This window comes from Ptychodera flava, chromosome 18, assembly GCF_041260155.1.
Source record: "Ptychodera flava strain L36383 chromosome 18, AS_Pfla_20210202, whole genome shotgun sequence".
Classification (NCBI taxonomy): Eukaryota; Metazoa; Hemichordata; class Enteropneusta; family Ptychoderidae; genus Ptychodera; species Ptychodera flava.
The window spans coordinates 6,648,421-6,720,509 of NC_091945.1; the positions used below are offsets into that span (position 1 = coordinate 6,648,421).

General features: G+C 35.9%; 2 protein-coding genes across 2 annotated transcripts; one reads left to right on the forward strand and one right to left on the reverse strand.

Annotated features, from left to right (window-relative positions):
- Positions 1-1,478: 1,478 nt before the first annotated feature.
- On the forward strand, positions 1,479-7,826 carry LOC139117899 (plexin-A3-like). Its single transcript, XM_070681134.1, has 4 exons — positions 1,479-2,573; positions 5,060-5,242; positions 7,152-7,283; positions 7,752-7,826. The coding sequence occupies exons 1-4, from the start codon at positions 1,479-1,481 to the stop codon at positions 7,824-7,826; spliced, it is 1,485 nt and encodes a 494-aa protein (XP_070537235.1).
- A 22,041-nt stretch (positions 7,827-29,867) lies between these two features.
- Positions 29,868-53,876, reverse strand: LOC139117900 (plexin-B-like). Its single transcript, XM_070681135.1, has 14 exons — positions 53,565-53,876; positions 48,442-48,504; positions 47,747-47,929; positions 46,197-46,328; positions 44,880-44,980; positions 43,530-43,662; positions 42,948-43,104; positions 42,320-42,410; positions 37,715-37,835; positions 35,764-35,898; positions 32,683-32,784; positions 32,194-32,290; positions 31,441-31,624; positions 29,868-31,080 (listed from the first exon to the last, which is right to left on the reverse strand). The coding sequence occupies exons 1-14, from the start codon at positions 53,874-53,876 to the stop codon at positions 31,008-31,010; spliced, it is 1,884 nt and encodes a 627-aa protein (XP_070537236.1). The 3' UTR covers positions 29,868-31,007.
- Positions 53,877-72,089: the final 18,213 nt, after the last annotated feature.

Genomic DNA, 72,089 nt, shown 5'->3' on the forward strand with positions numbered 1-72,089 from the left:
AGTGCGCATGCGTGAATGTATGAATGTAAATACACTGGCATAGACACTCCACAGTCGCTGCGCGCTGTGCCTTGTTTTGTACGCGCCCACGACTGCCATGATGGGCCTGCATTCGAACATCTCTTTTTCAAAATTCCCACAGCTTCAATGAACTGTTATTAGATTTCTATATAATACTTATAGCCCCTAAACTTGTAATAATAATAATAATAATAATAATAATAATCATAATAATAACAGCTTTAAACAACTAACGCATTGGCCTGAGTGTGCATTCAATAAGTCCATTGTTCCTTAATATTTTTTCGTTCATCTTTGAAAATACTCGTGACACTATTGCCGTGTCAAAAATCGTCTGCGACTCTTAGTGACACTGTTACTTCGCCTCTTGTATTTTCCTTCGCTTAGTGTTCGCTGTCAGTGTTCGCTGAACAAAGACAAACTGAAGGGGGCGCTGCACTCAACACAGCATATTTTGCTCAAAAATCACGTTTTTCTAAATATTCATTCAATTTTAATTAATATGTTAACCCAAGATTAAAATGTTGGTGGGGTTCACCTTTTAGCCTGTCAAGCAGTCGTAAGTTTCGTGATAAAGAAGTGTTAATTTATGCAAATAAATGCAAATCATCCGATTTCCTGGCTTCTTTCTCCTCCAAATTTCAAAATTTCAAAAGAATTTAACTCCACTGTGTCTGGGTCAATTTCCTTAATTTTTAACATTATGTTCTTGAAGTGCGTTTTCAAAAAATGACTGGTTTTTTGGCAATAAAGTTCTTACATTTTAAATAAGAGGCATTTCAACTTTACTAATCATGATTTTGATCACTGTTTTGAATGCCAGTTTGTCAACTCTTGCCAGTTTTGAATGAGGATAGATAATGCAAAATAAAATAGTCATATTTTCTACATATACTCTTCTTTCAAGTTAAATATTACATTTCAGAAAATAGTGTCAAGTTTTTGACTTAAATTAATTTTTATCATTAATACCAAAATTGAGGTTTTTTACACCAAATATACACTCACTTCATTTTTCGAGTAACTACTGCTACCATACTAAACTTTAGAGTCTCTGTTTTTTGAAAATATATAGTATGAGGGAGTTTCCTTATCATTTTGATGAGAAATATTGTTTTGAAAAAACTGTGAAGTAAACATGCAGCTCCACCTTAAAGGAAAACATTTCAATCTCTTATCTTTGTATGTCTTATCAGAGCATAGTGAGAGTCACAGACACTAGATTAAATGACCTCCATGTATCTGTTTATTGCACTCAAAATTACGACACTTGTCTGATCACCGACTCCTCGTTTGCACTGTTTAAAATCACATATTATATTTAGCTTGTGATTACTCATAGCATAGTCTCTCCACAGCAACGCCAATTACACAGCAACCATGATTTAATATTCGCCGCTCTCCTTATGTATTAACGATATAGATCAACTTATCGACAGTCACTACAGAAGCAAATAATGGGTGGAATGCGTTTGACTTCAGGCTTGCTAAGACCCATCGGCCTCATGGTCCTCCTAACCATTTCTGCATTAAACCAACGCTCCGATGCCAACATCCATGAAGTTGCAACCTTCACTGATACTGACTCATGTTGCTTGAACCACTTGATACGGAATTGGTTTGGAAACGTGTACATTGCTGGAGTGAATCGACTGTACAGGTTAAATGAAAACTTGGATTTTCTTGTCAGCGTCACAACAGGACCGGAGAATGATAGAGATGGTGAACAACATGATACTTTCAATAAAATACTGACAATAAACTATGACAATCGTGCCCTTATAACTTGTGGTGGTTACCATGGTGATTGCCAAAAGCGAAATCTTTATAATCTGTTGTCTGTAATTGGCTCTAATGATCCAGTATTTGTTGTCTCAAATAAGACATACGAATCTTCGGTAGGTTTTGTTGCGCCAAATTACCACCTTGGCCACCCATTACTGTACGTTGGGACGACAAGCACATCAAATGGTCCTGGTATACCGTTTGTGAGTGGCAGACGAATTGAAGGCGATCAGATATTTGAGGTAGTGGAAGACAGGCGTGGCAGCACAAGAGTTGATGTCGCTCTGGCTTTCACGACAACTTTTCCTGTCACGTATGTGGCTGGATTCAGCTACAATGCATACAGTTACTTTGTTACAATACAAAGGTCATTCACAAACAGTTCTGATTATATTTCAAAACTTGTTCGTGTATGTCAGCTGGCCGATCAATACTACTTCAACTCCTACTCTGAAGTGACATTGAGGTGTCGCGATGATTCATACAACCTTGCTCAAGCAGCATATATCACCAGACCTGCACAAGATCTCAGTCAATCACTGGCATTAGATGACGATGAAGAAGTTTTGTTCATTGCATTCGCTGTGGGCGTGAATAATCCTCCAACACCGACCACAAAGTCTGCAATATGTATGTACAAAATGAGTGCGATTGAAAGAGCCTTTCAAGATGCTGTTGAAGGATGTATCATAAATGATGGACCAAGTGTTCAAGAACGGTACACTGCTTCCTGGATGCGAGGTGCTACGTGTATTGGATCATTGCCCGTAAGTGTCTTGTCATGGCGTTCTAATTATCTCTAATACATAAAATACATGATTGTGGAACGGGTCCTACTTGTGATTTCGGTACACCTTGGGTAAGTATGTTTAATTGTTCGACACATTTTCAACCGTAAGGAGATTATCAAAATAATTATTTGAAGTCATTCTCAAACAAAGGTTTCATTATATAACTGACAGACGAAATGCATGAATAAATCAAGAAAATGTTACATTTTAGTGTTTTTTGAATGAATGGAAGTCTCGGTAATACACATGGGAAGAATATCTACGTACATTCAATACTTTCTGTAACAGTTATCTATTTAATTGGAGAGGCTTTAGATCGTTGGTATTACCATTCCGGGTGTTTTCAAATAAAAGATAAAAGAATATCACAGCACGGAAAATACTTTGTACCTCATGAACAAGAACGCTGACGTAGACTGTTTACTCTGACCGCTGTTACGCCGGTTTTTCGAGAGATGATAAACAAATGTGTCCGATATACAGGAAAACTTAACAATTCGGAGGAGCGACTTCGGTGTGCGTGTGGCCTGTGCGAGATCAGTGACGTTACTGAATACTTACTTACCCGAAGAAATATATATCTACCCAAACTATCACAAATTTCACAGACTAATGACTTCATCAGATGAGACTACTTTATTGAAATAATTTATGCATAAAGCAATAGAGCTAGGAATTTATAACAGAAGACTGTAATTTATTCATTTATTTATTTATTTTTCATAGATCTGAAATACGTGCAAGTCTGATTATGCCTGTACGGTTTCTGTAAATACTCTCCACCTCCCTCACATATGGGCCGGTGGCCTTAAAAAAACTATAAAATGATAACTAAACAAGAACGCTCTACAGCCCCTTTGTTAATTATTTGATCAACCCTACTCCAAGTTTAAATAGGCTAAGTCATTGCTTTATTGGTTCTGAATGTCAAGCGACAGTATTTGTTAGAAGAGATGTAGGGGAAATAACATAATGGGAAAATTTCAGGAAATATGAGGGACTGGTAAGTTTCTTCGGCCGGGGAGGGGACAGTGGATTCATGGGGTTACCCTGTTTTGACTTTTGTGATAGGGGGCTCAGCATGTTTTGAAATTCTCAATAGGGGGGGGGTCAGTGTGTTTTTGAATTTCGACACAGGCTCATGCTTGCCTAAAATGCATCGTGCCGGCCAAGAATTTTATCATTCAGTTACAACTTTAACTTTGAATGTAACTTTAATAATCAGACATAATTTTCAGCGCACCCTTCGGGCGCGTTACTTTAAAATGTCAGACATATTTTTCAGCTCGCCCTTCGGCTGCATGACTTTCATATATCAGACATATATCCCAGATATCTCGATTTATCGGCGCGCCCTTTGGGCGTTGTACTTTAGTATATCACAGTCTTGATGTTTTCAAATTGAAATTCTTTATGAGAAATCAGTATAAGAAACTACATGCACTAATATTTCACAACATATTTGATACAGTGTCATACTTTAGAAAGAGAAATACCCCCGTGACCAGTCTGTAATTACCTCACTTACCCGTTATTATTTCTTTCACTTTGTTAAAATATGATACAAATTTGATACAGAAAAGAAACATTAATTGGCCAAGGGATATATAGGGCAAGTTCAGGGGTCCCACTACAGAGTATGACAGTATAAAGGCTACACACACTCGTACAAACATCTATATCAAAAGTTGATGGCAAGGCTTGCTGATATCTAATGGTATCACTGCTTGGATACTGTCTTCGTCTGGCATCGTGGAGTAGTGAAACCACACAGACTACAATATGTTTCAGCCTAATTACAGCCAATCCAATAGCACTAGCCTTGATCGTGACATTCGCTGCTTATTACTGAATTGTTTTTGCAACTTGTTAATTCCACTCCTAAGATTGTGTTCACGATAAGGTACCAACTGTGCGATTCATGGCGATGTGACTCCAAAATACTTCTTAAAAAACGAAGGACAGATATTTATTTTGTGTTGTAATGATGGTGAGTAACGTCATAGGGAAAAGCGTTGTTCAGAGATTCCACTTTACTTTATTATTCACCAGACAGAGCTTAGGTCCTCCAGCTGAAACTGAAAATCCAGCCATTTTTCGGAATTAGAAAAAAGCATATACTGTAATCAGAGATTACTGTTACGTGCTAATGAACATGGCGTAATTCGAATGTAACTGCGACCCGTGACTGTTTGTCACACTTAGCAGTTACCCATGACCATGCTAGCCAAGCAGAATTCGAAATCAACAATATTTCCCCAGCTGCTTCACTAACTCGCAAACTCTTTATTCATTGATTCATGGTGTTTCTGTATTCAACTCTTGTGATCTTTCGTATGATTCAAATTCATTTTGTATGTTCGCGCAAGCTGATTTTTGAAGCAATCGTTTTCATTTATTAAATCATATTTTAGGTTGCTTTGCAGTGTTTGTTTTTTTAATTCCCATATGTCAACTTTCAGTTCACCAGAGAAATTCACGAATGCTCTGCAGTTACTAACTACACATATGCAAATGGAGTCAATGATCAACATGGATATGACGTAGAAGACTATACAGACACCTTGGTGACATCGATAGCTGTAACTACTGTACAGCAACACACAGTTGGATTCTTGGGTACTGGCACGGGAACTATTCTAAAGGTAAGTCTAACTGACCTTAAAACGCAAGAGCCCACAACTCAACACGCAATCATAAAAGAAAGACGGCTAAATTTCCCCCGACACGACGTTTTATAAACAAATTTAGGATATTGCTTATACAATGTAACGCTTGAATTTTCCCTTGTCATTGTGTCTAATTTTGGCCTTCACCACGACTATCATCACCATGATAAATATCATAATTATCATTGTCCAATGGGCCTCTGTCATCACGTACACTAATACGCTTTGTTGCAGTCGTAACACTACTTTTATTACGTTGTGCGCATTTCTGCATTGTACAAACGGGAAATAAGTAAGATAACTCAAGTTTGGCAATAAAATCCCTAAGATTCACGCTATAAATAACAGTAGAAGTTTTCAGACATATATGTAATTTTCGTGAAATTTGTCTTCTTTCAGAAGAACAGCTACTAAATCCCGTCACAGTTTCAGAAACGTTTAACATGATAACGTTAAATGAAATAAAAACATAAAAAGTCATTCTACGTCTATATCCTGTGTGTTGCATTATACGAGATGTTTATGTATGTTAATCATTCAGAGGAGCAAGCATTAGGAAGTATTCATAATATGTGGGATGGGTGCAAATCCACTGAAAAGGGAAATCATGCTTTTTTCACACGGCACAGATGGGGATTGGAGTTACTTGATTTAAGTACCTTGTCAGTTACAAAATCTTTTCTACAGGACAAAAATATCATAAGAAATACAGTCGATTCTACATATTTTTCGTTATACATCATAACGTTATGTTTTAAGCAAGTTTATTTGTTTCTTATCAACTTCGTGTCTTGGCGATTCTATAAAGACTTGTCTCACCAACATTTTGAACAGCAGAGTGCAAATGGCAGGGTTCCTCGCACACTTTAGGCAAATTACAAATGCAAGCTAATTGTTCAACAAAGACCCGCGTTTGTCCAGAATTCATTTGTCCTGTTAAAAAAGGTTTAAAATTAATGTCAAGCTATTTATTCAGGAAACAGAGCCACACAACTTGTAGAACAGAGGACTTTAATTATTTGACTTTTATTTTCATGGTACTTTATATTTATGTGATGAATGGGAAATTTACATATGTGATTTTGTATCATAACTTATTATGGTATCTGTAGTTATCGTGATTATGCTGCCTGTGTCCCCTACAAAGTAGAAAGCTTCATACGTTGGCATGTGTCTAAAATAAATCGCATCCCTGAGCAATTTAAGACACATTCAAATCTAATTGCTTCTCTCATGCCCAAGGTCTTCTGTATGTGAAAATACAAAACTATACTTAACATTAAGCCAGTGGCAATTCCGTGTAAAATTCAGTTGGTATGCCCGTATTGATCAAAGCGGTCATTGCGAAAAATTTAAAGCAAATGCATACTTAGTACACAGGAAAACAGGAAAAACCACTAGATTATCTTCCATTTTTTTTCTATAGGAAAAATGATGCTGAACACATGCAATAAAATTACAGTGTGTAGAGTAATATAGGCGTCATAAAATGTCTAACAAAACAATCTGAGGCGCAAAGGCCTAGTTACAGTAACTGGAGCTTTAACACACAGAATGAAACATCACATTATTGCAATTTGCACTTGCAGTGGTGTGCCGTTGTGTAATGAAATTTAATCATCTTGTACACGGGTTAGAATATTTTACAGACGCATCGTTTGCGAGCAAAATAGTTAACCTTCAATATGTTTTTGGGAGCAGAAGTAGGGCGTGCGTTTGATAAAAAAGGAACGGTTAAACATTCATCAAAGGTTACACCTTCTGGGCCTATAATTCATGCTACCATTAGCAGTCATTTCACGCTTAAAGTGTGCGGAACGTGTTTTTATCCCATTTTTCTGGTAGTGGCATTATCTGTTGAAAGGAGTTTATCCTTTCGTTACAGGTGCATTTCATCAACAGTATTTGTGCCAATACCTACGAAGAGATTAAGTTCAAAAACAGCACAAAGCCGATTCTTCAAGACATGGTGTTTGATCTTGATGAGAAGCATTTCTATACATTCACTGATAATATCGTGAGTATTTAATATTGATTTAGAGATGTGAATGATCCTGTATATTATTCGGCGTTTACTCTTGGTACACATGAATACTATTATGATACCGTTTCAATGTTTCATCTAATGCGCAATTCCTGTATCATGCATTCATCCGATAAGCAGTGTAAGGCCAGTTGATCAGAAGTCCCAATTAAATTGTGAAGGAAAACGAGAGATCGTTTATACTCAGTTCCTGAAAGCGCTCAATGTTATGACTATTGAAAAATCATTAGAGATAAGTTCTCTTGAACTACTGAAATCAATCTTTGCTGACAATTCACGTGCTCGTTGTTTTTATTTGCATCTTTTGAACATAAACTTTCGTGGTAATCTGAACGGTCACACGGATTTACTCTCACGTGTTAATAAGATTTGTGCAAAAAATAATGTTTCTTTCTTTCGGTATATTTTTGATAAACATTATTCAAATTCTGTATTACAAAGTATGAAGACTTTTCCTACACCGGATGGATTAACGGACAGTATACGTCATCTTTTATTGACAAGAGGTGTACATAATAGGCACATTCTTAACATGTTGCTGATGCCGTTTTAGCTCTATTCTGCGTTGTTTTGTTGTATTGTATCTTGTTATTTTTGGTTATGTATTTTTTTCTTCTTTTTGAAGGCTAAATAAATAAATAATAAAATAATAATAATATAGAAAGTAAAATTTATATTTAATTCTTTATGGAAAACATCATAGATGTCATGAAAAGGATATGTGAATTTTGTGCTTCTCCTTGTGATTTTATAGTTGTTGTAAAAATCACATTTAATTGCCAGTACGTATACACAGAAGCATTTTATTTTGAAAATTTGATATAAATCATACTTGAACCGTATACTTACGATGAATAAGCTGCTGTCGATCTGTTGTCGCAAAGTTTATTCATGGCCTGAACCAGACTTTCGGCTCTTATGAAACCAACTTTGACTTTGTCGAAAGTTGGCAATAAATAAAGGTTAATTTAATATTGGCTTAGCCATCTGACCTTTGTGATTCTTCGATTGGATAGCCCCTTTGTGCTAAAAAGAGGCCCCTTATTCCAAAGTTCAGCACTTGGTCGTTGCACAGCTATACAAACTTCACAAGACTCTCTTCAGAGCAACGACATATAAAGGGTTTTTGAATCATACCTTTTGACTGTAACATTTAAGTTATTGAGTGGTGCCGATAACTGATAAATGCTAGAGGACAGTCACAAAGTTTAGTAAACTTCCCTCCGTTGAAATTAATTTAGCCACAATCCTAGTTTTTCTTCTGATGTACAAAACAATTGCTGGAGCTGCACTTAAAACGTTTTCACCATAAGGAAAAAAGCTGGCTCTGCTACCTGTTTCTTCCGACTCTCAAATCAAGATGATTTACCTTATCGTTCTCTGTGCTTTCTATGGTTCTTTCTTTGTTTCATGCTCATAATCATGTAGCATATTATTTTATACTACAGACCCTCGAGGGCCTATGATAATACCAGTATATTGATGACGTGAGCGTGTGGCATAACACAATTTAGTTGCATAAGTCAATCACAGAGGTCAAATATAAAGTAGACTCGTGATATCGTACCGGTCCGTGACAATAGTTTCATGACTGAGCGCGTATACGGTGTAATCTGGTCAGAACCGAAGTGTATACCTTGCCCTGGAGTGGCTTATTATAACAAATATGAGATGCATCAGTAAAACGTGAAGAAATATTAACTTTTTATGACTCCAATAACAGGTCCGTAAAGTTAAGGTTGAACAATGCAGCCAGTACATCACCCATAGCGAATGTGTTAGATCAAGAGATCCGTATTGCGGTTGGTGTGCATTTAAAAGAAGGTTAGTATTACTTCAGCTATTTTAAAAACTGACACTGTAAAGTGAATGCAACCTTCGGGATGTATATCTACCGAGTAAGGACAAAAGATAATTGTTGACATTAGCTCTAACTTCCACTTACCTACTCCGCCACCAAATGGCAAACATAAATCCATTGCTTTAATAACATGGATGCCCTAAGCCGATTCCTGGTTTGTTCGCAACGGAGCATCTATTTAAATAGTGGTAATCTTTTTCACTTATCAACTTGGAACAGATGCAGCTCCCTCCAACTTTAGACGAGCGACTAAGGCATTGTCTCAGTTGGAGTAATGAGGGCCCTTCAAGTTCATGAATCAATTCATACCTTGTGAAGATAGTGTTGCTCCTTGCAGGCCAGATCATGCGCTCTTATGATTGTTATAAAGTCCCCACCAACAGCCTTCTCGAAACCTTCATTTCAGAGGCCAAAGTACTTGAGACATGTCCGAAATGCGGAATTTAAACTCTCTGGAAATTACTTCCACTTAAAAGTACACTTTTTCGTGCAGTACGCTGGTGCAAAATTTTCCTCTGCGGAAACCATCAGCTCCATCACCACACTTCATGCAGTGTATTTGTCAACGAAATAATGTAAAAAAAGTCACAAACCACTTTATGTCGTTGTGCAAAGTATGCACTAAAATTTCACAAGAAGTACTAAATATTTAAATAAAACATTGAAAATCGAATTTTTGAACGCAAACCAACTAAAGCAAGCTGTGATAAAACGATTAAATTGGATGTCGTGGGACGGACTATGCTCAAGTTCAACCGAGAAAAGTATATACAATAATGCTATACATAATGTTAGTTTTTTTAATGACATATTTAGCAATATTGAAAAGAAACATTATTCGCACATTCCTTTAGTTTCAGTGTCTAATAATTAGACAATGTGTTTGCTTCTTTAAAGCTGTTCAACGTACGCCAGGTGCACCGTGTCCGATCCGTCACCTTATTGGCCAAACGTCTTTGAGAACGTAACGTGTGCAATTATAAAGTCAATAGAGCCCGAAGATGGCACACCAATAGATGTGTCCAGCAAGGTAGGTACTAAACTAATCAGAATATAAAACTATTACAATCAAACGTTTTCCCGAAAACATCTATTCGTTGCCTCAATTTAATGACATTTATTCTCGGTTCTTTAATCGATGCGATAATAAGTGTCGGATGCTCAAACGATCCCATATGAACTGTTTTGAACTGTACGCTCAACCGTAGATGTTTTTAGGGAACTTTTAATAGCTAGGAAAAGACGGTCTAATAATCGATCTTTCAGAATATTGATTGAAAAGCCAGCTTTGATATTTATGGTAGCAATATATTGACACAGATAAAAGTAATTTTCACATGTCACTCTCCGCTTATCTGTATAGGACTTAGCTGGTAGGATTTATATAATCAAACAAATATGTATTTACATAAATTTTGAGGAGCACGTACGAGTCTTTCTACATTTCTTTTCTAGATTACTTTGCATGTTGTGAGGCTACCTGACATTGGTGATGGAGAGAGTTATTCATGTGCATTTGATGGATATGTTACTACTGCAGTTAATGAGGGTCAGACCCTGACGTGTGACACCCCTCCGATTGGCAATCGACCAACCATACCTTTAGGCGAAGGTCAGGGTAACGCTTACTATTATTAAGTTTCTCCTTATCCTACAACCTTACCTTTGCTCCGACAGTAAAACAAAAATCTCATACCATCAACTGTAAGACATAGTACTCGTTCATTATATTGTCCGAATACAAGGAATCCCTTATTTTTTATTGTTTCTGTACAATAATTTTCAATAATTAGCCTGGTATGTTTCATTAAAAGTTTAAAAAATACAGCAAGGGTGATACAATTAAAAAGATGGCAACAGCCCCCAAACTTACTTAAAGAGACAAAGTCGGCCATTTTTCATGAATTTTGTTCGATATGGGACACTACTTATATTGACATGTTTAAAGATACTAAATAAATGGCTGACCATGCATATATTCGACCCTGGTTTTAATCACGATAGGTGAAACCATCGCGATAATAAATTAATGGTCTTTACCATTAATTTATTATTGCGATGGTTTCATTAAATTTTGTCTAAAACCAAGGTCGAATATATGCATGATCACCCATTCATTCAGTATTTTTCAACATGTCAGTTGAACCAAACAACTACGATCACGAGCGCAGACATTCAAGCTTGATTTGCAGGTTGCATCTATAGAATAAGTTAAAAAGATGCTGACGCATGCAAGTGAAATCAAGAACTTAAAGTAGATTAATGTATTCTCTCATGAGACATTGCTGATAAAGGAAGTTTGAGTTAAACAAAGAAAGAGGAAAACATTGTTGTCAAGTTACGAATGGAACCTCAATATGTCTTTAAAACTCAATTGCACTTTCAGATCAGACTTCCACTATTACGATTGTTCACGCCATGACTCGTAAGTGAATCATTTCCGTCCCATTCACCATACCTATACAATACATATACACATGTATCTTACAGAATCATTTCCGTCCTATTCACTATACCTATACAATTCATATACACATGTATCTTATAGAATCATATCCGTCCCATTCACCATACCTATACAAAACATATACATAGATATCTTATAGAACCGGTTTGCTGATTCAAATCAGGTGACCAAATAGATAACAGCAACACCAGTAATACAACTTCGAACTAAAGTCAAAAGAACATCAAGGTTGATATTGCTAACTTAACGATGCAAGACCCCCTTTTTCGCAATAGATTCACTATTGAAATGATAAAACAATATTTAAAAACTCAGAAAATCAAATCTATTATGTACTATTGAACTTCATTTTAACGCTAGTCTGCTATTCTGCTTTTTAATGAATTTGTCAATTTGTAATCATGAACAAAAAGTATTATATATATATATATATATATATATATATATATATATATATATATATATATATATATATATATATATATATATATATATATATATATATACCTAAAAACGTGATATTGAATTATGACAGGTTCCAAAGTGTTGTGTAGCGTGGAAATTTAAAGTAGAAACTAAATGAAATAACACAAAATCACTTAGAGAACAAAGTAATATCTGTTTCAGACATCATTACTGTGTATTTGAAGTAATTTTGTGTTGTTATTTATAACGCTCTGCTTTAGCAGCGAGCACTGATACATATATATATATATATATATATATATATATATATATATATATATATATATATATATATATATATATATATATATATATATATATATATATATGCATGCATCCGGCAATCTTCAGACAGAACTATAGAACTATAAGGATTTCTAGCTTTACACTCGCATTTATGTGGTAGGGACGTACCATCATATTTGTTACGGATAGTCGTATCTGAATAATATCCAGTGATAAGGGCATCTTTGATACAATGGTCACTACAGCAAAGTGTTGAGGTCAAGAGGTCACACCGATCAAATAGACCAATTAATCAACAAGGAGAACCAATGACAAAAAGCTTTTATAACCTGGTTGGTGTTGTTGCCGATTGTTGTTTATGTTTATTTTGGCTGTGTTGTTGTTGTACTTGTTCTTGTTGTTTTTGTTGTTGTTTGTTAACCAATATAATTCAACGAACATAACTATTGTGTTGTTGTTGTTGTTTCAAACGTAATGTAGATGTCATAAGAATCTCTACAAGGACACTATCGTTATTTGACCCAGTAAAGCTAATCGCATAATTGGTCTCATTAAACGCAATTTTAATTTGATCATTCAAGTTGCTGTCCTTCGACATCTGTTTGTTACTATGGTGCGTCCAATTTTAAAATATAATACAATCATTTTCAATTGAATTTCTGACAGTCAGGCAAACCGTATTGATTCGATTCAGAAACGTTTTCTGAGATATTTACATCATAAACAGGGATGTCACAGTGACTCTTCGTCTTGGTGTTATTGTGACTATAACTTGCTCTGTAATCTTTTAAAATTCAACCTTTGTTCTTACGTAGGAAACTATTTGATAGTAAGTTTGTGCGTAAATGCCTTTTATCTTCCTATGACTCAACAGATTGTACAGGTTTTTATGGCCTATGCGTACCTAGATACTCTGCTGGACACAGACCTCTATTACACATCCCTTTCTGTAGAGTTGATGTTACAAAAAATGGCCTGATTGGACGTACGTCACGACTTTTTAATGATTTTATATATAAGGTTTGCGATGTCTATGTTTTTGAAGAATCTCATTCCACTTTTAAAAGACATGGTAATTTGTTTTTGTGATTGTTTGATGTTTAGGGTACTTTTTGTCTGTTTAAATAAATAAAATATATATGTAACACCGTGACGAATGAAAAATGACCCATGCGGGACTCCCTCCCCCTCCCCCTCTGTCTCTGTCTCAATCTCTGTCTCTCTGGTTCTTTCTGGCTGTCTCTCTCTCGATATCTAGATCTCCCTAGATTTTAATCGATCACTCTTTCGATCTGTCCCTAGATGTTTTCGGTGTGTCACGAGTAATTGGGCCTGTAATTGGTGCGTGTATGAAAACAGATGTGTACACTATTTAGCTAGTTGTCCGATAGATGATACCTCTTCAATAGTGGTAGGTTCAAATGTAAGTATTGAAAGGGGAATATAGAAACTACCCATTTATCTCTGTACGCCACACTCATCCATGAATCGTTACGTTGACTATGCACCGGGAGGGTTTTAATACTGTAGAATATATATCATATTTAATAATTAAATAATAACATTCAAATGTACCGTTAACGAACTCAAGGTATTATCCTGAGCGCAAACTCAAAATCTATATTTTCATGAGAGTAACTTTCATCTCATGTTCTTTTTAATTCCGTCGAAAAAAGTTCTGTGTCGAATACTTCGCACTCGCCATAGTCACAGTAGAGTCAAGATTCACAGCCGAGCACCTCTTCATTTCCGATCACCGTATCTGACTTGCTGGTCAACTAATTGTTTGTAGATACTTTTACATACTTACTATTGTACTAAAGTGGTGGATTTCAATCGATTTGCCCTTTTCGTAACCCCTGAGTTACAATTTTTATGGACAGAAAAGTTGCAGATTAAACTCAAATGAGTATTTAGCTGGCACCATCGACCAGGCAAGAGTCACCTCAACCACGTGTTTGTTACTTTTTCCTATGCCCAATTCTCAGTCTATCATGATAAATACACGGGGTGCGATGAAACACTATATTTAATACCACACGTTTCATGTGTACGTTCCCTTACAGTCTTCCGACGTTAATGATGCAATATCATAAATGCAAAATGCAGCGGGCTTTGCACAATTGCATTGACGAATTTATATATCAGCTCGTTCAGACAGGTTAATTTACATCTTTAGTGTTTAACAAAATAACATAACAATTTAAATGTAAACTTAACATCACCTTTGTACCAGATTCTTGACATGGTATTCGATAAATAGTTTATTTTAAATCAATAACCACGTATTACACTACGATATTTGATCAGTTCTCAACATATATGCAAAATGGTGATTTCATTACGATCTGATGAAATGTTCGTGAACTTTGCATATTCAAATCTTGTCTAATAGTTTTCACATTTGGTGCAGCAAACCATAGACCTTGTTGGTCTATGAGCAATCTTACCATTCGAAAGTGAACACAGACTCGTTGACAATACTTGTTAAACTTATTTATCATTCAGGCGCTCTTGAAGAGCCCAGGGCCCATTGAAATCATTAGGTATACCGAAGAGGCCCTCCATAGCTTGGTGAATCAACTTGAGCCCTAGGATTACGTTGATTTGTAAACTTTGCTTAGTGCTGGTCGAGTAACAAGGTTGAGGGGCCCACCACTACTGAAACAATGAAACACAGAGGAGTAAGGTACCTTGCTCAAAAGCACAACAGCATTTGTTATGAGATTTTCCTTTCATTAACTCGATTGGAACTAATTTGGGATAATTGGATGGTGAAGTAAAGTAATTTTAATCTGCAAATGTAAGCTCATATGTTTTTCTCTTTATTACACACTTATGAGTATTGTGTTATAATTGTAACATTCAGCTACATGGCACATAACACTTTTGAGAAATTTGAAACATTTTAAGATCCAATTATCCCAAATTAGTTCTAATCGTGTTCATTGAACACTTTCGATACACATTCCATGAAAAGTATGTTCCAGATGATTCGCTTGGATTATCTTCAAGCGACTTAAAACAGTTTACTTGGAGTTTAATCAACGGGCGAAAAACATAACAAGCCAACAATTATTGTTATTTTTTACTTCTTTGTTCATCTTCTCTTAAAGAACACTTTTAACAACACTGATATCAAAGGGCGGTCATTTTGTCCACAACTTGCCGAGCAGACCGGAAAAGTGTTGATACCAGTTGACACCGATACAGAAATCCAACTTTCAACAATGAATATTCATCACAATAAGGTGAGTGGTACTTTCTATGACGGCTACATGGCGTATAATTTATGTGAATTCTCTTCAAACAATTATATTTTACATTTAGAATATTTAAGAGGGCGTAAAGCATTTGTAAACTTCATTTCAAGAATTTAATGTGCTTAGGGTGGAGCTAATCTTTTTGCCTAGTTTCATTCATGAACGTGTGTGAATTTTATGTTATGCTTGTATCCGTTTTCTGTAATTACAAGGGCCTTGGAGGGTATGAGTGCGTTCTGATAATAGAGAATACTCCTCTTAGCATAGGAGCTACGAGAAATAATGAACATTTGGTCACCTGTAACGCAAGGAAGGTATATGCCATTGTCATATTCTTTATTTTGCGATAATCTGAAATTTGAATAAAGAAGGGACTTTAAAATGCAATCACGGTACCAATAGTTTTGGGGAAAAATCCACAGTTATTTTTTGAACAAAAAAGTACACTTCATTCAATAGACAACAACGACGACGACGACGATGATGATGATGACGATGATGATGAACACGAACAATGCCTGAACTGGTTTGATAAGGATTTTACCTACCTAATTCACCTCAGTGGTATACTAAGACACGTCAATATGATCGTTCAAAAGCGGTTTATTCATGATATTCTTTGGTGATGTCACCGCTTTTTACAATGATTAATTTACTGATGAGTGTTCTCTTATGTATGAAATATATCTTCACTTTACCAGTATACCTATCAATCAAATCAGCAAGAGCTACCTGTTAACTTAACGTTACAGTGGAATAATGGTAAAACCATCGTCGAAGATATCCATGGATACACAGGTAGGATTATGTTTGTTATTCTTCAACTTTGTTATTCCAACAATATTTTTATCATTATTACTAAAGGAGGACTAAAAATATTGCGTCATTTGTTTTAAGTACTTTTCAGGTAATTTGAAATAGTAGAAATGCTTACTTATCCTCCAATAGCAACGTTTTTCGGAGTGGTTGTACTTTAAGTATAATATTGCTCATCAAAATCAATATTCCTCTCGTCAGTTCGTTTAACATATGTGAATGTCTACCCTTTGATTTAAAATCCCACGAAGAAATTTGAAATTTTAAATCTTTAGTGAAGAATACGTTTACTTTCTGATTGCATGATTTGTCAATTTTATCTATGTCATTCGTTATTCTTGTCAATTTTATATTTATATTATAATTGCGTACATTTTAGCTTTTTTATGCAAGCTGTTATACGTCACCATTTGTGTGGGAAATGCATTGACTTATCCTCTTAAAATTAAGTAAAATAAATAAATGCAAATTTTATTCACAGTAACAAATATATTTGACATTTGGTCCGTATCATTTTTCCCACAGTGACTCTGTATAAGTGTAATGTTGGTCGTCACAATTGTCGTGAGTGTGTATCGAACATCACAACGATAAACCCTTTGAACTGTGGATGGTGTAATTGTGGCGACACATGTGAATATGTCGAACATTGTGATTCCGACTGCTTTGAAACTGATAAAACAAAATGCCTAAGTGTTGGATCAACCAGGTTAGATAAACACTGTCTTTTTGTTAGAATTTAAGGACAAAGACTGATTTTGTTCTTAAAGAACTTTGACAAATACTTATAATATAGCTGGTACTCTTAATATATAATTGTGCTTATGTTACTGGAATATGCGAGGGAAAATTCTCAAAAATAAAGTTACAATGGCTGATCGCTCAGCCAGTTGATGTCACAGTGAATTCAATGCGATCTTAATAGTTCCTCTCCCAATTAACTCGGCTTAACAGAAGGCGATTTATTTCTTTCATAAATTGAAAATCACACAATTCAGCGTACTATGACGTTTCCAAATTAATGATATTGCCCATTCTTGACTCTGATATCTTTTGTTCTGTTGCAGGACTTGTGGATTTGTTTGGAGCGCATTTATCGTCTGGCTGAGCTACTTCATCATTAATACAACATAGGAGTGATGGTGTTTGTTATTTCGAACAAACAAGTGGAGCTCTTATATTTGGATATTTACTAGCATTTAGCAATTCATATATCACAAGCCTCTAAATTCATTTTAAAGGTATACAGTCACCTGTAATCTAAATATGCCCATATATGGTCAAAGGGACGTTCCTTGGTATTCAAAATGCCCATGTGAGGGTTTTGTATTTTAAAAGCGGCCACCCGCTTAAAATTTCCTCTTTCCATGGTAACTGTGGCAAAATTAGAACAGGTGACAGTATACCTTTAAGTGTGTGCCTTTTCACTGTGAATTCTTGGAGAGAGTAGAAATGTACCCCAGTTCTTTATGCTGTCAGTATATATCAAGATAAAAATAGGGCCAAACCACTACATGGAAATTTTACATTTACCCTCTTGTTATTCCTTTAGCTTTTGTTATGTTGGTCAATTTTACGTATACGTAAGATGTGTTAAAAGCTCTGTTTGAATTAAATTTTTAAATTTCAACTTTTTAAGTTGAAGGTAGAATACAGCCTCTTGTTGATTAGCAGCGAATATTGTTGTAATCTGAAATTAATGAAAAGGTTTCGAAAAGTTTCAGACTTTTAGGTTCTTGATCGGGAGAGGATGAGGGCCATGGCCAGGGGACATCAAGCCTCTCCGCCAAAGCAAAGACAGCATTAAAGACCTCATTTAGACTTGCAATTTCACACTGCTCTTCCACCTCGATTACCACGTACTGTTTTGTTAAGTTGTTGTTTTAAAATTTAAAGCGACTCGATTATAGTCATGAAGTACGCACTCTATTTGGATCAATTTTCGGTGCCCGTGTCAGTAGTGATCAGTTAGGGGCCATGGCTAATTAAAACACGCGCATGGCAAACGTAACTTCCGCGTTTAGGTTTGGGAGTTTGGCTGTATTTCGATTTCCGTGCACAAAAATCGAACTACACGTTTTCATATCAACATCTTGCTACATGTTTTTCTGTATTCCAAAACATCGCGCTTTACTGTTTGGCGTGTACCAGTAGTGGATTTCGTCGTGTATTTCTGTCTGTTGGTTCTCAACCAGATGACTGGATGCTTTATGTTGTGGGTTCGAACCCGATTGAAAACACTGCATATTCTTAACCACGTAATTACCGATTGTATATAGGTATGATACAGAATGAGGCTGGGTTGGATTTTCGCATTTCCAAACTTTCGTTCAGGAAGGGGGAGGGGGTTGATGGCAAACGCACTTAGTTTCGTTTACCGTGCACATGCTTTAATTATTCACGGCCCCTTATTGACTTTTTAGTGATTGAGATTTATTGCTTCAATAAGATAGGCCAACAGCCTTTCCTTACACAAGCCAAAGAAAAAAGTCTTTTGAAGGGTCAAACGATTACAACTGTTACGCCCTCCCTTGTGGAGATTTTATCTCGAAGCGTCTCTCACGTTGCTAAGGCGTGTGAAGGTTGGTTCAAGATCGTGCGAGAAGGAGATAGGAGATAGCGTCATACTTTTAATAAATTATTGGTAAAAATTTAAATGACAACAATTGAGAGCAGGATGTTCCATGGTGTGATCCTGTTTAATCTTAAGAAACAATCAAAGACTGGCGGGACATTGTGCAGTGATGATAATTTTGTAGTTATGTAAGTTTAGAAACGTATATAGAGAACGAACAGTGACAGTTAGAATTTTAGACGTTGAGTGTCACGTTGCTATCTTGTAATAAAGATTTAAAGTGGTGTTACAATCAACATCTTGACGTGTCAGTTTCAGTTTTTGAAAGCATTACGATCCAGACTGGCACCTCAATTGTAACCAATACTTTTATACATTTCTTAACACAAGCCACAAAGACAGCCGGTAGTCAGGCACATTCCCCTAAGACTGCATGTCTGGACTTTTTGACCTTACACAAAGAATATTTTTACAAATTTTTTGTTGAATTCTTTCAATATTATCATACAGGGAATTACACCAAAATTCAGCATCAAAGAGTTTAAAATACAATGATCGAGGCAGCTTTTTGATTTTATAGTAAAACGTTTAATGTACGGCTACATTTTTACATGTTTGTTTGGCCAAAGCATTATTGCCTTACCCCAACCACCCTACAAGACTTTTCTGAACACACCACAACTGCATTGTGATAAACTAACAGTATTTATTGAAAAAAATGAAAGGAAGCCAACGGAAAACTGGATGTACATTCAAAAAACTTCAAAACCTTTCTCAAAAACTACGCTATAAACAAAGTAAATAAATTATACAAATTGGGGCATTGGGGAATTGGGGAAAATATTGAGCTGATGCCCGATTATTTCATGACTCATTGTCTTCTTAAAAGATCGCGTGAAGCACTGTTAGTTATTTATTTATTTATTTATTTATTTATTTATTTATTTATTTATTTATTTATTTATTTATTTATTTTTTCGGAAATCCTACGGGATCAAGAAAAAGAAAAAGGAAAACACTGCGTGAAAGAGAACAAGCAATTACCAAATAAAAAGTAACAAGAATAAGGATGAAAGTTTGAATATGAGTAAAATTGTGAGAGTTACGTTTTATAAAACCCAACAATTTAAAAGATTTATTTACAGTAAAAGAAATATGATAAATCTTTCACTTTTCGTAGTCTATCAAGGATTGTTTCTAAAATGCAATTGTCAAAATCAATTAAAACCCTCTTGTTGATAAAAGAACATTTTTAAATATTGAAATCAAGTTTCCATGATCGACTGCAAAAGGCGACTCTATTAATACATTAGTTTATAGTCTACCTATGTGTAGAGGTTTTTTCATCCAAACTTTGACCTGCTATAGTTTGCTGTATATTCAGAAAAGGTCAATAATATAATAGAATATAATCTAGATCTGCAAATGGAGTGTATTTGAATTTTTAAAGACCAACTGAAAGATTCGGCCACTTTTTGGAAAATTCGTGCGCTCTGGCGGCAGTTTTAATTTTGAGGCTCAAGAGCGCCTGCACACGGCCTGGTCCATGACTCTACCCGCAGGATAACTTTCTGAGTCTCACTTGTCACATCACTTTACACGTCCGTTGGATAATAAAACAGTTTGTATGTTATCTTTCACATCTTAGGCTTAGGTTAAACAAAAGTGGCTGCAGGTCGGGACTAATTTAGGAGGATATTGAGCTGGTGCCCGATTGTTTCAGCATTTTAAGCTCAAGTTTAACAAGCATGGATACAGGCCAGAAAACTTGAAAGGAAGTACAGCTTTCCTTACGAATTATCTTTGTTGGTAACCAAAGCACTACACACTACAGTGAAAAAACTCCAAAAATGTTCTATCGATACGGGCAAAAGTACAAAAAGGCCCCCGCCCCATATAATAAAACTCTACTCTCTGCATTGGGTTGACGTGAAGTTACCCCAGATTACCAGCCTTACACATCCCCCCCAAAAAAACAAACAAACAAACAAGCAAACAAACAAACAAAAACCACAAAAAAACAAACGCTTATCACAGAATAAAGTTTTTGGGAAAATATTGAGCGAATGCCTGTTTATTTTGTGGCTCAATGTTTTCTTAAAAGAATGTACCCCTGTCATTTTTTCATCTTATTAAAGTCTGCCAAACACATGGAGGGTTTCCATTGAACAGTTTACCCACCAGGGAGCTGTCCTGTGTGAAAAGTCAATAGGATGATTGTCTGTAAGCTCAGTCCGCAAAGCAATTTTATTTATTTGAATTGCCCTGGAGAAGACTGAAAGGGTCGGCTACCTTTGCACTCTGACACCAGTTCGAGGTTCAGTTTCCCAAAGAAGGACACATGCATTTTCAAGAATAAGTAATCACATATCGTCTGACCTGTGGACGCATATGCATCAAGCACAAAACCAAAATATACAGTCACTTTCATGTCAATGTCCTTCAATACACTCTTATTCAAAAGCACTAAAACAAATGAAAAACAGCGATTATATAGATGGATTCAAAAATGTGTAAATGCTGTAAAGAAAGTGATAGAATGAATGCTAGTATATATGCCACCTATTGATATTTCATAATCGCCACTTGTAATATCAGGATTAATAAAACTGAATTTGGGAACTCCCCAGCATGAACTGCTTTGGATCAGTAAAATAATTGTTAATTATTATTTACATACAAATCAAAGATAATTGAGTTTTATTAGTCATAATCAAGGTGAATTTTACATCATTTCTGCTCATTTCACATTTTACATCAACTCTGTTCAGTTCACATTTCACATCACCTCTGCTCATTTCACATTTTATATCATTTCTACTCATTTCACAATTTACATCACCTCTGCCCATTTCACATGTACATCATCTCTATTCAGTTCACATTTGCATTGCCTTGTTCAGTGTTGAAATGGATTGCAAGTATGCTTCTTCCTTCTTGCTTTACAACCAGAGTGTGTACTCCCTTGATGGATAGTATCACACGCTACGTGTTCTTGTACCTGTAGTCTGTTCTCTCACTGATGCTAATATTTGCATAACCTGTATTCCATTTCATTCTGAGATAAGTTGTTGATTATTAGTAGAATTCTGTGGTTCGTGTGGTTGTTGGTATAATAGATCAAGAATGTGGCATTATATGCAGGGATAATTTGTTATTTTTTTAAAGTAACATATAGCTTGAAAGCACCTGATGTACATCTTTGAGTAATTTTTGAAATGAAACTTGCATAAAATATTGAATTTAAAACAAAAAGGAAACACAAAGATGCTATAATAATGGCTAACTAAAAGCTCAGTATTGCAACTAAAAATTGACTTACTTCATAAAGTTCTTCTAATTACATTTCAATACTTGAGTGAACATCTAAATTCATTATTCATTACTTCTTTCAAGATTAACTTTAAAATTTCAGCTGTTTGTTTTAACGTACATTAAGAGAGGAATTTGTAGATAAGCTAGAGAAATGCAATAAATTTGGTTCATTTTTATCTTACTAATCGCAATAAATGATATTAATATTCCTTAGTCAAATTAATAAACACATGAACCAAGCCTTTGATTACATGTATACCCTGATTAGTATTTAGTTATCGTTCCCTGCATACAGGTTGTACAGGTAATTTGAACTCTATCAATACACATTACCAAGTCTTATCAGTCACCACATGGCTTCTGCATACACATTGTTTATGTAGTTGTTCTTATTCACTTAGTTAGTTACTTAGCACTTTCAAGTCTACTCTTACACGATTAGTGTTTTAAGTGATGAAGAGTTATATTCAACTTTACATATATGTATATCATATTTAAATAATTTTATAGACTTTTTTATGGTTTTCTTTTTTATGTATTTCTACTTACTCGTAATGTATCTATTTAGTTATATATTTATTTATGTAGTTGTTCTTTTATTCACTTTGTTACTTTGTTACAATTAGGTTACTTTGCAATCCCACTACTTTCATGTACACTAACTTCTATATACTTCATTTTCTTTTTTCTTCTTCTTTTTCTTGCTTTAACATCAAATGGCTTTGGGAACGGACTAGACTAGCATTTGCTATTTTCCGTTTCCGTTTACCCTTTATCACAGCACAACGCAGATGTACATTCATTATTGAATTGTAATATTAATATGATTAAGGGTAATAAAGATTATTATTATTATTATACACATTCTCTCTTTGAACACTGAAGTTAGTCATAAGTGAGACTCTGCTTGAATTTCTCAGTATCACTTCCACACCGCTATCAGAATGTTTATAGAAACATTTACAAATGAATGATCAGTTTTTCAATTGGTGAAACAGAAAGATCTGTGGGAGTTCATTGAAATTAAACCTGAAAATAGCAACTACAGTGTAACTCAAAATTGTCATTCTCCCACTGAAAGCATTAGTAGAGAAAGTTTAATCACCGAGAAAATTTAACTTATGCACAACGCTTTTGTTCAGTGGCTAATTTTACACTTCAGTTATTTAGGAAATAGCCAAAAAATATGAATAAGATAATTTAAAATATCATTACTTTGTTGTATGCTCATTTCAGAAATATTGGATTTCCCATTGTCACTTCACACTTTCTTGGATGACATAATTAACAGTGAAAAGCCAATATCCTACGCTGAGTCAAAACAAATCAATACAGGTTTTTACAATAATATTTGCATGTATTGTGATATTGCCTCCTATCACGGTGAATTTGTGATGTCATATTTGATATTTTCACGATAATGTTGACTTTTATTTAGTGACAAATTTGAACAGTTCTGATCTCATAAAATTAAAACTAATTCAGATGTAATTTTGATGGCTTTTGTTCTGTTTGTGAAATACACTTAATATTCTGTTTCCAAAGCCATGTTGCAATACTTGCTGTTTAGTTTGTCAACTCAGCATGTATATATGCCATGTCCAATGGCATTGTTGACAACTGAATGTTAGTCAAGACTAGAATTCATTTGTCAACAATAACATTGCATATTGTATGTGTAGTCTGTATGTGTGCTACATGTCCAATGTTATTGTTGACAACTGAATTTTAGTCAAGACTAGAATTCACTTGTCAACGATAACATTGCATATTGTATGTGTAGTCTGTATGTGTGCTACATGTCCAATGTTATTGTTAACAACTGAATTTTAGTCAAGACTAGAATTCATTTGTCAACAATAGCATTGCATATTGTATGTGAAGTTTGTATGTGTGCTACAGTCTGTATGTGTGCTACATGTCCAATGTTATCGTTGACAACTGAATTTTTTGTCAAGACTAGAATCCCATTGTCAACAATAACATTGCATACTTCATGTGTTGTGTTTGCAAGGCTAATGCTCTGTACTGCAAAATACTTTCAAGAGAAAATTGATTTTCAGCTTTAATTAAAACATTATAAACGTTCACAACTTCATCAACAAGTTGCTTCTTCTTAATTCTGCTTCAGTTTTGATTTCATCATCACCAACATCCAGCAGAATAAATCAAAGTAAGACTTACGTAGGCGCATTAAGTCAAAATCATGCATCACAAACATGATAATAGTAACTAAAATCTTGGTGTTCTTCATACAGGTTAGATAACACTGTGTTCAACGTTCTTTCTATTGTTCTCATGATGCCTGACATGAACACAGGTCATTCATAAATATCTTACTTGTTCTTATTCTGTGATTTCAGCTTTGATATTTAAGGCACATGAGCTGCAACTTTTGACATTATTTTCAAGATTTTATATTTAGATTAAAATTAGTTCATAGAAATGTTCTTACTCAGAGATGTTTACTCAAAGGTATTTATCCACTGAGTGGGATTGCATGGGGACGTTTCAGTAAGACAGATAATAAACGGGTGCCGCACCCTAATATGGCCGCCGCCGTGCAACTACATGATAAACAACGTAAATCGTGCATGTACAGATTTGAATCTTTACAAGTACAACATGGTGCAACCGACTGAAAGGACGGAAAAGGGATTCACTCCACTTTGACAAAATATTCTCCGTTTTTCACATAATATGGCAAGGTTTAGAAAGTGGCGGGAAATTTCAAATGAACAAAATCTATTCGATTTCTTACCTATTCTGTCACAAGCAAATGTTGTTGAGGCATAGTTAATGACTATATCGTTCAATTTGCAGATTGCAATGAATATCTGAGGTACCTTGAGGTTGGCCAAATTTCGCAGAGTTGGAGCTTATTGGCCTTTGAGCCTAATTACAGAAAACTTAAAATGTGCAAATGAGCTAATTATCGTGCGTCATACTCCTTAAACTTTCAGTGTAATTAAAGCTCAGTATGGTAAGTGTATCTGAGAAATTCATTCAAATTCAGTGCACTAACTTTTGACATAAGGCCAAATTAAAAGGTTATCAAGTAGGCAAATTAATTTGATAACATCTTTGCAAGCACATGAACAAACCATGATTTGAAGTCCAGTAGAATGGTGACCATTAGGGTCAAATTTAAGAAAGACATCCAAATACACAGCAGAGGTGGTTAAGCAGTTTCTTTAATCTCCAATTCAGGAGGATAAATCACAATATAAAGTAAAAGTAAAGTAATAAAAGTTCATATAGCGCCTGATATCCATCAGAAGATGCCTAGCGTCACTCGCAGTTAACAGAAAAGCTCGTTGAAATAGATGGGTTTTCAATCTGGATTTGAAGATATCAATGTTGGGAGATGTTTGAATGTCGTTTGGAAGATTGTTCCATGGTGAAGGAGCTGAATATGAAAATGAACGATCACCATATGATTTCAATCTCCTCTTAGGTATACTGAGTAGTTGTTTGTTGCTGGAACAGATAATTCTGTTGATGTTGCTTAGTTTTATTAGATCTGTAATGTAGGCTTGAGTCAATCCATGCAGTCCTTTATAAGTGATCAGCAGAATTTTAAATTGGATTATGTAGGTGACTGGAAGCTAGTGCAAGTTTTGTAGTACAGGAGTAATGTGATGAGACTTCCTTGTACAGGTAATAAGACAAGCAGCACCATTCTGGGCTTTTTGCAACAAATAAGTTTGAGCTGTAGGTAAGCCGCATAGGAAATTAAAGCATTACCATAGTCCAGTTGAGCAATGACAGTCAAATGGATTAATTTTTGACATGCTGCATTAGGGAGATACTGTCTAATTTGTCCGATACGTCTGATGAGAAAGTAGATACTTTGACAGGTGCTGACAATGTGTTTCTGAAACTGAAAGGTGTTGTCAAATATTACACTGAGCTTGTGTGCTGGGATGACTGGCTCAATGGCTGTGGAGTTAATGTGGATGCTGATGACTGGATTAGCACTTATGTCAAATTTGGAACAGACGATCAAGCAGAACTTCGTTTTTTCCATCGTTAAGTTGCAATTTGTAGTGTACCATGCATGTCTTAATGTCATGTATACAATCTTCCAATTTTCAAGATTCGTCAACTTTTGTCTTGTCAATTCAGATAAATATCCCAAAGTAGGAAAGTCCATTAAATATGCAAATTAGGGATTTGCTGAAGTAAAAATGTTTAATGACTTTCAAGAATGCATCATATATCTTCAATATATGTATCAAGTGTCATCATTTTCAGTCAAGCCGATTCAGATATATGTCCCAAATTAAGATAGTTCATTAAACATGCAAACAGGGTTTGCCTTAGTGTTGGGAATTGATGGGTCCCTGGGGTGCACCCCTGGTGAAAATGTGGGGGTCCATGAATATTTTTTGTCACACATTTATACAACGCAACAGCTCACAAACTAATCTCCCCAACACACAAATATTACAATGCAAAAATACAGTGCAGTTATCAAAGATAATAAGATCTATTCTCTGTACAATCAAACATGGACTTCAAGCATATTATGATGTTGTCTTCTCACATCCATAGTGGTATAAATCAAATGCGGATATTAAAAATTCCAAAGAACTCTTTGATAATGTGAAATTAGGATCTATTTCAAAGGTGTTAACAATCAAGATACCAGATGATCAATTGTAATAATGTTTGAAAAATATCATCAGTCAGTCATCACATCACACAACCTCAGTGTCATATATGACAACAACTTTCAATACCACCAATATGCTGATGATAACCAGAGCAAGCACTTCAACTGCCATTACACAATCGGAAGATTGTATACATGACATCAAGACATGCATGGTACGCTACAAATTGCAACTTAACTATGGAAAAACATAAATTCTGCGCATCTGTTCCAAATTTGACATAAGTGCTAATCCAGTCACCAGCATCCACATTAACTCCACAGCCATTGAGCCAGTCATCACAGCACACAAGCTCAGTGTAATATTTGACAACACCTTTCAGTTTCAGAAACACATTGTCAACACCTGTCAAAGTATCTACTTTCTCATCAGACGTATCAGGCAGAATCGACATTATCTCAATGTCAGCACCTGTCAAAGTATCTACTTTCTCATCAGACGTATCGGACAGATTAGACAGTATCTCTCCAATGCAGCATGTCAAAAATAAATCCATTCGACTGTTATTGCTAAACTGGACTATGGTAATGCTTATTGTAATAGTAATGATTATGGTAATGAGTTTATATTGTTTATCAAAAATTAAAGGGTGGCGGCTACCACTCTTTAATTGCTATATGGAGAACACTGATTAGTGTAAGTTTATATAATTTATTTACCTCGTTTATAGCATAGTTTTTTGAAAGGCTTTGAAGATTTTTGAATGTAAATGTAGTTTTCCGTTGGCTGCCATTCATTTTGCAGTAAATACTGTTAGTTTATCACAAGCGGTTGTAGTGTGTTCAGAAATGTCTTGTTTGGGTAGTTGGGGTAGGGCAATAATGCCTTGGCCAAAAAAACATGTAAAAATGTTGCTGTACTTTAAACGTTTTACTACATAATCAAAAGGCTGCCTCTATAATTGTATTTTAAACTATTTCATGCAATAATACTCCTACTTTGACGTATGGAGCAGAATTTTGGGGTTATACCCAGTATGATACAGTATGATAATATTGAGAGAATTCAACAAAAAAATTGTAAAAATGTCCTTTGTGTAAGGTCAAAACGTCCAGACATGCGGTCTTAGGGGAATGTGCCTGACTACCGGCTGTCTTTGTTGCTTGTGTTGAGAAATGTATAAGGTATTGGTTACAATTCAAATGGAAAATAAGACTCCCTTTCAGAGCTTATTAAATGCTTAAAAGATTAAATGAAGGTGGGACAATTGCATGAGCAAGTCAAGTACGTATATTACTGCAAAAGTTTGGTTTTCATAATGCGGGGTCAGCACAGAAAGTTGAAAATTCTGATATTTTTTTGTCTTTATTTGTATCAAGAGTTGCTTAGGTTTCGATAAAAATGTGACATACATATATATTTGTTGAATTTGGAGGACACATTTTCCAACAGTGTATAGGAATTCCCATAGGCACTAACTGTGCTCCCTTACTTGCCGACTTATTTCTGTTCTCATACGAGACAGAATTTATCCAGAACCTTATCTAGCAGAAAAAGGTCTCTGTAGCTCGTACTTTCAACCTTACATTTAGATACATAGACGATGTTATTTCATTGAATAACTCTGAATTCAGTAAATATCTCGCTATGATTTATCCTCCAGAATTGGAGATTAAAGAAACTACAGAAACGGCCTCTTCTGCTTCATATCTGGACATTTTACTTGAATTTGACTCTAATGGTCACCTTTCTACTAGGCTATATGACAAGAGAGATGATTTCAACTTTAGTATAATCAATTTTCCACACCTCATCAGTAATATTCCACTCTCACCTGCTTATACATTTCCCAGCTTATTCGATATGCAAGAGCATGCAGAGAGCAAGACTTGTCTCTACATTCAAATGCTTTTTTGGCAGGTATCGCAAGCTGGTAGATAAATACAATATCTCTCTTCGACAAATGATCACTGATGGCATCGGTGACATGGGGCCTTACTTAGTGACCACTACCTATCTGACTTACAGATTGATATATGGCGGGTGCCACATGTGGGGCAGGATGCGCTTACTATTTTCGAAACACCTGACATCACTTCTTGGTCTTTTGGCCAGAGGTCCATATATCTTTCTTTCATGAATTTGACTTTGTTTGTGTACCGTCTATTTACTGTCTGTTCTGTGCTGTTTAGTGTCTAAGTTTACAACTATTGTCTTACAAATTTTGACCTAGTGTTATTGGATTATGGATTGGTATGATTGCGATTATTTTACAAACATACATAATGAAACATCGCTTTATAATTTTTTGACCTTAAGCATTTGTTATAACCAGAAAGATATATTGATATTCTACCAGAGGGACACCTCACATCAGCAGTTGCAAGAATTAGATGTGCAGTGGAAAGCAAATTAGAGATTGTAAGAGGGAGAGAACTTACATAGAAAGACATTAGGTTATGTAGGTACTGCGAGAAAAGAAAGCAAGATGACAAATATTATATTTTGATGATTTGTGATTCTACTAAATCATTAGGGCAACAATGCCTACATTTATATTACTGTGAGAATGTCGCATTTGTAAAATTTTCTTGAATTAATGAAAAATCGGGATACGTACGTGAATCTTGATCCCGCTGAATATATTCACCGGGATTTAAATAAGAGGAAGATATTAGAGAGACTTCAAGAGCAAGGTTAAATGTAAGTATTGTGCTGTGAGTGCGTCCCTTTTTGAGATTTTTTTCTGTAGCTTTGTAATCTTTACAGCTGTTGTTGTCATGCACTCGTAATTAGGGGAATATCAGTTGAGGTACCAGTCTGGATCGTAATGCTTTCAAAAACTGAAACTGACACATCAAGATGTCGATTGTAAACACGACTTTAAAATTTTATTACAAGATAGCAACGTGACATTCAACGTCTAAAATTCTAACAGTCGCTGTTCGTTCTCTACAATACGTTTCTAAACTTACATAACAACAAAATTATCATCACTGCACAATGTCCCGCCAGTCTTTGATTGTTTCTTAAGATTAAACAAGCTCACACCATAGAATATCCTGCTCTCAATTGTTCTAATTTAAATCTTTATCAATAATTAATTAAAAATTTGACGCTATCTCCCATCTCCTCGCACGATCTTGAACCAACCTTCACACGCCTTGGCAACGTGAGGGACGCTTCGAGATAAAATCTCTACTATGGAGGGCGTAACAGTTGTAACCTTTGACCCTGCAAAAAACTTTTTTCTTTGGCTTGTGTAAGGAAAGGCTGTTGGCCTATCTTATTGAAGCAATAAATCAATCACAATCACAATCACTAAAAAAGTCAATAAGGGGCCGAGTCAGGTAAAAAATTCGAAAATAAAATATCTTGTTCACATATGCACTTGTAAACAACCAATGCTAATCAAGTATATTTATATCAGTTATTAGACATCTATAGATGAACAGATATTGCTAGTTTTATATTGGAAAATACACGTTCATAGTTTTCTTATAGTCGACTACCATACATAGTGAATCAACATTATCGATGAAATCTAAAAATTACATTTTGTACACGCATGCACTTTTTACCTGCCACTTTAAGCAAAGTACATTTACATGAATTATCACACACATATGATTTGATATTTTTTGGACAAAGCGTTATATTGGCCATATTTTGCCTTCCTGTTCGGAGGGGGACTTCATAAGCATAGCAAGTCAGAAGGGGGACTTGAACACATTGCGGGTTTGTTGGGAGAATTGAGTAAAAGGGGAGGGTCACTTATTTTCATGCACGGATAAGGTGGAGGGTCACTAATTTTTGTGCATGAACTTTTGAAGGGTCACTCTTTTGATGCAGCGGTGTTTCGAAAACCACCGACCCCTCCCCTGTAATTTATGTCCGGTCCCTTACTGATCACTAATGACACGGGCACCGAAAATTGATCCAAATTGAGTGCTGACTTCATGACTATAATCGAGTCTCAAAGAATTCACTGTGAAAAGGCACACACTTAAATTGAACGTAGAGGCTCATGAATTGATAAATGCTAGTAAAAATCCAAATAACAAACACCGTCACTCCTGTGTTGTATTAATGATACAGTAGCTCAGCCAGACGATAAATGCGGTCCAAACAACTGCGCAAGTCCTGCAACAGAACAAAAAATATCACGAGTCAAGAGTGGGCAATGTCATTAATTTCGAAACGTCATAGTACGCTGAATTGTGTGATTTTCAATTTATGAAAGAAATAAATCGCCTTATGTTATAACAAGTTAATTGGGAGAGGAATTATTAAGATCGCATTGAATTCACTGTGACATCAACTGGCTGAGCGATCAGCCATTGTAACTTTATTTTTGAGAATTTTCCCTCGCATATTCCAGTAACATAAGCACAATTATATATTCAGAGTACCAGCTATTTTATAAGTATTTGTCAAAGCTCTTTAAGAACAAAATTAGTCTTTGCCCTTAAATTCTAACAAAAAACACAGTGTTTATCTAACCTGGTTGATCCAACACTTAGGCATTTTGTTTCATCAGTTTCAAAGCAGTCGGATTCACAATGTTCGACATATTCACATTTGTTGCCACATTTACACCATCCGCAGTTCAAAGGGTTTATCGTTGTGATGTTCGATAGACACTCACGACAATTGTGACGACCAACATAACACTTATACAGAGTCACTGTGGAGAAATGATACGGACAAAATGTCAAATATATTTGTGGTACTGTGAATTAAAATTAACATTAATTTTTTTTACTTAATTTTAACAAGATAAGTCAATGCATTTCCCACACAAATGGTGTCCTATGATCTCCCGTGACGTATAACGGCTTGCATAAAAAAGCTAAAAATGTACACAATTATAATAAAAATATAAAATTGACAAGAATAACAAGTGACACAAATAAAATTGACAAATCATAAAATCACAAAGTAAACATATTTCTTCACTAAAGATTTAAAATTGCAAATTTCTTTGAGGGATTTTAAATCAAAGGGTAGATATTCACATATGCTAAACGAACTGACGAGAGGAATATTGATTTTGATGAGCAATATTATACTTAAAGTACAACCACTCCGAGAAACGTTGCTATTGGAGGATTAGTAAGCATTTCTACTATTTCAAATTGCCTGAAAAGTACTTCAAACGAAATAAATGACGCAATATTTTTAGTCCTCCTTTGATAATAATGATAAAAATATTGTAGAAATAACAAAGTTGAAGAATAACCAACAGAATCCTACCAGTGTATCCATGGATATCTTCGACGACGGTTTTACCATTATTCCACTGTAACGCTAAGTTAACAGGTATCTCTTGTTGATTTGTTTGATAGGTAAACTGGTAAAGTGAAGATATATATCTTACATAAGAGAACATTCATCAGTAAAATAATCATTGTAAAACGCGGCAACATCACCTAAGAATATCATGAATATAATGCTTTTGAACGATCATTTTGACGTGTCTTAGTATACCACTGAGGTGAATTAGGTAGGTAAAATCCTTATCAAACCAGTTCAGGCATTGTGTTCGTGTTCATCATCATCATCATTATCATCGTCATCATCGTTATCGTCGTCGTCGTTGTTGTCTATTCGATGAAGTGTAATTTTTGTTCAAAAAATAACTGGATTTTCCCCAAAAAATATTGATACCTTGATTGCATTTTAAAGTCCCTTCTTTATTCAAATTCAGATTATCGCATAAAAGAATATGACAATCGCATATACCTTCCTCGCGTTACAAGTGACCAAATTTTCATTATTTCTCGAAGCTCCGATGCTAAGAGGAGTATTCTCTATTGTCATAACGCACTCATACCCTCCAAGGTCCTGGTAATTACAGAAAAACATGATACAAGCGTCACATAAAATTAACACACGTTCATGAATGAAACTAGGCAAAACGATTAGATCCTCCCTACGCACATTAAATTCTTGAAATGATGTCTACAAACATTTTACGCCCTCTTAAATATTCTAAATAACACAATTGGAACTATTTTGTGATTATAAGATGAACAGTAAAAGACAGAATTTGCTCTCTAAGAGAGGGTTTACTCAAAGCATTTAGTAATTATCAATTTTTCTGGTGAAAATATCAAAACTGTAATTGTCGAACTAAATGTAAAAGTACTCTAAAATAATTGTAGTATTTAAAGCCATCTGCTTTTCAAATTGTAAATTTCTCCTTTTTGACAAATTTTTAAGAATATTTCATCTCATTTATACATATTCTTGAAAATGCCAAGATTTAAGGTCAAAACTTGATGATTGATGTATTGTTTAGAGGACCTGGATGCATTTGAAGGTTTCGGGATATAACTGATTGGTTCTTTACTATTTCAAACAATGTTTAGGGGTCATATCTAAGTGGTCCTTAAAAGATTAAGGGACACATCAGGGTGGTCCCCGAAAGTTTCAAGGACTCATGTGGGTGGTCCCTGAAAGTTTTAAGGTCAGATTAGGATAGTCCTTGAAAGATTCAGGGACACCTCAAGTTGGTCCCTGAAAGTTTCAAGGACTCATCCGGGTGGTCCCTGAAAGTTTCAAAGACTCATCAATGTGGTCCCTGAAAGTTTAAAGGTCACATCAGAGTGGTCTAAAAGATCAAGGGAAATATCAGGTTGGTCCCTGAATGCTTCAAGGACTCGTCTTGGCTGTCTTTGAAAGTTTCACGGTCACATTAGGATAGTCCTCGAAAGATTCAGAGACACCTCAGTTGGTCCCTGAAAGATTCAAGGACTCATAGACTTAGTCATGTTCACGCTACGATCAAAGTTGCTGACATCATTGTCGAGATCGGGAACAGCACTGTCACTCCACAAAGGACCTTGGTAACATATATCAAATTCATCTGCGATATCCAGTATTCCGTTGCTTTCCATGTAGTCCTGTAATTAAATAATTGGGGTAATGGACGTCCTACATTCAGAATCGGTAACCTTTTCCGACGAAGGAATTAGTGCAGTGGACAAAATTCATTCGAACGTCGCGTCGTTTACACACTCGACTTGAAACAATGCAGAGTCTCACAACAATGTGACCCGTGACCTTTATAATGTTAATTAGCAAGGACCATATTATTTGGTGTACGATTCGGTGTCTCGTTTAACGAGAAAAGCATCATTGAGTACATTACCACGAAATTGGTAAATTATTCATGAAGACTGTAACATACAACCACAGTATTTTAAACGGTGGGAAAACTTTGCAGCTTAAAAGAGCAACATGTACCTTACCCGGGACCTTACACAATCGCGAAATGCGCCCTAGGTGTCTCTGTAGGTTAAAATGGAATATGTAATCATGAAATGATTGTTTGCAAATTGTTGACTGTTAAGACCAGCGTCGCGTCGGCTAGCGACAGCATACTTGAACAAGCGAGTATATTACCATAAATCGTCAAGACTGCTCGTCTAAATCGACTGAAGGTTCAGCCACTGCCAAGTTCATCACATTTATGCCAGGGAGAACATGCCTTGTAGATCTCGTCACGTGATAAATACGCAAAGACGTGTTTCGGCGCCGGCCGACAAGTCACACATCGGAGCCATGAGGACGTCGGGTTAAGCCATTACATAATCTTAACTTCGAGGTGCTGAATATTGACGCTTATGTGCAGGAAGTTGGACCAAATCTTTCCAGTGATTCCTCTGCCTGTCAGCTTTACCAAGTAATACTTACGAATGTACAAGCTGATGAGCGAAGGTCACATCAGGATAGTCCTTGAAAGATTCAGGGTCTCATCTGGGTGGTCCCTGAAGGTTTCAAGGACTCATCCGGGTGGTCCCTGAATTAAAGTTTCAAGGTCACACCAGGATAGTCATTGAAAGATTCAGGGTCACATCTTGGTGGTCCCTGAAAGTTTCAAGGACTCATCTGGGTTGTCCCTGAAAGTTTCAAGGTCACACAAGGATAGTCCTTGAAAGATTTAGGGTCACATCTGGGTGGTCCCTAAAAGTTTCAATGACTCATCAGGGTGGTCCCTTGAAGTTTCAAGGTCAAGTCAGTGTGGTCTCTAAAAGATTTAGGGTCTCCTAGGAGTAGTCCCTGAAAGCTGCAAAGACATGTCTGTAAAGTCCCTAAAAATTCCAGACAAAAACTGTTGGTTCCTGCCGTTAATATTTTAAGGTTTCAACAGACAGATGATATTGATTACAATTCTTTGCATCTTCCAAAAATAGTTCATTTTTAATAGAAGGGTTGAAATAATTCAGTGATTTCGTAAAATTTTCCAGCATTAATTAGCACACTCACAAGAAAAGGGTAATTCCTTGTATATGAAATAAATAAATGTTCAAGACATTTTCTTTACGTCTACCAAATCATTTGAAAGAGAGATCACCAAATAAAACATACACTACAGCAGAACTGATTTGGGTAGAGGTAGAAGGCCATTTTCCATCAAAAATTTAAAATTTTATCATGCATCGTTTAGTGAGAATAGTAAATGCCTACAAATCAACCTTGGAAAGGGAATTTGTATTTTGACTTAAACCTAACCAAAATCGACAAATCAGTTACATTTAATGGGTTCTCCTTTCCTGAGTTTGCGAAAGCTGGACAAAAATGTAAAATTTGTTTGAGATGTATTTGATGATTGTGCAATTATCAATAATTTATGAAATTTGACCCCCGCCTTCACACAAAAACACTGTTAGATTGATGATTTTAAATAGATGACAACAAAATGCTCAAGATCTTATAATCACAAAATAGTTCCAATTGTGTTAAATGTAAAATATAATTGTTTGAAGAGAATACACATAAATTAGACGCCGTGTAGCCGTCATAGAAAGTACCACTCACCTTGTGGTGATGAATATTCATTGTTGAAAGTTGGATTTCTGTATCGATGTCAACTGGTATCAACACTTTTCCGGTCTGCTCGGCCAGTTGTGGACAAAATGACCGCCCTTTGATATCAGTGTTGTTAAAATTGTTCTTTTCAGAGAAGAAGAACAAAGAAGAAAAAATAACAATAATTGTCGGCTTGTTATGTTTTTTGCCCATTGATTTAACTCGATGCAAACTGTGTTTTAAGTCGCTTGAAGATAATCCTAAACGAATCATCAGGAACATACTTTTCATGGAATGTGTATCGAAAGTGTTCAATGAAGGGCAAATCTCGTAACAAATCCTGTTGTGCTCTTGAGCAAGGTACTTGACTCCTCTGTGTTTCATTGTTTCAGCATTGGTGGGCCCCTCAACCTTGCTACTGGACCAGCACTAAGCAAAGTTTACAAATCAACGTAATCCTAGGGCTCAAGTTGATTCACCTAGCTATGGAGGGCCTCTTCCGTGAACCTAATGATTTCAATGGGCCCTGGATTCTTCAGGAGCCCCTGAATGATAAATAAGTTTAACAAATACTGTCAACGAGTCTGTGTTCACTTTCGAATGGTAAGTTTGCTCATAGACCCACAAGGTCTATGGTTTGCTGCACCAAATGTGAAAACTGTCAGAAAGATTTAAATGTGCAAATTTCGCGAACATTTCATCAGATCGTAATGAAATCACCCTTGTGCATATATGTTGAGAACTGATCAAATATCGTAGTGTAATACGTGGTTTATTGATTTAAAATAAACGATTTATCGAATACCATGTCAAGAATCTGGTACAAAGATGATGTTATGTTTACATTCAAATTGTTATGTACTTTTGTCAAACACAAAAGATGTAAATTAACCTGTCTGAACGAGCTGATTTATAAATTCGTCAATGCAATTGTGCAAAGCCCGCTGCATTTTGCATTTATGAAATTGCATCATTAACGTCGGAAGACTGTAAGGGGTCGTACACATGAAACGTGTGGTAATAAGTATAGTGTTTCATCGCATCCCGTGTATTTATCATGATATACTGAGATTTGGGCAGGCATAGGAAAAAGTAACAAACACGTGGTTGAGGTGACTCTTGCCTGGTCGATGTTGCCAGCTAAATACTCATTTGAGTTTAATCTGCAACTTTTCTGTCCATAAAAATTGTAACGCAGTGGTTACGAAATTAAATCCATTGCTCAAAAGGGCAAATCGATTTAAATCCACCACTTTAGTACAATAGTAAGTATGAAAGACGAACTACAAACAATCACTGGGCAAAATGCTTGATATACAAAAATAAATTACACAAATGCTGATTCTCTACATATGTCAAATATGTTATGTATACACGTACATATACTAATAATATGCAAAACTACAGTGTGCACTTTGTGTGAAAGATCTGCATTACGTATACTCATGATCTGCACAGATATACGCTACGCATATCAACGTATTGGAATGGTCCATTTGTTACGTATGCAATTAATATTGTTTTCTATATACGTCAATATACGTAAATATACTGAACGTATATCAAACATTTTGTCCAGTGAATACCTCCTCTGCTTTTAGAAATCAGTTGACCAGCAAGTCAGATAAGGTGATCGGAAATGAAGCGGTCCACAACGATGAAAATTGTCTCTACTGTGACTACGGTGAGTGCAAAGTATTGGACACAGAAGCCTTTTCGACGGAATTAAAAGGAACATGAGATGAAAGGTACTCTCATAAAAATTCAGATTTTAAGTTTGCGCTCAGGATAATATCTTCGTTAACGGCTCATTTGAATGTTATTATATAATTTTAAACATGATATATATATTCTACAGTATTAAAACCCTCCCGTTGCATAGTCAACGTAACGATTCATGGATGAGTGTTGCGCACAGAGATAAATGGGTAGATTTCTATATTCCCCGTTCAATACTTACATTTGAACCTACCACTATTGAAGAGGTATCATCTGTCGGACAACTAGCTAGATAGTATACACATCTGTTTTCATACACGCACCAATTACAGGCCCAATTACTCGTGACACACCGAGAACATCTAGGGACAAATCGAAAAAGAGATCGGTTGAGAGATCGGTTTTGAGAGAGAGAGAGAGAGAGAGAGAGAGAGAGAGAGAGGCAGAAGAGAGCCACAGAGACAGAGACAGAGGGGAGGGAGTCCCGCATGGGTCACTTTTGATTCTTCACATATATACATATATATATATATATATATATATATATATATATATATATATATATATATATATATATATATATATATATATATATATATATACAACAAATTCCTTCAAGTACAAAGTATTAATATCTGTTACTTAAGTTTCATGCATCCTGCAATCTTCAGACAAAAGCGAAAGGGTTTATACACTCTCATTTATATGGTTGGGACGTACCATTCTAATTCTGGGTGATGTTAAAATTTGAAAAATAAATACATATATAAATTCAAATTTTAACACCACCTAGAAAAAGATAACATGTGATTAGCGAAGCGCGTCTTGAAGGTGTTATCAGTGAGGCCGATGTAAATCTTCTTCTTATTGACCCCCGTCGATACCTTGGCCTTGTAATATGACGTCAAAACAAATTCAATAATCCAAATAAACGACACCTTTGACTTGGCAGTAATGTGGGCATGTGGACTTTTGCCAGTAATGACATCTATCTTTCGTTATTTGACCCAATGCAACTCTTTTCGAACATAAAGTCTGCCCCTATTCTTTAGGGAGAAGGTGTACGTTGAAAGAGAGAGTTGCACTGGGTCAAATAACGATACTGTCCTTATGGAGATTCTTATGACATCTACTTTACGTTTGAGACAACAACAACAACAAAATAGTTCTGCTTGTTGAATTGTATTGGTTAACAACAACAACAACAACAACAACAACAACACGGCCAAATAAACATAAACAACAATCGGCAAAAAACCTTAAACCAGGTTACAAAAGCTTTCTGTCATTGCTTCTCCTTGTTGATTAATTGGTCTATATGCGACCTCTTAACCTCAAATTACTTTAAGGTAGTGACTCGGGTTCCTTTGTAAATTTTAGCGATTTTGTGATTATTTCATATTCTGAACCCCTGAAATATGATCTTTTTATTAGAGAAAACTGTGAGGTAACATTGTACTGGAAAATGTCTTAAATTTTAGTGAAAACACGGCCTTCTAACCACTGCGCGAGATATTATTTTCTTTTTGTTTTAACGGTCCGGATTACTGTCAGCGTTATCGTTATACCTTGAGGAGATTATGTAAATTTTTACGCACCATGTTGCGCATGCGCGCACGTCTTCATAAGAGACGCTATCCAACATGGCTGATGATGACTGCCGGCAGTATAAGCAGTGTAGAAAACGCAAACGGGGGCCGAAGCTGAAGCAAAATGGAAAGCTGATGGACGCGATGTTGTGTGTTAGCCGCTACAGCTAACACACAGCATCGTACACAGGGCTAGCAAGAGAGTTGCCGACCGACATCGACGACGGTTATTTACGAAAAGTGAATAAAAGACTTGCATTTTTGGAAGCGATCGAGTAGCTGAGGTAGGCAGGGATACGACTTGGGCCCAAGAACGCTGAATTTCGACAGTAATTTGGCTTTTTACGTCAAGTCCCAAAATGGATTTGAAGTCACCGACCCTACGTACGGGTCTTTGCAGGGTTGTGGTGAGCGAGGCGCTAGGCGATTAGCTGTAGCGGAACACATAGCATCGTACGCCGGGCTATTCTTGACCGCGGAGTGACGTCACTTTCACCTCACGCACGCGAGTGAGGCTATACAGGACAGTGAACAATGCTGAAATTATGTGACAAAGGACAGAACTTGGTGTTTATCATCGACATAATGTTGAAACTTTGAATACTGGTGTAAAGGTTGTAAAATCTAACACTTCAATATTTTGTTCTCACGGCAGTGTGACGCAAAAATGACGTGAAACCCGCAAGTTCCCGGATGTCCGCGGTCAAGAATAGATTACACTGCCGTCCAAAGAGAATCTATTTAATCTTCACTGGAAAATATGGTTCTATAACAGCAGCCCATATCTTGGACTTAGTTTGTCCATGGATGTAGGAAGCATGGTTTGTCCAATTTGTCAATCCGACACTGTTATGTCGGTCTAGAGCACAGCAACGTACGCGAAACGTCGCTTCACGATCGTTGCCTGTCAATTTCTATCTGTGGTCAAGAGAGTGTCGCTGGGTGTCGCGATATGTCGCCGTTTCAATTTTTACAATGAGTGAATCTGTCGAGTATCGCCTCAGTCGTTTATTTTAAGTCATGAAGAATCGCTTTTACGTGTAACTGAAGTTGATTTTGGTTTCATACCCGAGGCCATAATAGTACATGTCACAGTGGAAAGCGAAATAGCGCACGAAACCCGGTTTTATGGTGAGCAAAAGGACTGCAGCAGATCACATGTGAAAACCACAAAAACAAGTGCGACTTTCCCGCATTCCTTGAACTTCTCAACTACAGAATTTTTTAGAGCATCGAGAGTTGGTCGTCTCATCTCCGAAAGCAAGCAAGCAAGCAAGTGACGCCGGGAAGTGACGTCTTGTACTATAGGCACAAAAATCGGCACTAAAATGAACTGGGCAACCATTTCACACTTGGTACGTGCATAAATTACGGGCTGTGAGACCGGAAGTCGAGCGCTTGCGAGAGAGCGAGCGAGCGCGCGTCGTCGGCAGAACGCAGACCTGTAAACCATTCCGGCTGTATGATTTTTTTAAACTTTTCTCGTCTTGTAACCAGACTCTAACCGTTACCAAACAGTGTACAGTTAATATAATTATAAGCTAGATACGTATTTGACAAACAGATTATGCCCTGAATTATCTTTCTAGTGTTTATCGTGTAAATAGTACCCACCGCTTACGCTGACCAGCCTCACGTTTCTACGCATAATTTTCATCATTTTTAGGCGAACTAATGTTTAGGACTTGTCAGAAATTCTCTACCTGATGCCCAATATTTAACCTAGACCCAGATCGAATAATTTTTTTAAAACGCACAAAAATCCGACTTTTTTCGGCGATTTTGTGTGAAAAATGGGACGTTTACACAAATCGTCGATTTTCTCAGTTCCGATTTTGCTATGTATGCACACCTTCAAATGAGTGTAAGTCGGCGACGCGTGGCGGATTTCCCCGATTCTTCGCATGCTAACACTTCATGAATAGACCTGAAAAACCGTGTCTTAGATTTTTGATAAACCCCCCTGAAGTGACGATAACTTGACAAACGTGAACAAAAGCCGATAATTTATGCGAAAATCCGACAGTTCACACTTCGAAGGCTCACTGTGCAGAAACAAAAGCGAATTTCAAAAATCCAAAACACGGTTTTTCCCCCTGTATATCCAGCTGTCTAGTGCCGTTAACAGATCACTTAGGGGTGCTGCCAATTCTTACTTATACTCTTTTAAGTGAAAAAATTCAAAATCACATGTTTTTGACTTAAACAAATATACCAAATGCATGTTTTGACAACTAAACAAAATTTTTACCTTCTTCAAATATAGACCTATTAGAAAATGTACCACATGTTGGTGTGAGACCCTGTTTTCTATGTGAAACTTTTGATTGAAAATATGTGTCAACGAAACTGAGTCACTACCTTAAGTACACAGTAATGATATCTGTAACATATAGCATTACTTTTATTTTATATATATACTTTTTGTTCATGATTCTATAAGATATCTGTGTATATGTATTGTATAGGTATAGTGAATCGGACGGAAATGATTCTATCAGATATCTGTGTATATGTATTGTATAGGTATAGTGAATGGAGCGGAAATGATTCTATAAGATACGTGTGTATATGTATTGTGTATAGGTATAGTGAATGGGACGGATATGATTCTATAAGATATCCATGTATATGTATTGTATAGGTATAGTGAATGGGACGGAAATGATTCTATAAGATATCTGTGTATATGTAATTTATAGGTATAGTGAATGGGACGGAAATGATTCTATAAGATATCTGTGTATATGTATTGTATAGGTATAGTGAATGGAGCGGAAATGATTCTATAAGATATCCATGTATATGTATTGTATAGGTATAGTGAATGGGACGGAAATGATTCTATCAGATATCTGTGTATATGTATTGTATAGGTATAGTGAATGGAGCGGAAATGATTCTATTACATACGTGTGTATATGTATTGTATAGGTATAGTGAATGGGACGGATATGATTCTATAAGATATCCATGTATATGTATTGTATAGGTATAGTGAATGGGACGGATATGATTCTATAAGATATCCATGTATATGTATTGTATAGGTATAGTGAATGGGACGGATATGATTCTATAAGATATCCATGTATATGTAATTTATAGGTATAGTGAATGGGACGGAAATGATTCTATAAGATATCTGTGTATATGTATTGTATAGGTAAAGTGAATGGAGCGAACATGATTCTATAAGATACATGTTTATATGTATTGTATAGGTATAGTGAATGGGACGGAAATGATTCACTTACGAGTCATGGCGAGAACAATCGTAATAGTGGAAGTCTTCGTTCGTTAAATCTGTCATTTCAATTCGAATGTGCAGAACTACAGTTGCATGATCTGAAAGTGCAATTAAGTCTTGAAGACATATTGAGGTTCCATTCGTAACTTCACAACAAATGTTTTCTTTTCGTTGTTTAACTCAAACTTTCTTTATCAGCAATGTCTCATGAGAGAATACAGTAATCTATTTTAAGTCCTTGATTTCACTTAGCTCGCGTAACTTATTCTAAAGATGCAACCTGGAAATGAAGATTGAATGTCTGCGCTCGTGATCGTAGTTGTTTGGTTCAACCGTTCTCTTTTGCCGAAACAATTTGAGTCTCATGATTAATGAGTTACGGGGGGTTGTTGCCATCTTTTTAATTGTATCACCCTTGCTGTATTTTTAAACGTTTAATGAAACATATCAGGCTAATTAGTGAAAGTTATTATACAGAAACAATAAAAAAATAAGTGATTCCTTGTATTCGGACAAAATAATGAACGAGTAATATGTCTTACAGTTGATGGTATGAAATTTTTGTTTTACTGTCGGAGCAGAGGTAAGGTTTGTAGGATAAGGAGAAACTTATTAATAGTAAGCGTTACCCTGACCTTCGCCTAAAGGTATGGCTGGTCGATTGTCAATTGGAGGGGTGTCACACGTCAGGGTCTGACCCTCATTAACTGCAGTAGTAACATATCCATCAAATGCACATGAATAACTCTCTCCATCACCAATGTCAGGTAGCCTCACAACATGCAAAGTAATCTAGAAAAGAAATGTAGACAGGTCCTATATGCTCTTCAAAATTTATGTAAATACATATTTGCTTGATTACATAAATCCTACCAGCTAAGTCCTATACAGATAAGCGGAGAGTGACATGTGAAAATACTTTTTATCTGTGTCCATATATTGCTACCATAAATATCAAAGCTGGCTTTTCAATCAATATTCTGAAAGATCGATTATTAGACCGTCTTTTCCTAGCTATGAAATGTTCCCTGAAAACATGTACGGTTGAGCGTACAGTTCAAAACAGTTCATATGGGATCGTTTGAGCATCTGAACACTTATTATCGCATCGATTAAAGAACCGAGAATAAATGTCATTAAATTGAGGCAACAAATAGATGTTTTCGGGGAAACGTCTGATTGTAATAGTTTTATATTCTGATTAGTTTAGTGCCTACCTTGCTGGACACATCTATTGGTGTGCCATCTTCGGGCTCTATTGACTTTATAATTGCACACGTTACGTTCTCAAAGACGTTTGGCCAATAAGGTGGCGGATCGGACACGGTGCACCTGGCGTACGTTGAACAGCTTTAAAGAAGCAAACACATTGTCTAATTATTAGACAAACACGATTGGAACTAATTAGGGATAATTGGATGGTGAAGTAAGGTCGTTTAAACCTGCAAATGTAAGCTCATCTGCTTTTCTTTTTAAGCTACACACTTGTTTTTATGAGTGATTTGTAATATTGCAACATTCAGCTATATGGCATCAAACACTTTTGAGATATTTGAAAAATATGAAGATCAAATTATCCCAAATTAGTTCCAATCGTGTTGACAATGAAACCAAAGGAATATACGAATAGTTTCTTTTCAATATTGCTAAATATGTCATTAAAAATCCAACATTAATGTATAGCATTATTGTAGATCATTTTCTCGGTTGAACTTGAGCAGAAACCGTCCCACGACATCCAATTAATCGTTTTATCACAGCTTGCTTTAGTTGGTTTGCGTTCAAAAATTCGAGTTTCAATGTTTTATTTAAATATTTAGTACTTCTTGTGAAATTTTAGTGCATACTTTGCACAACGACATAAAGTGGTTTGTGACTTTTTTTACATAATTTCGTTGGCAAATACACTGCATGAAGTGTGGTGATGGAGATGACGGTTCCCGCAGAGGAAAATTTTGCACCAGCGTACTGCACGAAAAGGTACAAATATTCATTAACCTCATACGAGGCCGTCAAGTTGCTTAATGAAGGAGACAGTACTTTTAAGTGGAAGTAATTTCCAGAGAGTTTAAATTCCGCATTCCGGACATGTCTCAAGTACTTTGGCCTCTGAAATGAAGGTTTCGAGAAGGCTGTTGGTGGCGACTTCATAACAACCATAAGAGCATCGTATATGATGTGGCCTGCACGGAGCAACACTATCTTCAAAAGATGGGAATTGATTCATGAACTTGAAGGGCCCTCATTACTCCAACTGGAGAGAGACAATGCCTTAGTCGCTCGTCTAAAGTTGGAGGAAGCAGCATCTGTTCGAAGTTTGATAATAAAGTGAAAAAGATGACCACTATTTAAATAGATGCGCCGTTGCAGACCAAACCAGGAATCGGCTTAGGGCAGCCTTGGTATTAAAGCAATAGATGTATGTTTGCCATTGGTAGGCGGAGCAGGTAAGTGGAAGTTAGAGCTAATGTCAACAATTATCTTTTGTCCATACTCGGTAGATATACATTCCGAGTGTTGCATTCACTTTACAGTGTCAGTTTTTAAATAGCTGAAGTAATACTAACCTTCTATTAAATGCACACCAACCGCAATACGGATCTCTTGATCTAACACAGTCGCTATGGGTGATGTACTGGCTGCATTGTTCAACCTTAACTTTACGGACCTGTTATTGAAGTCATAAAAAGTCAATATTACTTCACGTTTTACTGATGCATCTCATATTTGTTATAATAAGCCACTCCAGGGCCAGGTATACCCTTCGGTTCTGACCAGTTTACACCGTATACGCGCTCTGTCATGAAACTATTGTCACGGACCGGTACGACATCATGAGTTTACTGTAACGTTGACCTCTGTGATTGACTTGTGCAACTAAATTATGTTATGCCACACGCTCACGTCATCAATATACTACATGATTGTGAGCATGAAACAAAGAAAGAGCCATAGAAAGCACAGAGAACAATAAGGTAAATCATCTTGATTTGAGAGTCGGAAGAAATAGGTAGCAGAGCCAGCTTTTTTCCTTATGGTGAAAACGTCAAGCAATTGTTTTGTACATCAGAAGAAAAACTAGGATTGTGGCTAAATTTAATTTCATCGGAGGGAAATTTACTAAACTTTGTGACTGTCTCCTAGCATTTATTAGTTATCGGCACCACTCAATAACTTAAATGTTACAGTCAAAAGGTATTGTTCAAAAAACCCTTGATATGTCGTTGCTCTGAAGAGAGTCTTCTGAAGTTTGTATAGCTGTGCAACGACCAAGTGCTGAACTTTGGGATAAGGGGCCTCTTTTTAGCACAAAGGGGCTATCCAATCGAAGAATCACAAACATTAGATTGCTAAGCCAATATTAAATTGACCTTTATTTATCGCAAACTTTCGACAAAGTCAAAGTTGGCTTCATAAGAGCCGAAAGTCTGGTTCAGGCCATGAATAAACTTTGCGACAACAGATCGACAGCAGCTTATTCATCGTAAGTATACGGTTCAAGTATGATTTATATCAAATTTTCAAAATAAAATGCTTCTGTGTATACGTACTGGCAATTAAATGTGATTTTTTACTACAACTATAAAATCACAAGGAGGAGCATGAAATTCAATTCACATATCCTTTTCTTGACATCTATGATGTTTTCCATAAAGAATTATATATAGATTTTACTTTCTATAAATGATCCCCCCTCTTTCCTTAACAATATAATAGGGACTTCTGATCACCTGGCCTTACTCTGTTTATCGGATGAATGCCTGATACAGAAATTGCGCATTAGATGTAATATTGAAACGTTATCGTATTCTTGTGTACCAAGAGTAAACCCCGAATGATATACAGGATCATTCACACTCTTTAAATCCGTATTAAATACTCACGATATCATCAGTGAATGTATAGAAATGCTTCTCATCAAGATCAAACACCATGTCTTGAAGAATCGGCTTTGTGCTGTCTTTGAACTTAATCTCTTCATAGGTATTGGCACAAATACTGTTGATGAAATGCACCTGTAACGAAAGGATAAACTCCTTTCAACAGATAACGCTACTACCAGAAAAATGGGATAATTTCTTAAAACACGTTTCGCAAAATTTAAGCGTGAAATGACTGCTAATGGTAGCATGAATCATAGGCCCATACGGTTTAACCTTTGATGGATGTTTCACCGTTCCTTTTTTATCGAACGAAAGTCCCCACTTCTGCTCCCAAAAACATATTGAAGGTTAACTATTTTGCTTGCAAACGATGCGTCTGTAAAATATTCTAACCCGTGTACAAGATGATTAAAATTTCATTACACAACGGCACGTCACTGCAAGTGCAAATTGCAATAATGTGATGTTTTATTCTGTGTGTTAAAGCTCCAGTTACTGTAACTAGGCCTTTGCACCTCAGATTGTTTTGTGTGACATTTTATGACGCCTATATTACTCTACATTACTGTAATTTTGTTGCATGTGTTTAGCATCATTTTTCCTATAGAAAAAAAATGGAAAATTAATCCAGTGGTGTTTTCCTGTGTACTAAGTATACATTTGCTTTAAGTTTTTCGCAATATCCCCTTTGATCAATACGAACATACCTACTGAATTTTACACTGAATTGCCACTGGAGCTCAATGCTAAGTAACATTTTGTATTTCCACATATAGAAGACCTGGGCCATGAGAGAAGCAATTAGATTTGAATGTGTCTTAAATTGCTCAGGGACGCGATTTATTTTGGAGACATGCCAACGTATGAAGCTTTCTACTTTGTAGGGGACACAGGCTGCAGAATCACGATAACTACCGATACCATAATGAGTTATGATACAAAATCACATCTATAAATTTCCCATTCATCACATAGATATACATTACCATGAAAATCAAAGTCAAATAATTAAATTCCCCTGTTCTATAAGTTGTGTGGCTCTGTTTCCTGAATAAATAGCTAGACATCAATTTACAGCTTTTTTAACAGGACAAATGAATTCTGGACAAACGGCGGGTCTTTGTTTAACAATTAGCTTGCATTTGTAATTTGCCTAAAGTGTGCGAGGAACCCTGCCATTTGCACTCTGCTGTTCAAAATGTTTGGTGAGACAAGTCTTTATAGAATCACCAAGACAAGAAGTTGATAAGAAACAAATACACTTGTTTAAAACATAATGTAATGATGTATAACCGAAAAACATGTAGGGAATCGACTGTATTTCCTATGATATTTTTTGTCCTGTAGAAAAGACTTTGTAACTGACAAGGCACTTAAAATCAATGACTCCCACCCCATCTGTGCTGCATGAAAAAAGCATGATTTCCCTTTTTAGTGGATTTGCACCCCTCGCACATATTAATGAACATTTTCTTATGCTCTCTTCTCTGATTGATTTGCGTGTTGAGTTGTGGGCTCAAGATTGCGTTTTTAAGGTCAGTTAGACTTACCTTTAGAATAGTTCCCGTACCAGTACCCAAGAATCCAACTGTGTGTTGTTGTACAGTAGTTACAGCTATCGATGTCACCAAGGTGTCTGTATAGTCTTCTACGTCATATCCATGTTGATCATCCACTCCATTTGCATATGTGTTGTTAGTAACTGCAAAGCATTCGTGAATTTCTCTGCTGAACTGAAAGTTGACATACCGGAATTAAAAAAACAAACACTGCAAAGCAACCTAAAATATGATTTAATAAATCAAAATGATTGCTTCAAAAATCAGCTTGCGCGAACATATAAAATGAATTTGAATCATACGAAAGATCACAAGAGTTGATGAGTTGATGAATCAATGAATAAAGAGTTTGCGAGTTAGTGAAGCAGCTGTTGAGGAAATATTGTTGATTTCGAATTCCGCTTGGCGAGCATGGTCATGGGTAGCTGCAAAGTGTGACAAACAGTCACGGGTCGCAGTTACATTCGAATTACACCATATTCATTGGCACGTAACAATGACCTCTGATTACAGTATGCTTTTTCTAATTCCGAAAAATGGCTGGATTTTCAGTTTCGGCTGGAGGGCCTAAGCTCTGTCTATATAGAGGTTGGTTTATTCTGTGTTCAAGGCCTTTTGCCCATAGTACAATAATAAATAAACTTTACAGATCATGATTAAAAGAAAAGTCACAATTACTCGTTTACATTATCACGTAATCTCAATGCATGAAACGTGTACGGAGCTAAACCTTGTAACACTCTGGCTTCCTGATGAGTGAGTAAATCAATAAACTTATTTAAAGATGGATTATCATAATAATAGTTCTGAATATAATTTTTTCTCAAATGGTCATAGAAAGAGCACACCAAAAGAAAATGATACTCATCTTCTACCTCATTCAATTCACAAAGTGTACACAATCGCTGGTCTCTATCAATCCCATATTGTCTTCCTCTTTCAATGTTTAAATTATGAGCGGAGCAACGTAAACGCGCAAGCATTTGTTTATGGACTGGTTTTTTTAACCAGGACAGATGTTTTTCAGTTTCAAGTGTGGATTTAAAGTTGCGATACAAAACTAGCTTATCTAATGTACAGATTTCACTTTTCAAATTAGCAAACAAAACACATATTAAGTTAGTAACAAAATCTTTTACAAATCTATTAATGTCTTTAACATTTTGATTTTCCCATACATCTTGGAAATTACAGAGCAGTAGTAAATCTTTTACACGACGCACCCAGGTTGGTTTTTTTCTAGTTCAAGACATTTCAAGATTGTACAACATATAGTAACATTTTCTTGGGTATCTGTTTTTTGGCATATTTATGACCTTTGCCCAGTACTTAAGACAACGTTTAGCCGTATACAAAAATAAAGTGTATCTTCCACATTCTCCCAAAACAACAACGTTCGGAGCTTTGCTGGAGACACCTAAGAAGACACGACATGCAAAATACTGTATTCTTTCTAAGAAGTCGTAATTTTTATAACCCCAAATCTCCGATTCATATGCTAATTTTGGCAATATCATGGTATCAAACACCTTAAAATAAACATTATATGGAAACATTCCCATCTTTTTAGTGGCCCTAAGAATACTAAAGAAGGCTATTCTTGCCTGCTGGGCTAGAGTTTTTGTCGTCATTGACCACTGTAATCTACAAGAAAGTAGAATACCGAGATACTTATAGTAAGATACAACTTGCACGTATTTTCCATTAAAAATCCTTTTTTCTGTTTTTGATAGATGCCCACCAGCTTTAAACACAATAATCTTGTTTTTTTCTAAATTTACACTCAACTTCCACTTCTTACAATATGAACTTAAGCCATTTAATAATCTCTGTAGACCAATTAACAAATCAGACAATTGTGTCACGTCATGCGCAAACAAAAGACAGGATTTCTACTAAATCTGGGGTAAGCTTTATACCACGCAATCCTTGATTGTGAAGCTCATGTTGTAGTTCATTAATAAAAAATGAAAACAGAAAAGGACTTAACATGCATCCTTGACGTACTCCTAATAGGCAGTAAAAAAAATCTGTAAAAGTACCCTGAGACCTAACACATGCCTTAACATTTTGGTACATTGCATGAATAATTTTGAACATCTTTCCACGTATACCTCCCTTTGGTAAAACGTACCATAATCTTTGCCGCTCGACAGTATCGAACGCCTTAGAGAAATCTACAAATACACAATAAAATTTACCACGTTTCAATGTAAGGTATTTTTACACAATATTTTGAACCAAGAAAATGTTATCTATGGTAGAGTAGCCACGTCTAAAACCACTTTGAGTTTCATCAATCTTACCGAGTGTTTCTCCCCAATATGTCAACCGATTATTAAGTACAGAAGTAAAGATTTTCCCTGTAGTTTCCTGGATGGTTAAGTGGCCTTTCTTGTGCAAAGGCACTATAATTGCCTCCGTCCACACGGTTGGAAACTGTCCAGTATTAAATAATATATTGAAAAGAACATTTAAAAAGGCAACAAAAGAGCTTCAGAAGATTTGAAAAATTCACCCAGTAAACCATCGAGTCCCGACGACTTTCCATTTTCCAACTGACGAATCGCTTTTTCAATCTCAGAATTACGAATCGGACCGTTCAAAATGTCCCAATCTATATCTATATCAGGTGAAATTACGTCGACAGATTCAACGTAATCTTTCAGTTCAACTGACAAATGAAAATCATAGCTATCATCTGAATTAAATGAAAAAAAATTGCTAAAATAATCGAACCACTCATCTGGGGAGATAGTACTACCTAGTGTACCTACAACTGACAAACGACGTATAACTGACCAGAATACTTTGACATCAGTACTATAGCTATGAATCAAACTCAATTTTTCTTCTTCAAAATACTTCCTTTTTTGTAGCGACACATCTCTTTAAACTGAGATTTAACCTGTCGATATTCATGTATTAAATTAAGGTCATTCTTTCTGCGGAAACGATTTAAAATATCATATTTCTTTTCTTTCAACTGCCTACATTCATTATCAAACCAACGAGGTTGTCTGCGTTGGGTTCGTGAACCTGATGTGATACGCCTTGTCATTCCACATATTTTCGCACATGACTTAAAAACTTCTCCAACAAGTTGAATGAAAACAGTTACATCAGTACAAGGATCTACTGCAATATTTTCTAATTGTCCAACAATACTTTGCGATTTTAAACATTCTAAAAAGTCTTTCTCTTTCACTGGATCCCACACATACTTTACCATGGCACGATGAAAACTTACATCGGTGTCATTGTTACTCTGAATATTCCGGTTAAATTTAAAAGACATGGGAAAATGATCGGATTCTGATTGTAAAATAATTGAGAAAGAAGACACTTTTGGATATAAATATGAAGAGACAATTGTATAATCTACTACACTAGCGCCATCATTCGCTATACATGTAAATTCTCCACACTGTGAATCCTCACCTGTTCTCCATTTAAGATATGCATATTGAAAGAACGGCATAAAGAAAGCAGAGAGCGGCCATGCCTGTTGACTTCTTTGTCTTTTGATGACCCCGGTTCATTAAAATAATCTTTGTTATACAAAACATTTTCCTCGATAACAAATGCAGTGTCATCGTTCAAAATGTAGTCGAATTCTTGATCAGTTCGAGCATTCGTATCACATGTGATAATTACATAGTTCGATAGCCTAGCTAGTACATCAGTAAATTTATTCTCAAGGAGTTTAACACCATTTCCAGAAAACAAACCGTAAATACTCGAGTAAGCTGGTGATATATACACACTCCACAACAAAACATCTTTATCAAAACAAAAAATGCTTCCATCAAATGGAAGTAGTATACTGTCATGTAACTTACAATTGATGCGTTTCACCTTTTCAGAAAACGATTTCCTTACAATAGTGCATACACCACCTGGATATCTACCCCTGTTTGCTCTCCTCTGTTGTACTGAAGTATAAACTTCTTTGCTCAAATTCATTACCATCTCTGCCGCATGTTTCGACAAACGATATAACATCAAAGTTAGGAATAAAATTTAAAAAATTACTGGAATACAGTTTACTCTTAAAACATTGTACGTTCCACAACAGAAACGACACAGATCCAGGGCCATGGCCGAGTTCCTAATTTGACGAAGTGGCTATTTTTGGCTTTGCAACTGTTCGCAATTGGAGACATGTACGGGGACGCTGATAAATATGTTCTTTTCTTTGTAATAATGTCTGTTGACCTAAGCTCTGTCTGGTGAATAATAAAGTAAAGTGAAATCTCAGAACAACGCCTTTCCCTATGACGTTACTCACCATCATTAAAATACAAAATAAATATCTGTCCTTCGTTTTTTTAAGAAGCATTTTGGAATCACATCACCATGAATCGCACAGTTGGTACCTTATCGTGAACACAATCTTAGGAGTGGAATTAACAAGTTGCACAGCAATTCAATAATAAGCAGCGAATGTCATGATCAAGGCTAGTGCAATTGGATTGGCTGTAATTAGGCTGAAACATATTGTAGTCTGTGTGGTTTCAACACTGCACCATGTCGGACAAAGACGGTATCCAAGCAGTGATACCATTAGATATCAGCAAGCCTTGCCATCAACTTTTGATATAGACGTTTGTACGAGTGTGTATAGCCTTGATACTGTCATAGTCTGTAGTGGGACCCCTGAACTTGCCCTCCTATATATCCCTTGGCCAATAAATGTTTCTTTTCTGTCGGGGAAGCGAGGTAATTACAGACTGGTCACGGGGGTATTTCTGTTTCCAAAGTATGACACTGTATCAAATATATTGTGAAATATTAGTGCATGTAGTTTCTTATACTGAATTCTCACAGAGAAAACAGAAAAGTATCAGGAATTTGTAATATGTTTCATATAAATCGCAGATTTTATGATTAGTACACTTTGCAAAACAGACTTTCAATTTGCAAACATCAAGACTCTGATATACTAAAGTACAGCGCCCGAAGGGCTCGCCGAAAATATTAAACATTCAGATATCTAGGATATATGTCTGATATGTGAAAGTCATGCAGCCGAAGGGCGAGCTGAAAAATATGTCTGATACTTTAAAGTAACGCGGCCTAATGGTACGTCGAAAGTTACGTCTGATTATTAAAGTTACATGTCCGAAGGGAAAAAATGCAACTGAATGATGAAATTCGTGGCCGGCACGGTGCGTTTTAGGCAAGTATGAACCCGTGTCAAAGTTCAAAAACACAATGACCACCCCCCGTCCCCCGTATTGGGAATTTCAAAAACATGGTGAGCCCCCTATCACCAAAGTCAAAAACAGGATGACCCCATGAATCTACTGGCCCCTCCCCGGCCGAAGAAACTGACCAGTCCCTTATATTTCCTGAAATTTTCCCATGATGTTAATCCCCCTATATTTCTTTTAAAAATACTCTCGCTTGCTATTCATAACCAATAAAGCAATGACTTAGCCTATTTAAACTTGGAGTAGGGTTGATCAAATCATTAACATTCGGGCTGTAGAGCGTTCTTGTTCATAAGGTACATAGTCTTTTCCATGCTGAGATATTCTTTTATTTGAAAACACACGGCATGGCAATATCAACAATCTAAAGCCTCTCCGAGAACATAGACAACTGTTACAGAAAGTATTGAATTTGCATAGATATTCTTCCATGTAAATTACCGCGACTTCCATTCATTCAAGAATACTAAAATGTAAAATTTTCTTTATTTATTCACGTATTTCTTCTGTCAGTTATATAATCAAACCTATGTTCGTAACTCGGCTGGACATGTATTTGAGAGAGCATTAAAATGTCATGACAAGACACTTACGTGCAATGATCCAATACACGTAGCACCTCGCATCCAGGAAGCAGTGTACCGTTCTTGAACACTTGGTCCATCATTTATCATACATCCTTCAACAGCATCTTGAAAGGCTCTTTCAATCGCACTCATTTTGTACATACATATTGCAGACTTTGTGGTCGGTGTTGGAGGAGTATTCACTCCCACAGCAAATGCAATGAACAAAACCTCTTCATCGTCATCTAATGCCAGTGATTGACTGAGATCTTGTGCAGGTCTGGTGATATATGCTGCTTGAGCAAGGTTGTATGAATTATGGCGACACCTCAATGTCATTTCAGAGTAGGAGTTGAAGTAGTATTGATCTGCTTGCTGACATACACGAACAAGTTTTGAAATATAATCAGAACTGTCAGTGGATGACCTTTGTATTGTAACAAAGTAACTGTATCCATTGTAGCTGAATCCAGCCACATACGTGACAGGAAAAGTTGTGGTGAAAGCCAGAGCGACATCAACTCTTGTGCTGCCACGGCTGTCCTCCACTACCTCAAATATCTGATCGCCTTCAATTCGTCTGCCACTCACAAACGGTATACCAGGACCATTTGATGTGCTTGTCGTCCCAACGTACAGCAGTGGTTGACCAAGGTGGAAATTTGGCGCAACAAAACCTACCGTAGATTCGTGTGTCTTATTTGCGACAACAAATACTGGATCATTAGAGCCAATTACAGACCACAGATTATAAACATTTCGCTTTTGGCAATCACCACGGTAACCGCCACAAGTTATAAGGCCATAATATTCATAGTTTATTGTCAATATTTTATTAAAAGTATCATGTTCTTCACCATATCTATCATACTCCGGTCCTGTTGTAACACTCGCAAGGAATTCCAGGTTTTCATTTAACCTATACAGTCGATTCACTCCACCAATGTACACATTTCCCAACCAATTGAGTATCAAGTGGTTGAAGCAACATGAGTCAGCATCAGTGAAGGTTGCAACTTCATGGCTGTTGGCAGCGGAGTGTTGGTTTAATGCAGAAATGGTTAGGAGGACCATGAGGCCGATGGGTCTTAGCAAGCCTGAAGTCAAACGCATTCCACCCATTATTTGCTTCTGTAGTGACTGTCGATAAGTTGATCTATATCGTTAATACATAAGGAGAGCGACGAATGTTAAATCAAGACAGCTGTGTAATTGGCGTTGCTGTGGAGATACTGTGCTATGAGTAATCACAAGCTAAATATGATATGTGCGTTTGAAGCCCCCACTCAATTATCAGATTTATCTAATATAAATATTATTTCCTTGATAAAATATTCAATGGAAAACAAAAGAATGACAAACTATTAATGGGCTGTTGACACATTCGCTAATGCGAGAACCAGGGATTGAGAAGGGCGCCTTTAAACAGTTCAAACGAGGAGTCAATGATCAAACAAGTGTTGTAATTTGTAGTGCAATAAACGGATACATGGAGGTCATTTGATCTAGTATCTGTGACTCTCATTCTGCTCTGATAAGACGTACAAAGAGACCAGATTGAAATGGTTTCCTTTACGTTTGTCTTTGTTCAGCAAACACTAAGCGAAGGAAAATACAAGAGGCGAAGTAACAGTCTCACTAAGAGTCGAAGACGATTTTTGACACGGCAATAATGTCACGGGTATTTTCAAAGCTGAACGAAAAAAATATTAAGGAATTATGTACTTATTACATGCACACTCAGGCCAATACGTTTGTTGTTTAAAGCAATTATTATTATTATTATTATTATTATTATTATTATTATTATTACAAGTTTAGGGGCTATAAGTATTATATATAAATCTAATAGTTCATTGAAGCTGTGGGAATTCTGAAAAAGAGGTGTTCGAATGCAGGCTCATCGTGGCAGTCGTGGGCGCGCACAAAACAAGGCACAGCGACTGTGGAGAGTCTATGCCAGTGTATTTGCTGCAAATATACCTTCACGCATGCGCACTCGTTTGCCAGTGTAGTCTGCCAATGTGAGCATGCGCAATTGAGTTTACCTGCGCGTGAATGTGTAGCTGTACACTACGTCTCGTGCTATAATCTTGTCGTTGAGCTTTGCATGTTGACAGAAACTGGAATTACTGCAGAGAATACTTTTCAGGACATCACAAGTGAGTCCCTAAGGTAACAAGTAGGACGTTTAGGAAATCCTTTCAGAAATTTCACGCCGCCTGTGGCCATTTTGTGGAGTATAAGCTTATACGTACCTGGAGCGACTGTATACAGTATTTCTACTGTACATATTGCCAGATAATATGCGATGGAATTTTGCGTTTCACATCGTTCAGTTATTCAGATGGAAATGCCGGCCTTCTCCAAACTTTGAAAAAATCAGGGTGACAGACTTTGGAATGCTAACTCTTGTATAACAATGACGTAATTTAATGAGAAGACATTTTGTATTCGAGCTCGGCAACATTTTTTGATTTGAGAACTCTCATCATGGCGGATTCACTGAAACAGTGAGTATTCAACAACTTTTTCCTATGTCCATGTAGCACTTGTGCAAAAATAAGCGAGTCCACAGGCCTTTGGCAAATCAATAAATGCGTTTTTCACCAAGCTGAAAGGTTGAAAGATGCGTCCGTCACTTTGGGACGAGCTAGATAAATGCAGTCAAACCCAGCTGGGCATAGAAATTTGCCATAGTATCACTTTGTTCTGGAGACGACCGGCCGTACGGTGGAACTTTGCAACAAAGTTTCCATATCTGAACTGACGTATTTGAATGACAGGCACAGGAAACGATGGCCAATAAAAACGCATTTTGATAATTATGTATCAATCACAATGACACGGAAATTATGCCTCTTCCTAACAAAAGGGCCATGGTCTATTTTTAGCCCTGCTACAGTATGTCTCAGTGCTGAAAAGGCCATATTGTTGTCATGTTGTCATGGCGACTTTTAAAATTTGCATACAACTATGAGAGTGAAACGGGTTGTTTACAGGTCACGAAACTTTTGAGTCCCTCTGTTGTCCATTACACCTGTTTCCTTGGGCATTAAAGGTGTGCATGTATACACATCGAAAGACTAGAAAATTCACTACATGGGCAAAACCTTGTAAAATAGCCCTTTCTTGTCTGGTTAAAGAAAAAAGATACCCCTGATGTAACTATGCATGGGCTACCAGCCAGTGTCACCGGGCTATCAACTTCAGAATATGGTTGCCCAAGTGGACTACCAGAGAAAAAGTTAATTTCGAGCCCTGGGCAATATTAAACATGAAACATTTAACTTGTAATATTTCCCATTGTCTTGGCCTGCTGGGTTTTAAAAAAATGTTTACAGGTATACAGGGACCATGTTCAAATTTAGCCATTGCTACCATGGAAAGGGGAGATCTAGCTAATCATCAGAATCATAGAGTTTATGGGGTCACGCCAGGTCACACAAAAAATAATGCACCACTACATGGCCATAATTTTACTTTAGTTAAACAATCAGAAATAATTTGTCTTCATTATTCTTCCTGGAATGAGGCAAAGAAATCAAAATAAATTATTATAAAATGAACATTATTATACGTCGTTAATTATAAATCCATAAAATAAATAAGTACCAGTGAATTATGTTTTAAATAAAACAAAAAAAACTGTGCGCTACTGTTACTGCTTGTGATAAATATAATGGTACTTTGGGTGATAAGGAAGATTGGGTTCGGATACTAGTAGAATTAATTTCAGCACATAAAATTAATTTCAAGGCATAAAGTTAATTCGATAAATGCATAATAAGTTAGTAATATACTATATAACACTTATTTGGGATGACTGCACGAAACACAATTAAAAATGCTTGAAAAATTATTTCTGGTCTATGTAAAATTAATTCTAACACACTAAAATTAACGGAAAACATAATTTTGACCAAAATGGCCCCAATATACATTATCTTTATTATTCTTTTAGAATGAAGGCAAAGAAATTACAATTATTATTATTATTATTATTATTATTATTATAGAATAAATGTTAAAAGTTGTTACTTAGAAATCCATAAAATAAATAAAAAACAGTGAATTATGTTTTAACATAGACCCTCTCGAGGGGCTATGGTTTTAAATAAAAAAACTGTGGTTACTGAAATGGTTACTATGGCAACATAAAACAAAATGAACATGGAGTTCATGCTGTTATAAATACACTTAGGAGAGCATTTGCATAGTAACTGGGATTACTTTTAATGGACCTAGGAAAAAAATTGAAATTTTAAAACGCAAATAGGTTACTATGGAAACACAGGGCAGTAAAAATGGATATCATATTTTGTCTTTCTAACCCGAAATAACCCTTTGGTATAATATTTCTGTTGACTACTAAAATGGTTACCATAGAAACATGGGGCAGTGAAATCAATATCATATTTGGTCTTTTCGACCCAAAATACCCTTATAGTGAATTTTTCACGGAAATTGAACATATTATTATTCGCCCTATTATTTCTATATAATACTTATATTAATTATTATTATTATTAGTTCCAGAGACCAGCTCTGGAACTGTTAGTTTTGCTCACTTTCCTTTTTTTCTTTCTTTCTTTCTTTCTTTTTTTCTTTTTCTATTTCTCGTATTACTACCATAGAACATGCTATATACAATTTTACCTTCATTACCCAGGATGTATTGCGACATGCTTATGACGTCATCGCTCAGCTCGGACGGGTTTCACGGGCATTTCTTGTTTGTTTATTTTTATTTTTTTTTGCATTGCACAAATATTAAATCGCGTTCAGCTATCTTTATTATTCTTTCTTGAATGAAGGCAAAGAAATTACATGTCAAAGTTCAGCTTTGTTCAAGTTATCACCAAAGCAACTACACTCAAAGGCAGCCTCCTAGACCATATCTATGTCAACTCTGCCATCTACAATGCCCATATCATACAGACATACTACAGTTACCATAATGCACTGCTCTAAGAACTTCAGCCCTCACTATAGGTACGTGCATGCATATTAACATCCCAAGCACTCTTTTCATTCTGCCTTTAATTCAGTCTGATCAAGCGTCATTTGTCGGTGTAAATATAGATGAGAACCTAACTTGGTAACAACATATTACTAGAGTCAACGCACTAATTAGAATGAAGGCAGGAATTCTTTTTAGAATAAGAAATTTTGTACCACAAAATGTATTAGTATTACTTTATAAATCATTTATACAACCATACATTACATATGGTTTAGAAGTATGGGGAAATACGTATTCATCCTATTTAAATTCCATTCTTATCACGCAGAAAATGTGTATTCGAACAATAACTTTTTCTGGATTAAGAACGCCGTCATTACCTTTATTTTTTAAATTACGCATCTTAGATGTTTATAAGCTTTCCAAGCTGCTTGTTTGTAATTTTGTATTTGATTTATATCATCAAAATGTACCACATCCCATGATAGACTATTTCCAAGTTGTGGATCATTGTTATGACACCCGTCAAAAAGTAGGGATGAATTTAACATTGCCGAAAATGTACACATGTAAAGGTCAATCGGCAATTTCGTACACGGGTGCTCAATTATGGAACTCGTTGCCTAATGTAATTAAAGCTCATACTTCCAGGCATAGCTTTACAAAAGCAATGAGAGAGTATCTGATAGAGGAATACCTACAGTGAACTAGTTAAATCACAATAGTCGTCACATCATTGTGTAAGAATTTTCAGGAATACCTCGCTCTGATATCGAACTTGTATCATATAAATATAAAATAATGTTTGTAGAACTCTTTGTATAACAGAATACGTGTTAACCTAACTAATTTAAATTTTGTAAATGGGCCAGGCTCGACTAGCGAACAGCTATATTTTCTGGCTCCACATTACCACTGAAATGTAAATTTTGTATTTGCCTGTTATGACTTGTGAAGTGTACTACTACTACTTTTCATGGTAATAAACCAAACCAAACCAAACCAATCTTCTTCACACATTCTCTTTTCTTCCGCTGCTCTGGTCTCTGGAACTTCGCTTTTGCTTGCAAATGCTTTCTAGTTATTATTATTGCGAGAGTGAGGAACACGACATACCTTCTGCTTAGTTATACACGATTTTTTTTTATTTAGCAACGTCCTAGTAACTTACGCTATTTTACGCTATTTTATAGAACGAACATCAACTGAGTCTCACCAGCCCAGATTCTGTCATATTGTAAGGTAAATTTCTGTAATTCTGCGATGGAAAAATTATGTAGTGAAACGATTATATACTGAAGACGTGACAGAAATGTTTTAAGTATATCGTAAGATCTTGACTGACAGCTTTAAACCCCCAATAAGGCCAACATAGTAGCTCACCAAGCAGTGTTTATAACCGGGACAAATAGCGGTGTCAGTGTTGCCAATGCTCAATGGGTTGCAATTAAGGTATTAAAGTATAAGTCATTTCTTCTCCTAAGAAATTTGTGTCCAGTTATTCAATGTATTTAGAGATAAAGATTATAAAAACCTGATCCTTTAAGTAAAGGACAAGGAGCCCTTGACATAAGTACAGTCCTGTATCGGAAATATCAAAGATATTATGAAAACATATAATGTATTTCTTGATTTTCGTGCAACTCCCTGTGGTGGCACATGTGCGCAGTCAATCCACACATGAGATTGTATGCACTTTTGTGGAGCCGTATACTCCTTTGTAAAGTTCTAAAAACCTATTCAACATTTTTCTGTCAAGCTTTTACCCCTTTTTGCACTTTATAAATGCACTGGCGTACATTTTTATGTGTAAGGGAATGGATAGAATTAACAGAGGAAGTGCTGCATGCTGATGCGCTTTGGGGGAGGGTTATCATTTTTCAAGCAACAGTCTGAGGAGCTAGTGCCTTTTCATTTTGTGCACGAATCAGGGGGGGGGGTTAACAGATTGTGTACAAGATATCGAGTTGATCAGAAATACTTTAGGGACTGGTCAGTTTCTTCAGCCTGGGGGGCGGTGGATTCATAGGGGGGTCACCCTGTTTTTGACTTTGGTGATAGGGGGGGTCACCATGTTTTTGAAATGCCCAATAGGGGGGGGGGGGTCAGTGTGTTTTTGAATTTATACACAGGCTCATCATTGCCTAAAATGCTAGTGTCAGCCACAAATTTCATCATTCAATTGTATTTTTCGGCGCGCCCTTTGGGCGCGTAACTTTAATAATCAGTCATATTTTTCAACACGCCCAACTTTAACATATCAAGCATACATACATCAGAGATATCTGTATGTTCAATATTTTTCAGCGTGCTCTTCAAGCTCATTACTTTAATATATCAGACATTTTTCAGCATGCCCTTCAGGTGCATGACTTTAATATACAAGGCATATATATCAGAGATATCAGGATGTTTCATATTTTTCGGCGCGCCCTTCGGGCGCCATACTTTGATAAATCAGAGATATCTTGATGTTTGCTAAGTGATATATATATATATCTATATCTATATATATATATATATATATATATATATATATATATATATATATATATATATATATATATATATATATATATATATATACATATGGTGGTCTTTATTATGTGATTCTAGGCCATCGACCCAATACACTTCACAATAAATTAAACTTTACAAAAACTGACAGGAAAAACAATCTGACATAGTACTTAATAATTTAGCTATCATATATCTCTTTTCTTAATGTCATCGCATGAAATACAACTGCTGCTAAACGCTGTAGTGTAGAAGTGTCCACTGAAGACATTAAAAGATAAAATTTTCTTTCAGATGGTGGATTGAAGTGAAACGGTGGAATGTATTTATTTCTTATGTTGTCAAAATAGGGGCAAAGTAGGACAAAATGATACTCATTTTCAATCTCATTTCTCTCACAGTATACAAATTCGTTCTATTCTATCGATATTTTGTCTTCTACCTATCTCGATTCTTAAATGCTTGCTAAGTGAAAGTGTACCATTATGAAATCTGCATTTCATATGAAAAGGATGACAAATTCCTGATACTTTTCTGTTCTCTCTATGAGAATTCAGTATGAGAAAGCAACATGCACAAATATTTCACAATATATATTTGATACAGTGACTTATTTTAGAGATAGAAAAATGACAAGATATCTTTCCTTCTCATTGATGCAATTATTTTCCTTTGTGTCACAGGTTTTCTGTAGAATGATGCTTTTCTATGAACAAAATAACAGTTAAAAAAGGCAGTTTTAATCATTATTAGCTGTGCTTTTATGGTTTCAATGTTACAAGAAAAAGTCCTCTCAGACACTGTACACATCAGATTTGGATAAAAAGCTCTCTATGGCTCCTCAGGAGATTTAATTGGATGGTTGGCAAGTCTTAACACCCATCAAAGTTTTTGATTCACTGCTTTTTCCTCTTTGATATTAATTATTGACATCCATTTCTGTACAACAGTTCAGGACATCTGGTTAAGCATAGAAAGTGTGAAATACATTCACAGCTCATTCAAAATACAGCTCATTCAAAATGTACTGTATTCAAACTTTAAGATTGACACTTTGAAATTCCTATCTTACAACTGACATGTCAACAATTTCATTAAAACATAGAATGACTATTTAATAAATATATGTAAAATGTAAAATATAATATATAAACAATATATATATATATACACAATATATATATATATATATATATATATATATATATATATATATATATATATATATATATATATATATATATATATATAATTTATGTCCACCTTTTGTTTTACCTATGTCGCGCGCCGGGGGGTCACCCTGTTTCAAATTTGGAATAGGGGGGTCAGCCACTTTTTGACATCGGCAAAAAATAATCCAACCCCCCCCCAGGCCGAAGAAACTGACCAGTCCCTTACAAAGCTACCCTGAAAATGGTAATGAATAGACAAGGAATCTAAAGTGTAAGGGGGATATTATAAAGTATCCAGAAGAATGGATAGATATAGATAGGGTAGTGTAGTTTTGACTGTATTTGTGCTGCCAAACACATCCTCTAAAAACACACACTATAACACATCTTTTTTAAACAAAACCGTCAAAAATAAATAGAGTGATCAATCATGTCTATGCAAGAGGCAATTATACTTTCTTTTGAACAAAAAATCAATCTTGTTTTGAAGTTGTTAGATATTGCAGTGAAGAAATATTTTGTTTGAAATGCCATATGAAAAACGATCAAAAGGACATGTCTCAGTTAACAAAATTACAAGAAAGTATTTAATCAGTTCTATCATTGCTATAGAAATTATTAAAAACAAAAAATAAAGTTCTAAATCAGTTCTATTAGTGCTATGACAATCATTAAAAAAGCAAATGATGAAGTGTTGAATCAGTCTCTATTACACCAGTTAGCGAACAAAACAATAAAATAAATAGTACTAAATCAGTCTCTATTACACCAATCAGCGAACAAAACAATAAAATAAATAGTACTAAATCAGTCTCTATTACACCAATCAGCGAACAAAACAATAAAATAAATAGTACTAAATCAGTCTCAATCACAGCTACCGTTACCGTAAACTCACCAACATCCCATTCATCATCACAATTTTCCTCCCCTTCTCTTTCCTCTCCTATCTCTCCCTCCACCCATCCACCTCCTCCTCCTCCTCCTCCTCCTCATCATCATCATCATCATCACCAACACTACTACTACTATCATCATCATCTCCACCACCATCACCACCACCAAGACCACAACCACCATCATCTTCATCATCATCATCATCATCATCATCATCATCATCAACAACATCATCATCATCATCATCATCTTCATCATCCAAATACATTCCTGTAACACTTACATTGATCAGTAGATCTAATGTAACATTTTTGTATTTTACTTTGTTTTCTTGCTTTAAATCGCACACACTGCATGTTTTGATGTTTTTTTAGTATTTCTGTCATGACAAATATACTAGAATCTCTCTTGCCCATACGATATTACGTTGCCTATTAGTTGGATAATAGTCAACACATCAGATCACAGGGGATCGAGAGGTCTGGTTGTTGTTGTTGTTTTTCATATTGTTGTTTAAGTTTATTAGTCGTGTTGTTGTTGTTGTTGTTGTTGTTGTTGTTGTTGTTGTTGGCCAATAAAATTCAACGAACATAACTGTGTTGTGTTGTCGTTGTTTCAAACGTAATGCGGATGTCATAAGAAACGCTACAGGGACACTATCATCATTTGACCCGATGCAAGTCTCTGACAACGTACATTCTCTTCATATATAAAGTATAATGATAGTGTCCTTAGCGTTTCTTGTCAGAATGACATCTCACCATCTGTCTCAGTCACAGAAATCTACCAATCAGAGAGCTCATCATGAGAATCTTGTCAAGATTACATCTGCTCATGATGACTTCAGGCCAACAACACGACGAACTGGCTGTATTGCTGTCTTCTGAACTGTGGATAGGTTGTAGACAACGCATCGCAGATCACTGACTTTGTTACCGAAATGATTATGATTTGGTATTACTGACTGAAACATTCTTAACAGAAAATGAAAGTGACCACTTTTCAACGGACGAGATCACACTAAAAAGACTGAAGTGTAAAGGCAGTGGTGTGGTGGTGTTACACAAAGCCAAGCTCAAAGTTTCGAAGGTTCCATAAAAACAGTGATTAAATTTTATTGACTACATGGAAGCCACTCTTAAGTCTCCTTCAGATATTTGCAGACTTATATCGTTCTATATCACTCCCCCACCTTCGAGCTAAAATTATAATAAACTATCACTTCTTTCCTGGATGAATTCACATATTTTCTTGCTACTTAATGTATATCTCATGGTAAACGTCTGATACACCTAGACAATGACACGGCAGGGATACTTGCCGTTTCAAAGATTTATTGGATTCAGCACATGTGATTCAACATACAAAAGAACCAACCCATCAATAAGAACCCATAGTAGACTTGAAGAGAGAGCCGTTAAAACTCAAGACGTGGTAATTTCTGATAAACTTTCACATCCTTTTATGAACGCAAACCCTTTTTATGATCTCATATCAAAGGCCTGCGCTTTGGTCACTTGAACGTTAAACATATTACGAAATAGATGATCAGTTAGGATGTTGGTTTTGCTACTCCATGAATGTGTTTGATATGTTAATTATCAGCGAAATTTTACTCAATGACTTGCATCCTGACACAGACTTTCTGATCAGTAAAGATAAAGCAACAGGTGTAGAGGTGGGCTTCTTGCACTTGATGAGTCACACTTTCTGTTCAAACGCAGGACAGATTTTGAGTCTCATTCAGTAGAGATGACTAATATCGGACTTGAGGAGTGCACTCCAACTGATTGTTGTCGGAGTTCAAAGGCTACCTGTTTCCTCAGTTTCAGTAGACAAAGAAATTGAATCAGTTATTAAAACTCTCTATCTTCAAGGGACAAAGTCGGCCATTTTTCATGAATTTTGTTTGATGCAAGACACTACTTATATTGTTTGGCATGTTGAAAGATACTGAATGAATGGGTGACTATGCATATATTCAACCAAGGTTTTAGACACGATACATGAAACCATCGCGAAAAGCAATTAATGGACCAGGTCATGACCATTAATTCATTTTTGAGATGGTTTCATTTAATTTGTCTAAAACCGGGGTCGAATATTTGCATGGTCACCCATTCATTCAGTATCTTTCAACATGCTAAACAATATAAGTAGTATCTTGCATAAAACAAAATTCATGAAAAATGGCCGACTTTGTCACTTTAAAGGTAAAGAAATTGTATCGTCTAGGGAGATATCAATTGTAGCTTATTGTCGCAGTAAGTTAACAATAACTATATTTTCAGTGTATGGCTTCACTGAATTTTACACTGATTTGTGACTTAATAAGTGCATTTGTTAAGTCACAAATTCTGTTCAAACGTAGAAGAGATCTTTAGTAAAATTTAATTCAGTAGAGATGATTGTTCTCGAACTTGAAATGAAAAGTGAAGTCCCACTGATTGTAGTTGGAGTATATAGGCCACCTGCTTCCTCAATTTCAGTAGACATTGCAATTGTATCGGTTATTAAAACTCTTTAACTTGAAAGCAAAACAATTGTCGTCTTGGAAGATTTTAAATTTAGCTTATAATCTCAGCATTGTAACAATCTCTACATTTTTAATTGTATGGATTCTCTGGATTTTGCACAGATGGTCTCGGCTTTCCCAATACCAGTGTCAGTGATTCTCCTTGATCACGCCTATGTTAGTTGCCCAATGAATTTTTTACGTGTCGGTGTTCCCGAAGTTGGCCTATCTAGCCATCTTCCTGTTTGCGTTGAAAGACGCTTGAATGCAAACTCTGATACCACTGGTTACCATATCGCGATCAAGTAAAGATAGTATCGTAGTTTTACACCCCAGAATTTTGGGGGATTTAGAATCTACCTCTTGGCAAGCTGTCCACATGTCTGATGATGTGAATACCACTTTGAATGAGTGGACGAACTCCTTCAGTCGTATTTGTAACGCACATGCTGGATCTCATTTGTGTCAGAGAATACAATATTGTGAAAGCCACTCTGTCAAATCCTAACCACTTGCTTGTGTACCGTTTGTTATGGAGCAGGGTTGTCCGTGCCATTACTTCTGCGAAGCAATGTCATTATCGTAATGTCTTCACAAACAACCATAACGCTTCTTTTCTTTGGAGCTCTGTTAATGATATTTTGTCCCATGGTGACAGTCGATCATCAGTTCAACTTTCTACCATGAAGGTAAGAGGTTGAAAAACCACGGGTATATCGCCAAGGCTTTCAATATTCAGTTTACTAGCATTATTGATAAGTTTCGTCGGTATTTTGAAAACACTCTTGATCTCGGCCTTACCAAAGCTTTCGTTAATTTTCACCCAGTTTTAAAATTCCTCACTGTCACTGTTTACTTTGGGAAGAGGCATCTTTCTTTGCTCGATTACAGAGAATTCTGCTGGTAATGATGGGCTTGCCTCAAAATTTCTGACGATGGGTGCGCCGTGTATTGCCGACTCTGTAACTAGTACTTTAATATGTTGTACTGCGGCATTTTGTAATACTGACGTGTTTTGTAATAACTTACGCAAAATGTTATAAGGGGTATCAGCATTTTGTAATAACTGACGCATTTTGTAATAACGTCTGCAGTATTTTGTAATAAACCAGTCTACGCGTTTTGTAACAAGGGTATCAGCATTTTGTAATAAAAAATTGTCTACGCAAAATGTAACAAGGGTATCAGCATTTTGTAATAATTTGCACTTTGTAATAACAGTTAACGCATTTTGTAATAATTTTAAAAAATTTTCCCAGTTTTAAAGCATTAACAGATATTTTATTGACTTTGGAATGGTATTACAAAGTGTGTGTTTACTCGTTAAGTAAGTACAAAAATTGATCGCTCCCTGACTTCCATTTCAAATTAGAATGACTTAATTTTAGATAGCTGTCAATCAGTATTTTTACCAACTGATCATCTGAGGCAGGTAACTACTAGATTTTGACTAGTTTATTATCATATATTTGAGAGAATTATTGCTATACACAGTCAGTTGATTTATTAAATAGAGGATAACGACATTCTTTCTGATGTATTGCAGACAACCAGCAATGAACAGGTAGAGACTCAGATAAAATAAAATTTAATAACATAAAATAAATTATTATACATCTGCCTTCGCAAACAATAGAATCGAGCTTCCGTAAAAACGGGCACGTAACGGGCATGCAATAACCCCTTTACTTTCATATTTGATGATAAACATTACATCATTGAATGGCTCCATACTGAAACTCCATAGTGTACTTTGAAAATAATTTCTGATAAAAGAAACAGAAGTAAATGCATTACGACTGTTTGAAGGTGAAAAATATTATGAGGTACGAAAGTTCACCAAGACAGCACTGTACAAATATGGCACGACATCGCTGCTCCGTTCGTACATCGAATGTTGGATGAGCGCGCGATGTAAACAAAGATGGCGCTTACCCTTAACCAGCTCGCAGTTAAGAAAGCGATGCAGAATATGCCTCTAAAGTGTATGGAATAATGCATCGGAAACGACGGGTGCATATATTCTTGATAAAAAAGGAAATGTATGATATAGAAATAACGGGCGAGGCGCTGACCATTAACGTTTATTTGCGGGCAAGGGCGAGAGGAAAGCCAACAATTAACGGGCGAGGCTTGCCGAGCCCACAAATAAACGTTAATGGTCAGAGCGGAGTCTGTTATTTCCATTATATTATCAGCGAACGCAAGGAAACCGTCAAAATTTCCGAAAATTTCAGGAGCGAACGACAACTGGGCCCCAGAAACTGAGCAATACGCGACTCACTGTCACGAGCGCAGTCAAAAATTGGTAAAGCCGGAGATGTTTTCAGAAAAAAGTATCTGTACTTGACCTACAAGTGCTCCATTTTATTTTGTGATTGATTATGAATTACGTTTCAGCTGTAAAGTTAAGATACTATGAGTTGTTAATCTCATTATTCATATTCACGGGCATGTAATCAATTCATTACTGTGTATTTGTCGTCAGTCACGTGGTTTAGCTCGACCGATCAAAATGCGACGGGCAGGGCATGGTAATATAATAATAATTATTACGAAAATACCGCAAAGAAAGCACTCAGACATTAGTGCAACGCATCGCCCGACGCGCTAAACGCGCGCTTATGACTACATCTATGTGTCGTTATACATTCTTTGCGTTATTAAAACAAAACTAAAACTAAACTAAACTAAACTAAATAGTCAGAATAATCTGATGTTTTAGTGATTTGACTTTTTTAGCTACTAAAGCGGAAGTATATCTGATCTGTTGAGTATGTATGTATGTATGTATGTATGTATGTATGTATGTATGTATGTATGTATGTATGTATGTATGTATGTATGTATGTATGTATGTATGTGTGTATGTATCTATGTATGTATGTATGTATGTATGTATCTATATGTTGGTAGGGAGGGAGGAAGGGGGGGGGGGAGGGAGGGAGGGAGGAAAGAGTGCATGAGTATGCCTGTCTATCTATCTATCTATCCATCTATCTATCTATCTATCTATCTATCTATCTATCTATCTATCTATCTATCTGTATGTCTATCTATCTTTCAATGGATGTTATCGTTTAATGATAATGGCAGATATTTGGCAGTATAACCAGTAGGGTAGCGAATCAAATTTAGCTTACTCTTAGTATTGCGGGGCAGCTTATCCTAGATCGTTGGCTAGACAAATTTTACCGCGTTAGCGTAGATTCAAAGGAGGAACACAACGGGAAAGAAATAGATCTGAGAAAACAAAACCGTGGCTCAGTAGATATGAATTTTCACCTTTTATATACAAGGAAAAGTGGCTGGTCTGTCGATAGAGCTTTTTTGTCCTTGTTTATGGGATTATTAAAATAAATTATCATTCAGTATTTTAATTGACTGCTTCACGTCAGTGTTTATTTCAGCATATTTTGATAAATATCAGCTGTCAGCATTGACATATTAACGTGCCCCTCCCATCTTATTACCGTAAATTATCGACAATCAACTTTAGAGAAACACATATCATACGTATAGAAGTTGCTTAGAATACTGCAAACTTTCGTACGTTATTTTCCACTTTAACCCTTTGCACCCCAAGGCCCTTGGGTGGAGTTGACATCTGGAAGTACCATCTAGCATGACGTCTGACTTCTTAAATTAACAAAGACTGTCCACCATACCATTATAGTTTTGGAATCACCATAAAATACTTGTCCCTGGAATAGGGGTCAGACAGGTCAAGGTATCCTATTTTATAACATCTGACTATTGAATTTATCAAACTTGGTCCACAATTACAAGATATTTTTGGAATTGTAGTATTACAATTGCCCCCAAAATATGTAAATACTGGTCACATGACCTCATCAAATATTCAAAATGGCCCCCAGTATTCTAAATTTACAATGATTTTCACATATTGCTTCTCTTTCTGACGACATTCTAAAGAATTTATCACTTCCTATTTCTCAATTATGTCTAAATGTATATTAGATTCTGTTGTCTACAACTGATGGTTCCAAGAAAATGTTTGCAACATCATTATTATGTACCCAATAAAAGCTTCGTTCAAATCACAGTGTACACTAACATTACAATCATTTTGCAAAACTCAGAATTTGATTATTCGAGTTTTGCAAACTTCATCCAATATACATGCAAAAACATAAGAATACACAATTTTATTGTAACCAAAAACAATATTTATTGTTTTTCTTTTGTAAAAAAAGTAAAAATAATGTAGCAACGCCCTAAAAATCAGACCGAAACCCTCAAAATGTCATAAGGGAACCATTTCTGGATAAGGTTGGTTTTGTGGCATGTACATCATTTGTATAATGAAATTTAATAGGTCGTAGAACACAACACTGTCAATGTTGATGATGTCGCTGTCTTTTATCATATTCTGAGCTCTACATGTCATCTCCAAGCCTTCCTCTTTTCATCCACCAACAGTAACATTGACGAGAAAAAAATGCAGAAAGGTCTGCAGTATATTGTCTTTTCAAAGTACAGTACTGTAAGTAAAACCCAAACTAAAACTTTCTCAGTTTGTTTTCTCAATTATAAATCGCATACAATAAATCGCATTCTGTCTTCAATTGCATTTTAACTGTCAACTCAGACCCCCTTATATGGCGTTAATATGATAACCTAGCACTGGTAGTGACATATAATCTCGATATCATTATATGCTATTACATTTTTACGTATTCAGAAACCACAAAGCATTTCGAAATACATACAATATCAGCGGATGTTTAAAATTATTACAAAATGCGTTAACTAATGTTACAAAACGCATTTTATTACAAAACGCTGATACCCTTATTACAAATCGCGTAAACAATAATTTATTACAAAATGCTGATACCCTTATTACAAAATGCGTAGACCATTTTATTACAAAATGCTGATACCCTTATTACATTTTGCGTAAGTTGTTACAAAATGCGTCGTATTACAAAATGCCGCAGTACATATGTCAATAACAAATGGGTCTTTCTACTTGTTACAAATGTGCCCGTGTTTTTCCCATTCTCAAGAGGGGTCCAAAAAGCGATGTTAATAATTACAGGCCAATTTTTATTTTGCCCTACCTCTTTAAAATTCTAGAGAAGCATGTGTACAGTAGCTTTTTTAACTGTTTGCATGTGAATCATTTGATTGTTGAGTCCTAATGTGGTTTCAGAGAACATCAGTCATGTCACACTACTCTGATTAAACTGACGGATCACCTTCTCTCAAACATTGATTCCGGTCTCTTTAATGGTTTATTTTATTTTATTTATTTTATTTTATTAATAATGACTTCCACAGCCGAGGCCATTTATGGAAGACTGTTAGTAAAAATACAGATACAGAGTTAAAACATGAAGACAAGACGAACAAACTTTAACAAATACTGTTGTTAATACTATTGTTTTTGGATCTACTTAAAGCTGTTGATCCTGTTGATCATGATATACTTATAGATAAACTCGCTATTTATGGTAATTCAGGGGTCATCTCTCCTAGGTTGCCTAGCTGACATCATTCAACTTGTTCACTCTTCAATGTGTGTCGGAGGTCCTGCCAATTGTAAGTGGCGTCCTTCAAAAGTCTATTCTCGGCCTCCTACGTTTTTATTTTCATCAACGACCTCCCCCTTTGACTTTATATGGGTGAGTTAGACATGTTCGCTGACGACCAAACTTTGTATGTTTCAGGTAATGGTGTCGATCAAATTATTTCTCGTATGAACGATAATGTTGTTCTAATCTCATCGTGGGTTCTAATAATGCTATAATGAAAACGATTGGAACTAATTTGGGACAATTGGATCTTTATATTTTTCAATTTCTCAAAACTGTCAGTTGCCTTATCACTGAATGTTGCAATATTACAAATTACTCATAAAAAGTGTGTAACTTGAATGAAAGGCAGATAAGCATACATTTGCAGATTAAATCGATATTACTTCACCATCCAATTATCCCAAATTACTTCTAATCGTGTTAATGGCAGTCAACACGGAAGAAACTAAAAGTATAGTCATTGCTTCTTGTCAAAAATTATACATTGAGGTCTCTATTTGTGTCACAATACACAAAACAATGATCTCTTATGTCTCTTCTCATGCTCTCAGGCGTCGAAATTGATTCTACTTTAGGTTGGGATGTTCAAGTTGATAACTATGTAAGAAACTCTCTATCAGCATTGTTCCCTCACGAACTATCTTTCTGACTTTACACTGGTTGCAGAGCGACCTACGTATAGTCTATTTCACTGCGTTACTGACATTCAAATCATTGACAACCCCTTAATTGACAGACGTTTTTCATCGAATTTCATCGAACACCCGTAATGCCAGTCATGGTTAAGTGTATCTTCCAAATTCAAGACTGCCACAGGTCAAAAGTCTTTCTCTTTCCGTGCTGCCAGTACTCTGAATACAATTCCCCTTAGAACAGCTTTAAAGATTAAATTGGTATTTTTTTTTTGAAAATCCAATATGG

Coding starts and splice junctions, on each gene's coding strand:
- LOC139117899 (XM_070681134.1), top strand. CDS start 1,479: ATGGGTGGAATGCGTTTGACTTCAGGCTTGCTAAGACCCATCGGCCTC. Junction 2,574..5,059: donor CGTGTATTGGATCATTGCCC/GTAAGTGTCTTG, acceptor GTCAACTTTCAG/TTCACCAGAGAAATTCACGA. Junction 5,243..7,151: donor GCACGGGAACTATTCTAAAG/GTAAGTCTAACT, acceptor CTTTCGTTACAG/GTGCATTTCATCAACAGTAT.
- LOC139117900 (XM_070681135.1), bottom strand. CDS start 53,876: ATGACATTGAGGTGTCGCCATAATTCATACAACCTTGCTCAAGCAGCA. Junction 42,411..42,947: donor AGCCATACCTTTAGGCGAAG/GTCAGGGTAACG, acceptor TTGCACTTTCAG/ATCATGCAACTGTAGTTCTG. Junction 35,899..37,714: donor CAATAGTGGTAGGTTCAAAT/GTAAGTATTGAA, acceptor TTCTCTGAAAAG/AACAATTTTAACAACACTGA.